The sequence below is a fragment of the Clinocottus analis genome, unplaced genomic scaffold, assembly GCF_023055335.1.
Source record: "Clinocottus analis isolate CAN_PGR_092001 unplaced genomic scaffold, fCliAna1.0.p SCAF_12, whole genome shotgun sequence".
Lineage (NCBI taxonomy): Eukaryota > Metazoa > Chordata > Actinopteri > Perciformes > Cottidae > Clinocottus > Clinocottus analis.
The window spans coordinates 9,387,960-9,448,907 of record NW_027175843.1 but is presented as its reverse complement, the minus strand read 5'-3'; the positions used below and the strand labels follow the sequence as shown (position 1 = coordinate 9,448,907).

Here is a 60,948-nt window from a genome sequence, read left to right as displayed (position 1 = left end):
TGAAGTTATCTCTGATTGGACTTGAGACGTTAGTCAAAAAGATTGTGTTGCCAACTGGAGGTGTGGAGAGGGCAATTCTATGTGTGAAAAACGAAATGTGTTATCTCGTTGAACTATGTAGAATTAAGGATTCCCATACTAGAGGACAAAAAAATCAGGATATCTTCGGCTCTGATGCTCCGTTATTGACTATTCTGTCTATTGTGAGCCCCCCAACTTTATGGATGTGAAATTGCTGCGGTACCTCTGCAGTGTGGTGATGTATTGTATTTTTTTGTATGACAAATTAAGTTAAAAACTAACAGAATATCATAAGTATGAGCATATATATTAACCCAAGTAATAAAACACTGTAGATCAATGGTGCAAATGGTGCATGGACAAGGTTCTGTGTTGAGCTTGAATTGAAAAATAACTAAAAGAATGATCTAATCTTTCTATTTTTTACTGTTGCACATTCTCTGTCGTTTCATATGACAAATTATGATTATAGAGCATGCTTTCCATTCACCATCCTTGTAAATCAACCTGCCTATGCTTTTGCACGGCGTGCAGGTCTCTGCGGCAGCCTACCTGCCTTAATGCTCCTCGTGCCTGTCAGTCAGCACGGGATCCTCCAATCACAGCGCACGTGAGCCCCTGACTCCTCCCCGGTGTATAATTGAAGTTTCTTTAGTTTCTCCGGCGGAGCCTGCACGCAGTGTTGTACGATCCGTGGAGGAATTAAAGCCACAACCGCGGGACCATGTTTTGCAGGAGCCTGAACGTGTGTGTGACCCTGTGTTTGTGGATTACAGCGTTAATGAGCCCGGGAAGTGTGTCCGCGAGAAAGCAGGACGACTCGTTCTTCACTGCCAGGATATACCGAGCAAGATGCGCCTCGAGATGCCTCAGCTTGCACATCACTCGCATCTCCGCTTTTTTCAAGCACTCTCAGGTACGAGCATGTGGTCTCAGACACGCGAACTTCTGGCGCTGGAAATGAGAAATAACTAGGTTTGAGATGTTGTGTTCATGAAATGAATAAGCGCTGGTCGAATCCTCCCCTTATATGTCAACCCTGTTCCTCTGGAGCCCATCGAGAGGAGACAGAGCAGGTCACTAATGGAGCTGAAATACTTTCACAGTTGTGTTTTCTGTCACTGGCAAGTGTCCTAAATCAGACCTCTCTAAACTAAATGTCACCAGAATAAAAGCACCAGTTGCAGAGGTAAGCATCTGTAAGAAGGGTTAAGTTGCTTAAAAAGTTGCCACATACTGGTCGTGTATATGGGCCGCTTTAAAATATATTAAATTATACACATTGCAGTATTGCGACTGAGGGATGATGGACGCCTTTCAGTGGAGCCAGTTTCCATTCATTACTTGCTAATCACTGGAAAAGGAGACACCCGCGTCTGTCAGTGCAAATGTGATGGGCTCAACCCCCGCTATGACTCTATACAGCGTTACTTTTCTGTTGTTGGTGTAAGGCATCTCATAGAGAGGAAACACTGCTTCATGTGAATATATTTTTACACTAGTAACCCCACAAAGCATGTGGTGATGCAGACTCGTCGGAAGCCTATACTATAAATTAGCTGTTTTCTTTTGTATGATTTGGTATGTGGTGTCAAAAGTTGTTTTCTACCCTCCACTGGACACACTGTTCTCCGCCAGGGCTCTGGAGAAAAGGACTGGTCCCTGATCCTTCCCCGCTCTGCTACGCTCCTTTTCACCACTTATCTATCTGGTGACCACCTTTATTCTCACTTCATTTGCATTTGCAAGGCTCGTCTTTCCCAAGGTGCATTAATACATCCGTAATTGTTCGACAACATTGGGGCACAAGGTGATTTAGTCTGTAGGTCTAATGAATCAACAGAGTGCATTGCGTTTTTCTTTGTCACCAATTAACTTTACTTTGCAAGTCCTGATTGCAGTTCTCAATACATGTCTGTGGGACACAGAGACTCACTGTGGTTAATTCTAGCAATGTCATTAAGGGGAGGGATGAATGCAGTTGACTGCATTTGTTTGGACAGAAAACCGCAGTGCTGTGCATCCAAAAGACACATATTGAAAACAGCAATTTTTAATTCAAAACTTGGCAAGCAGTGTTAAGGATTTGTTATGAGAAGAAGCCAGGGGTGTACTGGTGCTCTGGATTGCAAAATCTGTTGATTCCATTAATCACCACAGTACTGAGAAGTCAAATAACTGATGGAAGTCTCACCTCTAATGAACAGCTAATTGTGTATGTAATTGACTGCAGAGCTTCTTAGTCTGAGGGAGCCTGTTTTTCAGTGAGGGGAAAATGAGAGGGAGATATTTGTCTAAAGAGAGAAGCATTTTTGTGGTTAGTGATAAGCAAGGTCGATTGCGCAAGCTTGTGGGTCTAAGAATAGAATACAATTGTTGATAATCTGCGAAGACTGTCTGCAGAGGGTTTGCAACAGTCCTTTCATGTGTGAAAATGGGGAGTCTGGTCAGCTGCAAAAACATATCCCCCTACACTCCACCCCCTCCGCCCTCTACCCCCTGGCCCTGCCAATAAATGCCAGCATCACACCTCATAGGCATGTAGAGGATACACACTGAGCTACCAATGCTGCTCCGCCGAGGTCACCTTTCTGCTAAATGCTGGCTCCCAATTCAGCTAAATGCGATAAGCTCTAATATAGTGTTGCCATAACACTTGAGCATGCTCAGTCAGCGCAACCTACAGGTGGATCTGCTTCCTCTGCCAGATCTTATTACAGCAGCGGGCCGACAGGCAGCAGCAGCTCGGAGCTCCACTCCAGTGATTGAGACGACAGACCTCTTAATTCAACTCGGACATCCTTCAGAGGTCATTTAATACTCGATAGGAGAACCAAGACACACAACACTTTCCATTTGAATGGAAATGAAATACCTGGCTCGGTGTGAAAGCGGTGACTTTTGCGTACTGTTTTGTAATGCTTTACTGTGTTGACTCAATTTCTAGTAATATGGACCACTACTTATGTTGGTCACGGGACAAGAGACAATTTGTCTACTCAACACATTTAGCAGCTGGATTTTAAAACTCTGTTTTTCATATCCGATTTTATATGATCATACTGTGAATACTGGAATGATATTTGGAGAATTTAGCACTTGCAGATGTTCTGAACACTCACGTGTCTTTCTTTTTTCATGTAGCGGAATTCAAGGACAAATCTGAGACTTTGTTTTAATTGTTGCAATTATGAATTAGTGTGAAATAGACACAAGCATAAGGTTGCAGAGTTGGGAAACACTTGGGCTGTACATTGGTTGTCAGATTTATAGCAACTGTAGATTTATTGATATAATCATGTTTCCAAAAACAGATTTATTGACATTTTGCTCCACATTTGGGGAAATTGTCACCCCTAGTACAATAGACAGAGGGGAACACCCAACCATAAATATTAGCCTCGGACACTTTAAAATATTAAGAGCGAGCTGGGAGCCCTGTGCAATAATGTATTCTGAAAGCATCAGCCTTGTAGTGGAATATTTATGTGGGGACCTGTGAAGCCAAAAACAAGGTGTGTCCATGAGGTCTTGTTATTACACTCGAAGCAATAAAACCATTTTAAATTCAGTCATTCATTTCTACTGTGCCGCACAGTTAAGTCTAAGCATCTTGTTTGAGAGATTTGTGTTTTAAGCGAAGGGAAGAAAAAACATTGGAAAGTAGTTTTTCCGTGTCCCCTTGTTTTTGCCTTTGATATTAAATAACATGCGGTGGAATCAAACCTCCGCCAGTGCTTGTCTCATGTGTGGAGTTTTTTTATTAGTGAAGACAGCGGATGAATAGAGAACTATGTTGCTGGGCCTCACCTCTGTAAACGCTTTAAAAGCATGACAGTCCTGTCTGTAAATCTCAGCCTTCAGTGCTGCTACACCCTGAGCTACCTCATTTGACAAATAGCTTTCGTATCGAAGTGTGGACAACTTTTGCACCAGTGTTGTTTGAGATCTCTGAAACACCTTTCATGTTGACATTTAATGTGCGCTGGACACATTAGCTCACTTTCAGAGGTCTGTCAAATAATTCAGTTCAAGTGAATAATTGATGAGCAGAGTGGCCACGGCCCTCACACCCACTCAAGTCAAAGCCTTAATCTTGAGTCCCTTTATTTTAGTGCTGCATGTGTGCCCTTAAGGATCAGTTATTTTGGTGTTGCCCAAGGACCTCTGGGCTGTCAAAGGACACACAGAGACAGAGGCTGCCCTTTGAAGTCCCGTCTCCCATTTAACTTGACCGGAAATGTACAAGGTCTCAGACAGCAGCAGTATTCCTCCAGTATTCCAGAGAATTCAAACACAACTCATCGCTGTAATCTGAGATCCATTCAACACAAATCAGAGTCTTAGAGGAAACAAAAGAGTCCCATGTTCAAAAGGTGGAACGCTTTCCTCAAAGATAAAAGGGGTTTTGTCCACGTTCGCCTCAGTTGTCTAGACAATACAACACGCCCATGACCACCTGCTCGGTCTTCTCAGCTGACAGCACGCCATAATGTATCTCTGTGATAAACCCTATGTTTACATGACTCCGCCGGTGTCGCCAACAAAGCAGAGAGTTCACCTCAGCCTCGCATTCATACGCCACTGTCTGGTCTCCTCTCCTCGACCCCATCACACGGTAGGATATCTGGAAAGCATTCATTCACTTGAGTCCTTGACACTCCTTAGCACTGCATAATGTTAAGACTGCAGAGGAATGTCATGGTGAGTCAGAAGGATAAAGTCCTGACCTATAATTATTCCCCCGTTGGTCCCTGACACGGTGGGGTCAGGCCTGGACAGCTGGGGCAACATCCTGCTGCGCTTCTCTGGTATAGGGATGCTGTCGCGCAGCAAAATTAGCTCCTCTGTAGATCTGTCCCTGTCGCCATTGATGGATGGCTTAAGAAAGGTGTAAAAAACAGGATTGATGATTTACAACATGGTCTAGAGTTGTGACAATCTGTATGAATTATCCAGGGGCTCTGACTGCCGACCTAAATGTCAAGGTTTTATTTACGGAGTGTTCGGCATGGTTGGTTTGATGATTTTTACAAGTTAGCAAAGTCTACAAGGATTTTAATCATGCAATATATAACATGATGTATGACTAGTAAGAAATAATTCACATTTTAATCAACATTCAGCCAGGCAGAGGGAAGGTGTTCCACGACACAGGAAAGGGCAGACAACTTGCTGATGCACTCCTCAGCCAAGTTAGCGCTCCTTTCCATTTCATTTGGTAAAAAATGGAACGACTATTCCTCGTTTCCTTGGTGCTCAGACTCATATTTTTTTCATCCTTATCAACTGTTTTTTTGTTGAAGAGATTCTCCTAAGACATGACTATACAATCATGGATTCCTTTGAAGCCATTTGACCATTATCCTTGACACTAAAAGCACAGCACTTACTGGTACTGGATGTCAAATTAAACCCTTTAATGATAAGTTCTCTGCTAAGGTCTCATGGGAAATTTCTTCTGGATTACATTGTGGAAAAGGCTTTGAACTTGACATTGAACTTAAGCAGACTTTTTGCCTGCAGAGCCCGAAAGTTTGACTGTTACATTGCTTTCATTGAGAAATGCAGGGAACATCCCACATTGAAGCTCAGATTTAGATCATTGAGAGTGAATTTTTTTCATGAAACTATGTTGAGAATATTTGCATTAGATTTAAATCACTTGTCCAGAGGTGTAGTAAACCGGTGGCCTACAAAAGTCTATTATTTAACCTAATTGTCAATTCTTCTGACGCACATCACCTCCTTACATTTCATCTCTTTTTATGTTGACCAACTGCTCATTTATTTCGAGGCACTAGCCTTGCACAGTTATGTTTGCAGAGGATGACAGCATAATTCCTTGCCCGAATGGAATTCAGGAAATGACCACTTGCACAAGCCATTTACCCCCACTGGTATTTACAGATTGGGGATTTATAAATACACAGCACTATTAGGACCAAATGTTTACCTCGTTGACGCGCAGAAGGTGGCACTTCCACCGCAATTAGAGGAAATTGGCAGTATCTGCAATCTGCACAGGAGTGCTGACATCAGTTCTCGCCTCAGTGACCTTGGGGACGTCTGTTGAGAGATCAAACGGGCTCTCAGAAAAGCTGAGTTTACCATGCTCTGCTGAAACTGACCAGAGGTTTTCCCCCAGCACCCAGTGCCACTGACCCCACTTCCCTGCTCGGGTTACATCCATGCAAAGCTGACTCTTTGAAATATCTCTACTCTTGGCATTATTGTTACTCAAATGTGATCGGAGAGGAGAGGGTCAAAGCTGCAATTTAATTTCATGACTTGATAATCAAATTAATTGATGATATTTTCCCTTCTCTTTTTCAGAATAATGGATCCTTGGTTTGGTGCCAAAATCACAAGCAGTGCTCCAAGGTAGAACATATTTTCTTCTTTTCACAAGCGAGACATATGCCACATACAGTGAATGCCTCATTATCAGATGATAATGCAATATAAATTCTGCAAGACACGACATGACTAGTTTTGTCATGCCTGCAGAATCACTTTTGTTGACATAAACTAAGAGAATGAGAACAACTCTTTTCTTTACTCCGGCTTTCCTTGATACTCATTTCCTCCTATAATGGGATACAATGAAATATGATTTGAAAAGATTAAATGCATGTTGATTTATTAGGGCAAAACATGATTTTTGTACTACTCGTGCCTTCAGGAGTTTCAGTCAGATGCATTACGCTACACCTCCCGCAGGGCTTGTTTGTGTTTCGTGCCCCGTCCTAAAGAAGGTTGATACAAAGCTGGTGTTGACAGTTCCTCTGAAAAGATGGCGCTGACATGTTCTATCAGACTCTCCCAGAGCTGTTGACAAGGCCCTCGGAGATGTGCCGTATAGACTGCAGACAGAGAACACTATGGAGCTGAAATAAAGAGGATGATATGCTAGCCAAGTAGAACTCTGAACAGCGTGCTCTGTAGCTGTCAGAGGTTCTCTGGTCTCCTCACACAGACCGTGAAACCAGGATTTAATGCTGTTTGCCCATGTGGACTCGAAGTAGGTCATAGTCAACACATCTACATTGTCTAAATAAAACACAGGTGGGGGTGATGACGAATTAGATGTATGTATTTAGTGTTTTTTTTCTTACAAAAAAGTCCACAGACCTTGGTGTACTTGTAGAAAAATTAATGCATTTTGGGAATTTAGGGCTAATTACAGTCTTGCACTGATGGTGATTAATTGGAAATTCAAGAAAATGTAGATTTAAAAAAATAAAATTTCAATGCTTACTTAACACAGCCTCACATTCGGTGTAGATATTAATCACAATCAGTGTCTATTATCAACCGCCTCACAAAATGACCTCTCGTGTTTAATTTCTAAATTCCTCTTTGGAATTTCAAATTGTTTCCTTGGCAATTTGCATTTGCCTGGGATACAGCAGAGCCATTGTTCTCTGTGCTTCCTACGACATCTGCAAATGTATAGGTTTCTTTCCTTCCCCAATTTAGCAGATGTTCACAACATTACCATATCACTGAATGCGTCTCAATCTGTGTGCAAATTGTGAGCTTTGGTTGTTATATCATGTTTCTTTATTAATTAGGAAGTTGTATCATTGTACTCCATGCGGTAATCTGGGCATCTCAAGGTTGAGCACCATCCACTTCAGTTTGTCCCTAAAACAAAATGTGCAATGTCCTTTTGTGTTATCCTAAACCTTCTGTGACAAGTTAATGTAAAGGCAAGCCTCTTTTGCGTGCACCATAATGCTGTGAAACTTGTTTCTCTCCTTTCCACTGTGATTTCCAACATCGGCTCTTGGCACTAGCTGATCCCTAGTCGTTCAGCAGAGTTTGATATTTGAAAAAGGCTTTTGCTGGCTGTCAGTCCAAGCACAGCATACTGTTTTCATAATCAACCAAACTCTGCAAATGTCCCAAAAAACTCTTTATGGACTTCTTGTTCTCCTTTGCCCATAACAAGCATGTCAGTTAGCACTTCTTTATCCTACTGGTCGTCTGCAAATAAATGAGGCTGGATTTGATGTAAGCCCTTAAAAATAATGACATGCTTGTGTAACTGCTGCACAAATGTGGTGCTCGGCCTCTCTGTCGTTCCAAATCGTTTCAAGGGCTCCCTGAATTTAATCAATTTAATTGTATCCTAGGTTTTAAGTTCAGCCATTCAGGATGCGGGCCAGGGCACGGTGCTGGTGTTTAATTTGCGGCCAAAAGTCAACATTTTGGTAGCAAACACCACCACACTTCACATCCACATCAATGACTCGAGTGCACACTTGGGGCCTGTGTCAAAACACAGAGCTATTGTGGCCACTTTAACAATTGTACCAAATGGGCCCATGCTGTACAGTGGTTCCCTGTGAATAGCTCTACAGCCGCTGATTAGCCTCTTCAGTTCATGAACAGCACACAGTCAAACAGAGAGACAAAGGCAGTGGCTCCCGGGGAGTGCGTTAGGGCAGAAGGGCTGTCCACCCATAGCTCTGTTAAAGGGCCTCACGGAGAACCATGCCTGTGAGGAAGATGCGAGGAAGGGCTGCTTAATAATTTAGACAAAGATGCGGTGACCCCGTCCATCTGTCTGCGTTTTAGGAAATAAAAAGCCTCCTGCATCCATTTGTGGAGACAAAGTCATCCCGGTCATCTCGTATGCAGTGTCCAGAGCCTGCCTCGCTCTCCGAGTCCCCATTGTCATGGTAATTAACCTGCTTGCCCCCTCTCCAGAGCGGAGCGAGCTGGCATTTGGAGAGCTGGGGTGTCATTATCATGCCATAACATTGGACCAGCAGACAAACTCCATTCATGAGACGCCAGCAGAACAGACAGCAGGCATTTTCTATGAGCTATTGTCATTTTGTCTCCCTACTGTTAACGCTCCCCACTTTGAATGTGTTCCCTGAAAGTTTTCAAAACTCCAGGGTGTTCTCTTTTTTGTGCCGGTGCAAAGAAAACAGATTTTGTGCGTGTGCATGGGCGAGAGTGTGCAGGAGCAGCCAAGAAGCTTTCCACATTCAGAACATGGCTGATATTAGTTGGGTTTGCTTTCCCCCTGTAGGTGTTATGCATGCTCTGAATAAAATGCCAGGGTTGACTTAAGGCAGCTAAATGCCGCTCCACAACAAAGCAAAGCACTTCATTACTCACACTTCTCTCCGGGAAGGAGGAGAAGAAAGGACATGTGCATTATGCCTTGATAAGTTGGCCTGGGGTGAGTCACTGGACCGTGGCCATCACTTATATATCCTGAGGAAGAAAAGTGTCATACTTTTCTTGTAAACACACTGAATATCCTGAAATAAAACAATCTGTATGCTTTTTTACCTCCGTAGAGACTGATCTCTCAATGAACTAGATTGAGTGATGAATACTGAGCTGAAGAAAAATAAATATAACAAAACATCTTTTAGCAGCAGGGGGATTTTGACTTTGCTTTATATCTCTCTAAACCTGCCAAGTCTCTGCCCTTTTATTCATCGAGACTTTCCAGAGGGAAAAGCTTTAGAAAGCAACATTGTCTAGTTGCCATTTGACGGAAATGAGTCGTGCATGTCTTTCATAGATGTCTCACATATCCCAGGTGGCTCTTTTGAGAACTCCTTCCTCCCAATCACAGTCTGAGCTGCACATACCAGCGCGAGAATACGAAGTGTTTACTCTTTTGGATTACATGCGCTTTCTCCCTCAATGTCGGAAGCTTTGGAGTCCTTTGCCTGAATAACAATCACTGGAATGCTACTATGTCTCATTCAAAAGTGTCTTTCTTGTCAACCACCCTCCCCCAACCCAAACACCACATTTTCTCACGGCAAAATAATATGGTCAAACTTCCCATCAGTTTTTCTCTTTCGGGTCAGTTAAACACATAAAATTAACTCAAAAGTTCCATCTCATTCTTCAGTTTGTATGGATCATTATTCAAAACTAAAATAACTGTGCACTCTTTGGAGAATGATCCCTTTTACTCTAAACTTGCAAGTGTGTCAATGCAAGTCTATTGTGTGGTCATCTTTTTTCTTTCGCTGTAGGCAGTATGTTTAAAATAAGCTGTGATAAAGTGGCTGCTGGTTGGTAGGTTTACAGCTGGACATAGCTTGGATTGTTAGGTGCTTAAAACAACTTCAAAGCACCTTTTGGTCATGCTGAGGCCAGACGCTCGTCTCACCTCCCTGTGTCAGCCACATTACCAGCACCAACACCTCAGCAAGCCGGACTAGAAATCAATCTGTCAAGTGGGCAGTGTGTCTGGATTGCCAGTCTGTGGAGTTGCTAAACGGACTGTATTTGAGACACTGTTTTTTTTTTTTACCAGTCTGACATCATTGATTTTTTTATTGCATACATGTACATATATATGTGGAAGATTTCTGAGTCAGTGGTGATCATGTGGCCGCCGCTGTTCTTTTTCAGAAGCCTTTGTTCTTGTATTCTATCTAGTTTTAGGCAGTGTTGGTGCGTGTGTGTGGGTGGCGGAGGAGTGTGAAGCAGGGCTGGTCAGTCCCAGCAGGAAGGACCTGATCTGGACATGGTTGTTAAGTTTCATTGGCCAAAGGGGGGGTCGCTTCATTGGCTGCTATCTGTGGAGCTCATTATTCACATGGTGGGTGGCAGAGAATGGAAACCCCCACAGCAGAAAACTAAAGACGTGGCCACAGGAGAGGAGGTGAAAAGGCAGTGGAACTGCAGTTTGAGGCGTCCTCAGCAGTGAACGCTCACATCTTAAGCTGCTCTCTGTGATGCTGTCTGTTCCACATTTGAGTGATGCATGTTCCAGGAAATCCTCCACGAAGAAATGCATTCGCTGTCTTACACCAACCTGCGTTTTTATTGATCCCACAGGGCGGGGGCCTTTTTTTTTTAATAGTAGCCATCTATTTTCTGAGATAATCAACCTTTCACATATAGCCTGACTTCACATGTCATCCCTGTCAGAACGGATTTCAGTCCCTTGAAGGATTAATGTAATTAAAGCTCCTGTAAAATCCTCTTTTCGCAATAATGACCAGTCACACTGAGACAAGCTGTCATTTAAGTGTTTATTTTCTTTCCTAGGATGGATTGGATGACTATCATAGATTGCAGAACCTCCGTCATGTTGACTGTGATGTCTTTACCCTCCCAAGATTACATGTTTAGAAGTACTTGAGCAAGAAATTATTCCACAGCTGTAGTTATGGTCTTTGTTAATATATCGTTGCAGAATAGTCGTGCCAGCAGTCAAGAGAAGATTAGAATGTAAGATTCTTAAAGCTCATGTACTTAGTAGATGTGGGCTTATCAATTTATTCCAGTTCCACTCAAAGCTGCTGCATCCCGCAGATAAATCCCACAGATTGTCTGTGACAGTTTCAGGACAACTGAGAAACCAGAATGTGTGTCAAAGACTCGCTGATTGACAGTCTCTTAACCTTTGCCCTGGACATGGCTACTTCAGTCGATTTATTTTTTAGTTTCCAGACTGTACATGCTTCAACGATGAAGAAAGTTGCCATCTTTGGTTTCTGTTCTTTATTTTTAATATGACTCGGAGCAGCGTCCCCCTCAGCGTGCCCAGCTTCGCCCTTTCTTTGTACAGCCGTTGTTCAGCTTTTTGAAATGCATATCAAAGAGAAATCAATCATCACATCAGGCGAAGAGAATACATTATACTGCTGTTATTGGGCTGCACATTGTTTCTCAATTTTTATGTATGCTGGTGTTAGAGGAGGCTGGAGAGGGCAAGTAGGATTAGTGAATTTCAAGTGTTTCTGAGTCAAATAAACAAGTGAAGATAGTGGTTGAATGTGACTGCAGCACGGGATTAGGGGGGCTTTACTCCCTTCAACGACGTGTCGTGTTTTACATGTTGTCGGCCTACATTGAGACACAGAATCTCCTGGTCTCATTATATTTGAGATGAAGAGTGGATTGAGACGGCTTGAGTGGTCACTGTAAGAACAAGCCTGCAACAGCTGGCATCCTTTTTGCTTGTTTATTATCAACTCAATAGGCAATGACAGAAAAGCATTTTCTATCATCTACAAGTTCATTATTGTTGCTGTAAATAAACTGTGCAGACAGTTTCACTGAACGTCTTTGGCGCCAAGGAAGCATTTTATCATTTGATCGCATTATCAACTCCGCACTTGTGCATCTGTCACCGTGACGTTATTCAGTGCGCCGGCGTCGGAGTAGATCCAGTAAATCATGTCTGATCTGATGTGGGGCCATTCGGACCAAATGGCTGACAAGAGTTTGGATATTCCATGCCGCGTCACAGAGAAGGGCCTCCTTTATCCTCAATCTGACGCCGCATGATGGATACATCCTGTTGAGTCTGATTGTCATGAAATGTAAACTGAGCGCAGACGTAGGTGATAACTGAGGCTCTAGTTACAGCCACTGTAAGTTTGACTCTTGTCACTGCAGAATACAACATCATGAGACTGCAGAGGACCTGTAAGAGAAGGAGCCCTCACAGAGGAAGAGGGGGGGGGGGGGCATCAGTGTGTGTGTGTGCGGTGCATGGGGGGGTGTCTGGGTGAAACTTCAGAGTCATTAAGTATTAAGTGAACTGCTATTGCATTCCACAGCACACAAAGCACAATTCTAGCTCCGTTGTGAGGGTTTTTTTTGGCTCATAAATAAGGCAGGCACCTCTGATTGTGGGGTAAATGTATAATTCATGCACTGCCCCTCCTGCTCCTCCTCTTTTTCTTCTCACTTTCTGCCAAGCTATTCCTTTTCAGCTCTTTGTTGTCTGCACCCTCAACTGCATTTAAATTAATAATTAAAGTGATGCTCAAAGAGCGTCTGACACTACCTGCTTGGTTACTCACCGTCTGCGAGCCAAGTTTTGAGAAACAAAATAGAACGTCTTGAACGATATGTTTCAGTTCAGCCCCACTGGAGCTGGAATACTACAGTGTTTTGGTTGATTGTAAATATGAAGGAATTATGACACTGCATCACTTGCAGCACAAGTCCCTCTCAGGACTGTTAAACGCTTTCAGATTGGTAGAGTGTCATAGACGATACTTTCTATCAGACATGGTCAAAACCATTTAGACTTTTGTTTTAATTTTTCAAGTGGTGCAGCATGTTCTTAACAGAAAGCTTGTGCTTCCTCAGACCATCTATGACAGAAGTGATGATGCAGGCATCTATGACACCTAATCACAAATTCTTATTCAGTTTGGACACCTGCAGCTTTGTGAGAAAGATGAACACTAATATATATATATATATATATATATATATATATATATATATATATATATATATATATATATATATATATATATATATATATATATATATATATATATATATATATATAAAAAATCTGGCACCCCATACAGGCATCATGCACTTCCAACACTTCAGCAGTGGGAGCAAATACAGCTCCAACAGCTTCAAGGAGCTCCAACATGCTGTAATTGTTGTCCTCTCTTGCTCCAAATACAGTGCTGACACTGTGGCTGGGCCGTGTGGGTTTCCTGTTAGTTTGCAAAGGCTTATTTAATTGCAAAATAGAAAACCTCACAGCAACCACTGCGGTATAGTTTTATCAAGGCACCCCCTGAAATATCAGACCAACACTTTGTATGAATATTTAAGAAGCACTTTTATTGACACACACAGATTTTTCTGTTAGTTCAGGTTGCAAATGAAACGTCAACATTGACTTAATAATTCCAACAGCTCGAACACAATTCTTAAATTATATTTTGCCATTTAGATAAGCAAACTTCTGCTCATTGGGGAATCTCATTTTATATTTATCAGCACACATGTGAGCTTGCTGAGGATATGGTTGCAAACTTGCATCTCAAGTTAGCAAGCTGTTAATCTTGTTGATCGACTTGATCCACTGTCTGCTCACACACAAGCTGATTTACAGCAGTGCAGAAATTAATTACACAATATTTTATGGACGTAAGACGCTATAAGGTTGCGGAGGGTTGAGGAAATGGCGTGTCAAGTCTTAAATAACAGCTCAGAACAGGAGATCTTCTTCCTGATTTACTCGCCATATTTTTACAGTCGTTTGGAACTTTATGGCACGTCAGAGATGTATTGGAAAGCCTTGCTATTGTATGATTTTACACTCTTTCACATCACAGCTCCAGAACCTGAAGAAATAGCTTTCTGTCTGTGATCATCAGCAACTAGGCTGTTTTGTTTTTGGATGATAATCAAGCTGACTTTAAATTCTGAAAGGCAGCTTGAAGTAAGGCCTGCGTGAGAATTGTAGAGGAAATACGAGAAATCCTCATCAGTGATGGTCCTCATTGTGGCTTTTCACAGACCGACAGAGAGTCCGGAGTCATGATGGATTTTAAAATATATATTCACCTGTCTAAAGTTTTTTTTTTCCATCTTAGTGCTTTTAGTTTTCTAAATGTTCTCAATGCCAAGTTTCATCTTATATCATGGGGTTTCCAACAAATAAATTGTGCACCACCACAACAATTTTGAATGTTGTGGTGGTGTGTTGTGGTCGATATGCTGAATATCTATGGGCTTGGGATGGTTGATCGGATAAAGCAAGCAATTTGAAATAGTCACTGTGGGGTCAGAGAAATTATTGTGGCCATTTTACAAGTTCTTTGACATTTGATTGACAAAATGATTAACTGATCAGTTAGTGGTAAGTTCTGTTAGTTGCGGCGCTACTTGAAAGCTAAGTTTCGTGACTTCTGACTCCCTCTGTAAGTTGCTTTGTGCCTCAGATTGACCAAACCCTCCACACAGGTTTGGTCATTGACATGTTTTTCATGTCATTCTGTTTATAATAACTAAATGCACAATTGAAATATGAAATGTGAATTTGTATAAAGGCTTTGTGCGATTTAAGTGGCTTAATGTCATAGAGCTTATTTTGGGCATGCAGTGCTTTGTGCATGGGCGGTGTTAGGTAATTGGTAATTAGGTAAACTTCAAAAGGGTAAAACTCTTGCAGCCATCATCAGTGTCTTTGATAAAATGTTAAAGTTAAGTGGGGTGGGACTTAAGGCTGATTTATACTCGGGTTTTACGCAGAGACGCAAGCACGCAAGACATGCATGGCCGACCTTGCGTGGTCAAATCGGCCATTTTGCGTGCGGCACCCCAAATTTCTGACTATCCGTCAAAGCTACGCGAGCCGTATGCAACCCGGAAGGCTGTGATTGGTCCGCTAACCACGTCCTTTCTGAGTCTCTCATTTCCGGTTTTATAGCATAATACCGCTATTTTTAAAAGCCGTAGCAGAAACACGAACAATGGATCTTGTTGAAGAACGTCTGGCTGAAGAGGACCACAAATATAAGCATGTATATAACCCGTCTGGCGGAGTATAAGGACACGCAGATGGAGGTGAATTCCTGGAGGGAGATATCGATGAATGTCGGTGTGCAGGTCGTTGCGCAGGTCGTTGCGCCACCTAATGTTCTGGCGTATGGAAAACGCAGGGGAACTAAAAATCTAAACGAGTCCGTCATTCCGACTGCGTGGCCAGCCGTTGTTGGAGTTGCAGAAGTATAATTCAGCCTATAGTCAGACATGGTGGTACGGTTGCTTGCAAACTAACTCTTCATCCACCACCTTCAGTGAATATATATTTTGCCAAGATTGCATTGAATGGCAAACTTAAATCCAGATTTGTTTTGTGTGCTGGTCTTACAACAGAGACAAAACATGTGTCAGTGGCATCAACTGTGTTGTGCGGTTGGCTTTAGGCCTGGAAAATACACAAAATTAAACAAGTTAGAGGTTACAGAAACATGGCCCCGTAATATTGCTGGCAAGTGAAAGTGCGATGGCCATGTTTGTGAAAGATGTATCACATGATAAAAAGCTCTTTCTTTGTTTGCTCTGCAATGTGAGCCCGGTGTTTTCAAATGTATCTACTTTGGAAAGAGTTTTGGAAAGCATCAATTTTTCTGAGCATGTTCTCCCTGGCTTTGTGCAGATGGTAGGCAAAAAAAGGAGTGAAAATATGTGTTTTAAAATGTGTCAGGAGTACAGCGAACGTGGTATGGGAATGTAGGAGAATGAAAGGCGGATAAGAAACGACGAGGGGAGATGACAGCCAAATGAAAGTGAAATAGAGTGAGAAGTGAGTGACTACGTGGAGTAAGTGCCTAATTTCAGGAGAGGGGGGCGCCGAGCTCGGCGACTCGCTCCCGGATGGGTCGATAGATATGAGCACGGGGCCGAGACCTGCCGGAATAATTGAGTCCAGTTGCAGGGAGTGTGAAAAGCGCCGGGGCAGCAGAAAATAGCCATAACTCACTGAGATTGGTGGAGGTGAGATTTACAATATGTGTGATCAACAACAGAGATTTCTCTATATCTGAGTCTCCCAGAGAAGCAGACAGCTGCTGGCCTGCCCCACGGGACGGCAAAGGCACCTTGTAAAAGCCTGTTGGCACCACTTGAGCTTTACTGACCATCAGTGCTGGGACTGATACGTTCGGCTCGGATAACAGTGAAAAACAAGTTTGAGAAGTCCACATTTTTAGATGCAGGACCCTACATGTACGGGTGCATGGTTTTGTGTCTGCTGAATTAAATTTACTAAATAACAAAATCAGTCATAGCCATCTCATTCATCTCCCTATGACTGTACTAATGTGTTCTGGCAAAATGTCATCTGCATCAGCATGAATTATCACCCATCATTTATTTTGTATACACTGTGTATTGTTAAGCCCAGGGGCAATCTCGACTGGTAGCAGTTCATGCTTCATTAACTAAAACAAAGCACTTTCATGACATTTTATTTATGCGCTTTTTCATAGTTTATGTTATTCCAGCTACCCACTTGGGGCAGTTAGCAGTTTTATGATGGGTGTAGATAACTATGCTCCAGTGATGGGGAAAGGCAGTTACGTGCACACCAATCCCCCCTCCCCCTCCCTCATCCCCCATCTCTTTCCCTTTTCTTACCCCATCTTCCCCCTCTTCACCCCCTCGGCCTCATCCCACCAATGACAAAGTGAAGATGGGCTGTGGCATTGGCTGCCATTCAGCCTGACTCTCTCATCGGCCCCACAGAATGCCTTTCAGGGTCCCCCAGAGTAACAACTGCTGCGTTTTATTACAGCGTGAAATGGGGAGTGAAAGACTGCTATGGATGTTCCTACTTAACCATGCAGAATGTGTCACTGTTGGGTAGGAAGATAAGGGGACAAAGGGGAAATCAGCCGTTCAAATGCTTTTGTTAAGACTAAGGGCTCTGGTAAGTAGAAGCAACCCCATGCTCTTGTTTACATCTCAAAGTAGAACCAGTTGTGTCTTTTAAGTAGAAATTTGTTCGGAGATATGTTAACATATCATTGGATGATTACATGCATTCCTTGCGCTATTCAAACAGATGGTAGCTGTGTTGCCAGCTGGAGAGATTTGCTTGAGGGAGACCCAGACATTGGCACCCAAACCCAGCAGATACACTATGTCCAGCTCAATTATGTCTTCAACTCCAGTTCCATGGTCTGTTATCCCAGAATAGATCTCAGAAGTCACATTATCCCAGCCATCGACGGCGCAAGATGACCAGCTGTTTAAGGGCCTTGTTGGAACCAACTAATATTTGCCAACTAATATTTGCCAACTAATATTGCACAAGACCCTTTGAAACATGTTATGGCACTATCCAAGCATGCTTTTGTCGTCATTGGTACGATGGTTTTACATTGAGTACCAAACTCCGCAAATGAGAATCAGGCAATTGATTGATGAGAGCACCTTTGTAATTATATCCAGCCGTCCTATTTGCTTTGGCAAGACATCTGTCGTCAGCCCTCCACTTACCTCCTTGAATGTCAGATTGTGGGTGTGGCTGGGGTGAAACGCTGATAGATTGTCAGTTTTCAGCACACCTGCAGGGAGCTCCCACTGCCTCCACACAAATGCTCATCGTTTTTTAAGGTTACCGCTCATTCAGAAAAAAACCCTCTCCTTATGATGTATAAGCTTTTAAATACAACTTCCTGTTAGACTTTAACAATGTTTTGAGAACCTTTTGCTTTGAAGAGTTAAAAAGAAAAACTGAGACTCTTAGGGTGAGACAACACTAAACACAGCCAGCATTCTGATCTGTGTTGCAATATCCCTGGTACTGGCTGTGTTAATTCATGCTGCTTGGCATGCAAGCCCGAGCATCTCGAAGTAATGATGATTCAATTTTCACTTGTATAGTTGTGATTGTGGTGAACCAGAAAAAGATTCATACTCGTGAAAAGCCAAAGGAATGCATTCAGTCCATGCACACAAGATCTTTCAATGAGTAAAATGAGCTTGATCCCCTGGCTTATGTGTGTATGTTCAGTGATTTGTAGAAGGGATTTGGGGGCTTTAACATGTGCGTCTATTGGCTGGACGTCCATCAGACACTGGTGCAGCACACAGTTATTGTTCCTGCGCCGCGGTAGTGTGAGGCTGGGATGCTGATGTCGCTGCTCCTGCCCATCTTTGCTGCAGGCTCTACTCTCGGAGGACACAATTGAGTACGGGAATTAATGATATAAGGTCACCATATTATTAATAGAAGATGATGATAAAACTACATTTGCTCTGTGGGAGCTGAGGCATAGCTTTGACAGCACAATTGAGCTCATATGTCATCTTAAATCTCTGAGGTGTTCCAGTGGTTTCACCTGATCAGCTCGGTGGAAACCACATTACTTTTATTTGGAGCCCTCAGCTGTCATAACTACACTCTCTCCCTCCAAGGTGTCCAATAATCCCTCCGGCACTTGATATGTTATAATATCACTAGAGGGATGTCTATATTGCTATGAAGTAATTAAGAAAGTACCTTCCCTCACAGCCTCATCCACCCTTTGGAGATGACTGCTCGACACTCAACACACTCTCCACACATGGCTTCCCGAGATGCGGCCGAGCAAAGCTGAGAGCTGAAGCTCAGTGTAAATTAGAGCTGGCAGACATGTGCGTGGTCCTGATTACAGCATCGTCTTCCAGAAGCAAGGTTTATGTTTCACCGTGTGCCCGTCCAGAGCACTCCATAAAAAGCAAATAAACTTTTCCCTGGCAATGGCATAATAACGACGAAGTTGGTTAATGAGCATAATAAAGAGTCATAAATACTACTCTGCCCCCTGACTGAGATGTGAAATATCTTACATCAACTTAAAAATATACTCCTTCAGTAGGTGCCCTCATTTCACCACTCTTCAGTACAATACTTAAGATAACACTATGTTGTTCTGATGACTTTTTTGGGAGATTTATCTCCCTCTCCCACTGAACGAACCTATTGGACAGTCCCAGATGAAGAATGTGTTGAAAATGTACTGCTCGGCCTCTTCTAAGTAGTGTAACTGATGCAGGAGTCTAAATTAAATAGAGTTGAATGACTGACTTTGGCAGGTCTCTGGTTGGTGTGGTTTGGGCTGCTCCCAGTACAGCATAGAAGCAGCCTGGCAGTGGTTTGACTGTTTGACTTAGCCTGCTCTTCTCTTTCACACCAGCTCTTTGTGGCCAGCAACAGGAGCATATAAAACCCTTGCTTCTCTCAGTGCCATCTGAACATATTCTCTTTCCTACAGCAGCATCTGCCTGATTCTATTGGAAAACATGGACCTTTGTGTTGAATTGCATTCACTTTTATTGAATTTGATCCATCCAGCATGAGTTGTAATATTTAAAGCAAGAGGAGTTTGACTAGATTGGTAAAGTTTCATTTTCAAGTTTATCATCCCATTATGTTTGGCAAAATGACTTTGAGTTCCACTCATGCTGAGGTTTTTCTTTTATCCCATGTCTATGCCAAGCATTCACTAGATTTGTTCCACGTGTCAAATGAGGGAATCCCAAGAACATTAAACCAAGTGTATCATTTACGAAGCACTCTCTGTTCCGCGTGGTAAAGAGAAGAGAGGTTGGTGCCGGTGCCAGAGGGTATCAGGCCCAGACATGAGCGGCAGAAGTGGTGGGATAAGAACGAGGCGTAGACAGTATACGGGAGGCTAGGAGTGTTAAGGCATGAAGAAAGAACCCGTCAGGACACACCAAATCCAAGCATCAGTAGAGTTCTAGATGCAGCAAGGGTGTGCCTGACTGCTCATAACGGACAACCCCATTGCCTTATGTTTGCTTTCGCAGGAGATGGTTTATGTGCTTTGATGGTATGCCAGGGATCTGTAACAAAAAGAGGTGTGACTGGTTGTTTTGAACGTGCAGGGGAAGTGGCTGATTGAGGTGTCTGTCAGACCGCCAGCGCCCGAGCACAGAAGGCACCATCTACGCAGCATTGGCTCTTTGATGTGGCTCGCTCTTTGAAGAACTGACACCCTTCTCCCCTTTTCACAGTGCCTGGAGCCCTGCAAGGAAACCTGGGACCTGAAGGAGAACCAGTGCCAGGATTTGTGCGAGGTAAGTCACTACCACAAATATCGTGGTCGTCTCAGACTGAAGTGTTTGAGCTTTTCATACTTAGTGGGAAAATTCAATAAGAGGAAAGTTTGAGAGGAGTGTAAAGTAACTCTTTCTGCGTCGTAATGACACTCTCTGTGAGGCTGAATCAAAGCGGTTTGAATGTACCCACCGCTCTGGTGAGTCATATGCTGAAATGTAAACAGGACAATCCCTGTTAGCTCACAGAGCTGCCTGTTTGCAACAGGTCAGTCTTTCAAAGTAATCTGACATAAATTTTCCCTTCCTTCTTCTCATCCTCCCCCTACTAGCCGCTCTTTCCCAAGAAACACTATGAGTGTCTTACGAGCTGTGAGTTCCTAAAGTCAGTGGAGGGGGTGAAGCAAGGCGACTGTCCTGCCCCGGAAAAGGCCAGCGGCTTTGCAGCAGCCTGCGTGGAGAGCTGTGAGGAGGATGGAGAGTGTTCAGCCGTGAAGAAGTGCTGTTCCAACGGCTGTGGCCACACCTGCCAGCTGCCAAAGAATCTCTACAAAGGTAATACTATAAAGGGTAACCCCGCACCACGTTGTCTTGCAATATAATCATTTTAACATTACAAATTGTTAAAATTGTAATACTATAGCATGTTTTGTAACAAGACTGTTACATTGTATTGGTTGAACCCCACACCTCCACGCAATAAACTATGTAACAAAGTACAAGTGAGCAATATGTGATATGCAAGGCCATATAAGTTAAAACATTTTTGGATGTATACAGGATTGACTTTGACATTTTACCATGATCTCCATGTTATTTTATCATCATGAATTTTGTCTCAAAAACTCTTTAAATTTTATCATCACAGTTTCTTTATTCAATGTCCCCATCTAATTTGTTTTGATTTCCAAAAAACGGTTGAAAACTTTGCATCATTCATGGCTTTTCTATATATCTATCCAATATCTATTTCCCCAGCACCTCCTAATAGGAACATTTAAAAACAATATGCCAATGTAAAAGGGGTCGTTCATAGTAGGGAACCAACAAAAAAATTGCACCTGAACAACTCCAAATAAATGATAATGTTGCTCTTTTACTGTTGGATGTTTACATAAGCAACCGCGAACGTATTAACATTAAAAGGTGATGATATGTCAATGTTGCACGCACAACTAGTCTCCGCTACCCCCAAGTGGCCCAAAAAATGTATTGCAGCTCTAAATGAAAATTCATTGATAGTTTATGATGCAAAACACTAATGAGAAACATAAACACAATCATCATTTATTAATTACAGAATAATGGAGTTTGACTGGGAGCCAGGCTCACAGACTAGGATGCACTCGTTACACTGTGTGTGCTGATAAAGTTGCTTAATTGTCCATGCACTCAGCTACTCATCTCTTCATTTAATCATTGCTCCTCACTGTTTCCAAGGGGAACCAGATTAACACAGTTCTCCAGCTGAATCAAGGATACTCCCTCCTCCTCTATTTATCTTTATCAATAAATGATGTGTCATAACTGGTCATGGTCCAATGGTAACGTTTGGCTTTTAATGTGATTAAATGTTGCAGTTTGCATCATTTTCAGAAACAGTGTTGGACCAATTCATCCCTCACTGTCAAAGATTAGTTTTAAATCTCAACAATGCAAATTCCATCTTATCTTGATCTATTCTTGACAACTTGCTCAGTGTCATACATCTTTATTTTATCTCTTCGTATTGCACTTCACCCACACATCCCTCATGCTGTTTCTGTTGTAAATTGGAATATATATTCAGCCTTGAATTCACTGGATAAGCTTAAGGGTTTCACAGACACAGATGTACCCAGGAATCTTTGCTCCAGTAAAAGACTTTAATGGTGCTGCCTAAGGCGTTCTGATGTTCTGAGGGTGCTGAGCTGTTATGTGAGAGAACCAATAGCCTCTGAACTTGGAGATGGAGCTGGAACTATATTATATACACTATATGTGCACAATTGCTGGTAGCCTGAGGCCAGAACAAAGTTGAGGAGATGTTGAAGTGAGAGTGGCGAAAGATGAGTCTAAATCAACCTTTGAACTGCGGCTGTGATCGACTGTGTGCTTTGAATTACACTGCAGTATACGAGTAAGCATGTGAAACTGTGTGTTGCCGCAAAAGCATGTGATTTTTGAGTTTGTGCACACAAAAGAGCATGCTCGTTTCTTCATTTGATTTGGAAATGCAAAGATGAACAGTACGTTATTGGAGGAAGATGAAAGCAGGCGTCACCTTGAACATTTCAATGCAGTGACCCAGTCAATGAAAACTATTCACCACACTGTGAGATCTTCAAATCAAGCAGCCTACATGCTGATGTTTAGTCCAAACGCTGAGCTCATGACGGGTCGCCGTCAGCACTGCATTTACACTGAATTACACTGAGCGTTCTGGTGAAAGTTCGGATGGAATTCCTGTGCCGGTCCTCAGTGTTAAAGGTCTAATTAGTTGCTCATGGGTTGAAGAGCATAATCGTTTCTATGTGTGCACAAGTCTGTCTGTGTGTAGTCTTTGCCATGATGAGCCGTGATGCTGGAAGCCATTAGCAAACACAAGTGAGGAGAAATGAAGCATTTCCCCCACTGAGATCACTCTCAGATGTGTGTGTGTGTGTGTGTGTGTGTGTGTGTGTGCGTGTGCGTGTGTGTGTGTGTAGGTTAGGGGACCCAGCCCATATGTATGTCATTGAAAGAGAAAAAAAAGTCTGAGACGCTGGACCCCCACTGGTTTTTTGATAAGCAACAAAGCTTCTTTTTTTTACATCAATAGAACCTGATGCTGTTGCACATGTCATCTGCTCTGTAATGCCGTCTCGAAGATGTATGTGTGGGGGTGCTCCTGATAGGTGGTTTATTAGGCTCTTCTACGTCTTCCATTTCCATATCTTTCTCTCTAGTTCTCTCATTTCAAGAAACAGCCTGTGATGTAACCCAATTTACAGTATGTGCTACGTGAGTGTTTTCTGATCAAAAAGAGTGCACAATGCTGCACTACAATGTGAGAGAAACTGGCAAAGGAGCAGCATGGGCAGTTCAAATAAAATAATAATATGTGAAAAATGTAGATGTCAGATTGAAATTTTATTCAGCGAGATTTATCCTTTCACTGTCACAACAATTCAGAGTTAATCTGTCCATCAGATTACGGTATCTCCTCATGCTACACGCAGTGTTTGTATAGTCTTTCCCTCAACACTTATGATTAGAGCAGTCATTATGAAAGTATGTGCGTGAGTATTGAGAATTATATTCCTGGAGTGTAATTGATGGCATGGTTAGGACATGAATGGACGCCGTACTCTTGCTTCAGCAGCAGTTGCATCACGGTTTGGAGAAAGCGTGCAGCCATTGAAAAATGAACGTTGTATGATTCTTGGACCAAACCTGACCCAAAAGTTATCTTTGGAAAGAGCAAGCTGAGGGAAAGTGTTCATTGCCCTCCCACGTATTGCGGAAGAAAGATATGTGTGTGTGCGTGAGTGTGTGTGTTTTGCAGTTTTGTGTAGTTTGTGCTTTGCAGGAGTACTTGTGTGACTTTGTCGAAAGATGAGTTAAGACAGAGGGAGAGGTAGGAATGCTGTGGTTACCTTGGTGTTCAGTATTGCACAGGAAATGTGACACGTTTGTTCACACACACACACACACACACACACACAACCGCTGAGCTGTGAAACCATAGCACAATGACCCCCAGCTGTTGGTGTGTAGAAAGCTGTTATCAGTGGGACAAAGTAAAGTACTGACTCCATAAGCATTTGGCTGAAGGACCCTCCTCAATCTTCTAGGATTTTATATGCATAAATCACTTTTACATTCCTTGTGTGAAGACTGAATAGAGATATAAGACGATCAAACACTCTGCATACAAAACACAGTCTTGAGTATGTTGTTTACTGACACACCGCAGTAGCCTTGAGCATGTGTTAATGCTGTTTATAAGTGCGGCGCGGTGGTGGGCTGTGCAACAGCGACAAAGGTCCAACATAATGGTCTGAAGTTCCAGTTGATTTATTGAGAACTGCGGGATGTATTTAGCCTTCTACTGTACTTTAAAACTCGCTTTTCCAATCTCCATCTCATTATCACTGTGCCCAACGCTCAATCAACAACTCACTACGGCTGCACCACAATCCATTTACTTGAGGTAGTCAATCTGACTTGGCTGAGCATTTGGCCCAGTCCTGCACTTCATAAATCCCAAATTTATTGCACATGGCCACATCCACTTCCTGTGAAAAGCTGAATGTGAAGTGCAATGATGCAAATGAACTTTGTATGCATGCGTGTATGTTTGCACGAGTGTATCTTGTGTCTGCAAGAGAGGGAAACATTACGCCCACCGTCTCGCATACCTAGATGCAAACTATCTGTGTCATTACTAAGAAGCGCAGCTACTAAAACGCGTTCCTCTGGCCAGGAAATATCACGATCTGTCACAGTAGAAAGATGATGCTGTTGACCCGCAGCATGAATTAAATCTATTGCGGTGAGGTCATGTCTCATTTTCAAATCTGAATCTGTCCAACTCTGATGGTGTCATTCATCTTTCCAGTCAAGAAAGGAAAACAGCACATTTCATGTTGAAGTTCACCTGCAGTGTTCCACATAGTGGTGATATTAACTCCTGGCACGGTGTCGTCTGTCTTGCTTTTACTTTTAGGAGTCCCTCTGAAGCCCAGGAAAGAGCTGGGGTTTTTGGAGCAGTCGTCGGGTCAGCTGGAGATCCGCTGGTCCTCCAAGTTCAACATCTCCGTGGAGCCCGTCCTCTATGTGGTGCAGCGCCGCTGGAATTATGGCATCCACCCGAGCGAGGACGATGCCACCGAGTGGCAGACCGTGGCACAGGTAGGAATCTACACAGCGTACATGCGAAAGAAACCCTGAAGCACGTCAGTAAGATGAAACATGTTTTGCTTTGTAGATCCCATCAAATGAGGGATTCTTTTGATCAGACATTTGGGATTTGGATCACTAAGAAATGTTAGCTTCACATGTCCCGGCGTGCCACATGCTGCAGCTGTGGAAGTGCTGCAGTGCACTGACAGACTGTTGCACATGGTTGCACATTCCTCACAGTCACAGTGTCTTTGAAAGTTTGGCAAAGAGTAACGTACAGATGACTGATGTGGCAGCAAAATCACATGGGACTGTGACCCTGCGTGCACCCTGACCCCTGTGGTTTTCTCTCCCGCCCCCCCATCTGTCCCTCAGACTGCAGAGGAGCGTGTCCAACTGGCCGACATCAGAGCCAGCAGATGGTACCAGTTCAGAGTTGCTGCAGTCAATGTCCACGGGACCCGCGGCTTCACTGCGCCCAGCAAACACTTCCGCTCCTCCAGAGGTCTGTGTGTGTGTATACATATGCATGTGTGTGTGGCCTTAAGTTCCTGTTTGACACCCAGTGCCCTCCATTTGTTATGATTAAGACCTTGGAACAGGTGGAGCCTTTGGAAAAGAGTTTTAATAGCTGATTTAACTTGTTATCTGACCATAGAAACCAAGTGTATGGGGTGGACCTTTCTTAATCACAGACCCAAAGGAATTCTGCCTTTAGTTTGACTAAAGACAAAAAATATCAAATCAATTTCCATTACGTGCACCATAACTCTCTTGAGAGCAGTGGTTCTCAAATGGATACTTGAAGGCATCCGGAGGGGTGCTTGAGATTTAAAAATATAAATTTTAAATAAGCATGAATTCAAAAATCCTTTAAAAATAGTTATTTAATAAATATTCAATAATATATGTGTAAGTTCTTTAACTGAATTGTATCAATTTTATATCAAATTAGACACTTATTGCACAAATGTATTAAATAGTTTTTTTTAACCAAAAAAATGCAAAAAAAATGCTTTGTCCTGGTTAGGGGATTCTTGCCTGGAAAAAGGTTGAGGACCACTACATTAGAGGACTAAATGTTGTAGTGTTCAAAATTGGTCAGAAATCCAATTGTGACTAAAATATGCTTGGTTAAGCCAAAGATACATTTATCACTTCTGACTGCTTGGGTTCACACTGCTTAGATGTGTTTATTGAAAACTGTATCAAGGAAGTTTACCTTTGAATTATTTTGTTAACCCTGTTAACCTGGATTGTAAGAGCTTCCCCTCCACAGCTTCAGCACATTTACCCAGTGAGTAAAGTGGAAATGGCAATTCATGCTGTGCCAAGTAGAGTAATGAGGAGCGACTGGGTGTGGAAAACTTATTTTTTCCTGCGTTGAAACCAGATCTTTATTTATGTCTTCAAAGAAGGGGTTTCCCTCTTTTTACGGTCATATAAAATGTAATATGTCTGAATTAGTCAGGATATTGCAGGTTTCAAATGAATGCAAGTGTTGTCTTGCTTCCAGAGGGAGTGACGTAACGTAGATGTGCTTCAGATCTTTGCCACAGATTAGAGAACAGGCTCTGATGGAATCCTGTGTAGCTGCTCTGCTCCTGTACGCTGCACTTTCAGTGTTGAGTGACACTGAATCCCAGTGTTGTGCTGCAGATGGCATTTGTTAAAGTGATGGCCAATTGTTGTGTGGTTCCCATGAATTACAGAGTTGTGAATGTAATGTGTCTAGAGTGTGTTTGTTTGACATGTAAAGGTAGGACCTGTGCCCGCTAATTCAGACATACGCAGCCCTGACTTAAGTTTCTTTCTAGATATATCGCGTAAAATAGTGTCTTTGTTGTATGGGCCATTTTAATTTGGTGAACTGTGTAATGCTCCAAGCACATCAACGTACTTTGCTAAACCAGTTTAATGTATTCATCCATATATAGAGAGTTATGGAGCATTGACAAACAACTGAAGTACCACCGTGTTGTGCCAAATACTGGACACCTGTGCCAAATCCGAAAGTATCGGTGGCGTGCGTTCTGGTGGCGTGCGTGTGTGCGTGTTGATCTGTCCTGTCAATCCCTCTGCATGCATTTACTCCCCAGAGCATTCTGGTAGGCTGTCAAACAGCCAGACGCCAGGTGGGAAAAAGATTCTGCTTCAGGGATGGAAGCCGATCTTCAATCAGGCCAATCGGTGCCAGGACGTTGATAGATTGATGGGAGCTGTCATGGATTTGATGAGCTCCCATCAGCTATTCTGTCTTGCCATTGTTATTTATATATTACGGCCATATCATCTGATTGCAATTTTGGACTACTATACTCTGTTAAGGCAATTTGTAAGAACTGACTGCTTATTTATCTTGCACAACCACCATCAGCTGGTATGGAGAACCGATGTGTCCACTTGTGCTGTGTGACTGGATTAAATGTGCTTCAGGTGGGAGAGGGCAGGAGGAAAGGAGAGCCAACCGGGCTGTGCCGTGAATCATTTTCTCATTAAGGGGCCATTCACTCTGGTCTGCCATTTATGTGGCCCTGCCTCTGCTCCTGCACTGGGAGGCTGACATCAGCTCGCTCACAGTGCATTCAGCAGGGTTCAGAACCATCATTACACACACGCACACATGCACACATACACGCGCACGCACACGCACACACACTTAGTTAGAGCACAGGAATGCTGAGTGTGAAGCCGAAGTGAGCTGCATGTGTTTGTTAACCCCTGACCTGCACTCTCGGTCCTGCCGAACGCCGTCATAGACGTGACATGACACCTGTCATAACATCTTGTGGCAGATTGTCAGTGGAAGACTAATTGCTTCACACAGTGTCATACTGGTCCCCCTCCCTAACTCCAATGCTGACTCGCGAGTGGTGAAAGGTGCCTTGGCCTGTAATGCACTCGACCTGAAATTATACTTGCCTTGGCTCAAGATTTGTCACATACAAGAACCAGAGGCCTTTTTTGTCTTCTACTCTAAACGTCTACAGATGTACTGCGCTGACTGTGTTGTTTCATCTTGATGCTATGTCTACAGACCCATCCGCCCCTCCCAGCCCAACCAGTCTGCATGTCAGCAACGTGACGCTGGGTGACGAAGGCCTGGTGACAGCCCGTCTCAACTGGACCCTGCCGGAGGAGCCCGATATCCCCATACATCACTACAAAATCTTCTGGAGCTGGACTGTGCCCACCAAGTCGCTGGTGCCATCCAAGAAGAAAAGAAGAAAGACCACCAACGGGGTAATCTCCTCAACCGTCTCTCAGTGATCTGTTCTTTCTCTCTGTCTGTCTGTGTGTGTCTCTCTCTCTCTCTCTCTCTCTCTCTCTCTCTCTCTCTCTCTCTGTCTCTCTCTCTCTCTCTCTCTCTCTCTCTCTCTGTCTCTCTCTCTCTCTCTCTCTCTCTCTCTCTCTCTCTCTCTCTCTCTCTCTCTCTCTATCTATCTATCTTTTTCTCTATCTATCTATCTTTTTCTCTCTCTATCTATCTCTCTCTCTCTCTGTGTCTCTCAGCGAGTTATCCAGAATGATCTCAGCATTTCCTCTGGCCTCACATCACTGTAAATGCATTCAGTGGAAGAAAGGATAAACATAGAGTACGAATTACCTTTATTTACAAACTTGCATGGCTATTAATCATACACAGATTGATACAATGTGTTATTCATTGTTTTTATATACTGATAAAATAAACCTTAAATGCACTGCAAGACTTTGAAACAAAACACATCAAGTATGATAAAAAGTCATATTTATAGTTGTAAATTACAATTTCAAGGTCTGTGTTTCTTAAATATCTCAATTTATGCCCCCTTTTGCAGTTTTGTATTTTGGAACTTTCGTTTTTTTCATTGTTTAATTAGTTATTTCGGAAGTGGTGAACAGGTTTATCTATTTAGTTGTTGTATTTTAATAGATCTCAATAGTCTCAAAGTCAAGTAGTTGTATAACTATACTTCATATCCTTTTTGTATCTTTTACTATAATGCCTATAGTATATTTAAACTAAGGCTAAGCTAAGACTCAGTAAAAACAGAACAAAACATCTAAGAAACATTGTCTTATACTAAAATAAATAAATAAATATATATATATATATATATATATATATCTATATATCTATATATATATATATATATATATATATATATATATATTAAAGGGAAAAACACATGATTCCTGCTGTTAATGCCTTAAAGCATTTCAGTTTGCATACTGTAACTTTATCAACACAGACTGAAAGAAGAGTTCATGTCCCTTTTTGGAGGGTCGTAACATCGACAAAGCCCCCCACTTGCAATCACAAAGAAAGGATAAATGCAATTTGGTTTTATATGCTTAAACAAACAGGCAAGCTAAAGACTTACAAAGTTAGACTTCCTGGCTTTGACAACTCAGAAAGCCACAGAATAATATTGTGATAGTATTTGTTGTCAAATGTAATTGTTTTTAGGATGAACCCCTTGACCTTATAGATAAATCATAGACTGTCTTCATAAATTACACACTCGCTTTGTGAGGCATTTGCACAATACATCCAATATCATGTGACCTGATAGCACATACCTGTGGTTTAGTATCTGTGAGGAGCATTTCATTCCAGACCCGAGCAGAAAGACAGATTGTCTAGACAGTTCACACACACACCTCTATGGAGTCTTCTCCTGAATTAGTCTATGAAATGCGTCACAGATGTGGCACACAGGAGATATAGATGGGAGACACCAGACACCCATTGACACATGTACTACTGGTTTCCACTTTGGCACCTCAGGGCTTTGAAAGCAGCCTGCTGGTAGAGGAATGTCAAAACACGCACAGTCAATAACAAGAATTCATCAAGCTCACGCTGCTGGTGGAATGCTGCAAGTCAAACACAGTGAGGAAGCCCTGGGAGTCTCTGATAACACGGCTCCCTCACAAGGGCCTGAAGCCTATCTCTTTGCCACAATACCTTCCCCAGCTCCACATGTGTTCCCAATAAGCAGGGCTTTCCCACAGGCCCCGGCTGACTGAGCTGGTACAATGGCGGGGACCATGACGTGGCTTTGAAAGGAGCCTCAAGTGACAGTGTGATAACAAACAAATGCCAACATGCAAGTGTTTTCCATTGTTTCAGGCTCACAGCTGGGTGGAACTGGAGGGACTGCAACAAAACAGCAGTTATACCGTGGAGTTGCAGGCCGTCACCTACTGGGGACAGGTGCGTCTGAAGAGCTCCAAGGCTTCTCTCCACTTCAGCACCAGCAAGAATAATGAGTCAGGTAAACATTGGTGCTAATATTCTGTAGAGAATTCAGCTGTCAGACTTGTTATGTGTTTTTAGACACTGGGTATGGAAGTTCACCACTTTGGTCCAGACTGAAAAAACTCTTGTAGACATTTATTGATTTGCCATGCACTACTGAAAGTATTTGGTTAAATCAATCTAGCAAAATCCAATTTTCTTTTCATTTGTTTGTTTTCCTTGAGAGTTGAGTTTACTCTCTTCTGAAATTATTGAGAGTCTTCAGGCATCATGAGAATTGCAAAAAGAAGAAATGGCCGAGATGCACTGACAGTACATCTGCATTTAGTCGAAGCTCCTGTGTGTTTAGTATCGCAGACCAACCGTCAGTGTTACGGGTTTGTTCATTTTAAGCATATGTGGCTCAAGAGGCAGTTGAATCTCTAACCTTGGACGTGTTTTGTAGTACCGTGTGTAGCCATCGAGTTACACAACGTTTATGCAGAAAGCTGCTGCAAATACATAATGTGTGTTTTTGTTACCATGCTAGAGAGTTTAGCACAACACAGTCACGGTCTTAGCTACAGCAGCAAATATTTCTCCTTTCTCTTTCCAGTAAAATCAGTGCTTAAGTCAAAGAAGGAGGAGATATCCCCTCTTGGTTCGACCTTGGCCAAACGCCCCTCTGGCCCTCTAGAGGTAGGCACACCCTTCTACCAGGATGGCCAGCTGCAGGTCCGTGTCTACTGGAAGAACCGGGGAGGTATGTACTATGCAATATTGATTTACAGCTTTGTTGGAATCTAATTAGCACCCCATTATGCCCATCAATCACTATGACTCATGTACACCAAAATTAAGTGTTAGGACCGATTCTCAGTGACTCAAACAATGGAAGATTTGTTTTTATAAATGTGGTATCAGATGGTGTAAATTAAATAAATGATACAATGTGTCATTGTGAGAGCTCAGTAATGTTAGAGCTGGACAAATTGGTGTACACAGGCACATGGACTGTTAGCGCTGAGCCACCGTTTAGTAACAAGAACAATAAACGCACAGAGCCTGAGCCGTGTGATGCGATTTATTGACAGCTGTATTTAATAGATCCTCACCCCCTCGAATTAGAGCTGAAGCGGCCCGTTTTTGTTTTACAAGACCTGATGTCATTGGGAACAGAAACAGTCGTGGGTTGCAGCACCGTAAAGGGTTAAAGCCAATAGGAATGCCTGTCCCTGCGGCGTCCATTCCCCAACCCTCACCAGAGTGGAAATATGGAAACCTTGAAAGCCACGCTCTCAGGGTAACCTGTCAAGTCCCATTCACTGGTCTATGTTATGTTACTAATATATGTCATCGCCTAAGCCAAACTCTACATCTTAGAGTCAAGAATGCAAACCCTGGCTGAAGGAGGCCTGGTGAGACACCAACTGCTGAATCAGAGTGAGGGAGAGACAGAAGGGGAAGATGGAGTTGGCCCAGAGCTGTTAGCAAGGTTGGCCTGGACTCAGAGAGCTGAGTGATGCTGACGGGGATCAAGTGTGGCTTGGGAATCACAGTGTTGCAATGCAGAATTAATCCTGGTCCAGCTTCTCTGTCTCTTGTTTCCAGTGGTGGTCTGCAGTGCAGTGTGTGTGCCACTGCCACTCATTAGTGTGAAAGATGGCCCTGGCTTTGACTCGGACAACCTGGGTTCCACTACTGTAAACATACAGACATGCAGATGGCCTGCAGAGTTATAGTCTATGGACATCTGGTTTGTGAGAAAGGACAGGTTAACTGAACCATGATTAAACTCTCACTCATTGTCTCTGTGATGTGCACCAGCCCAGCTTCTGGGTTGTCTCCATCACACGAAAGAGAACCATACTGTACAGCAGCTCAGATAATATATCGCTGTCTGCCCAACATCCAGACAAAAGACAGCAGTCCAGCCGCGGCGACACTTTTTAGGCTCTCTTCCAGCCATGATTTATCGAACACTGCTGAGGTTCTGTTCTCTACCTGATTTTCATGTCCCGTTTCTTGTTATACATACCACTTCCCCTCTCTGTCAGACCGGCTAAGCATATCTTGTTTATTTTTCCCCCTCAATTTCCCGGTTCCCTGTAATTCCTCTCTTCTGCTTCCAAAGAGCTCAGGGGCTCCACGTGCCAGATCAGTGTCTAAACCTTCAAAGGACCCCTTTTATCTCCCCACCACAACCCAGGCCCCCGCCGAGGGGTGAACATAGGATATACTCAATTATTAATCGGAGAAATATTTCACATATTCAAGCGACACAGTTAAAAGAATAATAAATCTAGCAACACAAGACGAGGGTGATGGGCAGATAAACACTGCTGGTGAGCTACTGTACAGCAATCAAGCGAGTGAGAGCTACTGTGTAGCAGCATGACCGGGGCTGTCTCTCCACTGATGAGAATGTGAATCCTTCAAGCTCAAATTTGGATTGGGAATTGAGCCTACAGCAGACAAAAATAAAGGTTTTGGAAGCAGGAAAAGCATGTGAATAAACTAATGCAAAGATAAAGAAGTTATTTCATGTTTTTATTTTTATTTTTAGAGACTAGAGTTATCATTATTTATCAGTGATGGAGTTAGTAATAGCATATCTGATATAGGGAGTGTTGTAATTTGTGAGATATCCATCAGTTAATAATTTTGGCCTGTAAAACTGTCTTTTGATATCTGGTTAATGTGCAGTGGGTGCTGTGGTGTTACATAACTATGTAAAGGTACACCAGCACTGTCCTGAGATAGCATGTTAAGATATTGATGGCTACTTTAAGGTAACCCCATATTTCAGAGTTAGAGGGGCGGTTGTACCTTTTACGTGACTACCTTTATTTTTTGACCATCATATTCGTTTGAGGCTTTTTTTTAAGAAGCAAGTTAAGGATGAAGTGTCTTGCTAAAGGATGATTGTGATTATTGATCAGCTTTTTGTAGAACAAAGTGAAGACTGGGGCTAGCTTTGCTTTGTCGGCCAAAAGTCCAAAGAACAATTTGTGTCGATATAAAGAGAAAAGCAGCAAATCTTTTCATTTGAAGACTCAGAACCATTAAATATTTGCCATTTTTGCTTCATAAAGAAATTGCTGTCACTAGACTTTTTGTTGATACACTAATTATTTTGACTCTAGTCATTAATACAGTGATACAATAATATAAAACTGACAAGGGCCCTTCTGCTGTTTTTTTTATTTTTATGATTAATTCCAAAATTAAGTACAATCTCGCTCTTATAAAGATCTCAGTTGTGTCTTTTATTGTGTGATATTGTGACATATTGTCCCTTTTCATCTTCCCTCTTTCACAGACCCTGCTGTGAGTCGCTACCATGTCCAGTGGATGCCGGAGTACTGCAGCCACAACGAGACCCGAGGACCGGAGAAATCTGTCACGCAGGTTAGTCTGCATCATCCATTTCACACACCTTCCGACTGCAGGTCAGACCACAGAGTGCAAAGCATAGAGCTGCAGCATGATCAGCAGCTCTGTGCTATGCAAAGCATGCGCCTTATCTTTTCTCTGGCGCTTAGAAAGGACAGCACAGCGAAAGAAAACAACTCTGCTGAGTGAGCCTGAAGCCCTGTTGTGTTTTGATTTGTACTGGGCAAATCCCTGGCTGGTGTTTTGAATATTATGAGTCAGTCGTGTGGTCAGGCATGTGGTGTGTTGGCCAATAAATCGCATTTACTTAAACAATGTTTCCCGGAAGGAGGGAGAGGGGATGATTCACCTCCAACAGTCCCAGCCATGCATTGTGCATGTTTTTTTTTTTTCTTGTAGCGTGCATTAGAGCCTGTGTAGGGGTTGGGAGAATCTCGGGGTGCGGAGGGAGAGGGGGGGTCAACTGCTTGGGCTCAGGCTGATCCAGGATGGCAGAGGCCTGGCAATCAACACATTCTTTGGGGACCAGCGCTCTGGTTGCTAGGAAATGTACATTTTCTATAGATCGCTGGGAAGGATTCCAGCCTTGTGCTTTTATGTGAGCGCAGCGCCTCATTCCCTTTTAATCAAAGCTGTTTCATATCAGAGAGAATATACACACACTCTCTCAAGGGACTGCCTTTTAATGTAGAACTTCTTTATTGCAAATGCAAGATCTAAATCCACTAGTCAGCAGGATTTTTTTGTTTTGTTTCCACGAATCAGATGAGAAAAGTGTTTTCTTGTTGAGATCAAAAGATTTTTGAAATAACTGTTAAGTGTAAGACGGCAGCAGAGCGTTCATTAACAGGGATTTACAGGCTAGTCCGGTTTAAAAAAAAAATCTTTTTGGTTGCTGATTCTTAATTAAGTCGTGTTTATGCCACATGTGGAAGCTATAAAAAAAACATTTATATTGTAAGTTGAAGAGAAGGATAGTGGTCTAACCCCTACCATGTGAGTGTTCAAAGTGATTTTGTAATGTGGGGCATGTTCCTGAGGCCTAAGCGGGAATGTGATCTGCCCCGCGCTGTGTATTTAATTATCTCTGAAGCTCCATGGGACCTGACCTGGGTGACATGTCAAAGTCATCAGGGCTGAATGATGTGTTTCTTGGCTCAGGAGAACTACATCAACCTCCCAGGCCTGCTGTTCTCCTGCAAGTACAAAGTCACCGTTCACATGCTGAAGTCTAAGAGACGCTCCAAGGACGAGAGCACCACCTTTCTTACACCATCCTGTGCTACCATCCGTAGCAAAACTCACAAGCACATCCCCTGTCCAGGGGAGGGAGGTGAGTACTCAGCTGTTTATGGTGTACAGGCCATATTGAAATTGATGTGTATTAGTGCTGACACAGTAATCAGGCACCGTAGCATATTAGTATCATCACGATAATGGACAAAATCAATAGACTCTTTAAGGAATAGTTCAACATTTCAGGAAATGAAATTATTTCTTTTCTTGCCAAGAGTTAGATGAGAAGATGACACTCTGGTGTCTGTATGGTAAATATGAAGCTAACACCTGAAGCATGTTAGCTTAGCTTAGCACAAAGACTGTGACCGGGAGGAAACAGCCAGCCTAACTCTGTCCAAAGGTAACATAACCTGCATACAAGCACCTTCAAAAGCTCACTAGTTACAGTCATGCGTAGTATCAATCTTCTCATTTAGCTCTTGGCACTTTAATAACAAGACCCTGACTGAGACCACCTTTCTCCTCACAGCTCCAGGGGTTCCAAAGGTTTTGGCTAAGCCAGAGAACCTGACAGCCTCTTTCTCCATCATTGAGGGAAACATCACTGGCAACTTCCTGTGGCGCGTGTCTCGAGTGGCTCTTCATCAGCGAATCACAGGCTTCCAAGTCACCTGGGCCGAGATCACCACAGAAAGCCGGCAAAACAGCCTGCCCAACAGCATCATCTCCCAGTCCCAGATCTTACCTCCAGTAAGTCTATTTTTACTCCCATAATAGCTATAATGAAGGCTGTTTTTGTAATTCTGCAAATTGATTATGTTCCTTATCCCAGGACCATGCTGTCATGTATAGTCTGTAAATTGTCCCGACGGTATGTTCTATTTTCAGCTTTTCATTTCACAGCGTCTGTCAGAGGTGAGGGTGATATAAGGATAACAATGTTGTGGCCTCCTTGCACGAATCTTTGGATACGCAGTGGTGTGTAGACAGGCGCAGGGAGAGATCTGAGGAAGTGTTGTGTCCTGCTGGAAGTTCTCCTCCTCTACTTTTTCATCTGCTTGCGAGTCTTACTCTTTCATCCTCCGTGAGAGCTCCCAAAAAGCATCTCTTTGACATAATCTGCTCCATCAACAACACGTTCCGCCTATCTGCACCTCCCAGCCTCTAGAGCTCGTCTATAAATACACCCACCCACCACACACTTTATCAAGCTGGCAGCCAAAACGGAGAGACAGCAAGCCTTGTGAAAACAAAGTCTTTGTTTTTGTCCGTGGCTTGTGCAATGAGAGCTCTACAGCCGATACTCCCCTGTTTTACGGCCCATTCAAATGCAAGTCCTGTCAAATTCAAGCGCACACGTTCGGTTGTATTTCAACTGATTGTGTGTCTTTTGCTGCTCTTCTCCCTCACTCGGCAGGATCATAACTTGCTCGTTGTGTCCAACCTGCGGCCATCCACCTACTACAGACTGGAGGTGCAGGTCATAACAACTGGAGGGGAAGGTCCTGCCACTGTCAAGACCTTTCAGACCCCGACCATATTACCAGTCATTCAACACCGTAAGTCACCATCACCGTCTTTGATGCTCCATTACAACCACTAATGTGATTTTTTTTTTTCAGTTAAAGTTTCATGTATGGTTTTTATTCAGTGGCTTTTACTGCTCAGTGCTAACATTATTTCGTATATCTTTAATTTATCCTTAAAAGCAATGGTTTGATTTTTTTTAGTTTAAGTTCAAATTGTTATAGTTAGATTAGAAGATCGATACCACTCTGACATCTGTGATAAATACAAAGTTACAGCCAGCAGGCGGCTTTTTTCACTCAACGAGGAAAAAGTGAAAAAACAGGTTTTGTCCCACGTTAACAAAATCCACCGCCACACTTCTATAGCTCACTCATTAACATGCTAACTGGCAACTGTTCAGAGCCGAGAACTGGTCTCACACAAATAATCATTTACCTGAAAGAAAATATGCATAGTTCCCAAAATGTCAAACTATTAATATCAACAATGACTCATGTCACATGCGGAGTAGAAAGGGGTCGCTTAAAGCAATGAATAAACATAATTACAGCAGTTTCCCTCAGCTCTAGTGCATTTTGGTATCTTTCAGTTGGTTTTGTGTCCTGTGCATATTTCCAGACACAACAAGCAGCTGTTTACTGTGAAACATTTCTAAAAATGTATCATGTTAGGCTACTAGCCCAGCATCAAACATCTAGCGAGGGAACATAGTGGAGCGTTTGGCAGCTGAAGAGTTTGATATTTGTCCCTAATGAATTGGTTGAGAGCCAAGAGAAGAGTGGATATTGATCTTACATTCAGAGTTCCAGAAACACAACCCTAAATAAATGCCATATCAACTTTGGAAAGGGGTAATATGTCAATGTTCGCAGCTCGTTTCTGCAGCCTCAAACTTGCCTCAAAATCGTCATTTTAGAAAAAGATGCTGTGCTTGCGCCTCATTGCTACATACTTTGTACAAAGAAGACACACTTAACGCTGAATGTTTAGCTCAGCAAAAGGAGAGGATATAAAAAGTATTCATGTTTAACACTGTCATGATTCAACAACAGCCAGGCCATTCATACTGCATAGGTCTGAATCTCTGATAATGTCTGTTTTTCTAGGGCCCAGACTTCAGCAGCACCACTCCCACCACCAGAAGCCATCAGTAGAAAGGCACTGAGCTGCAAGTCGAGGCAAACCCAATAGGGAGAAGCATCAGTGGCTGTCTGCTCCTGTCTGTCAGGGAAGGAATGTGTGGAACCAAACAGAAACACAGCAAACCAGACCATGAACTGACCCCCCCCTGCTTGTGAAATATGGGTCCATCTTATCCTGGCTCCACAACACATCAGCTATTCCTTCTTAACCCCTCTCCCTTGACTGGTACATGTCAGCGGACGGGTTGGTCTGTACAGTGAAATTTATACTGCAAGGTCTCATACTCTGCTGTTAGTAACACCAACGCATCCCGAAACTCATCAGGTTAGTAAGTTATGGGAACTTCTTAAATAGTTGTGATCCAACTGTCCTCATACGCAGCCACACGGTATTATCAAAATTATTATCAGCAAAATGCAATTAGGTCATGGTCTAAAGAAAAACATTCAGTGATGAGTGAACATGGATGGTCAGAAATGCCAGAAACATTTGTTTGTTCACAAAGAAAGAAAAGTAGAAATTCATCTATTTATTTTGTGTTACCCATTAAAGAGGCGCTTAGGCATACAGTCAGTACTGATGGAAAATGTAACTCAAGTCATTGTTGTCTAACCCAGAATATTTCACATAGTATGTTGCATGTAGTACATTTGATTTTTTTGAACTGTAAATGAATTACTTGCTTCAAATTGAAAGCTAGTAATGGTTTTGCATGACAACCGTTAGCATTCTGTTGGCATGAAATAATGTCTGTGTTACCTCTTTTCAGTATGTTAGCAATATTTCATTAAAAGATTAACAAAGAATTATATTGGGAGTAATACGTAATGTTTATTAATGAAATTATAACTTGTGTGGAAATGATGAATTGTACATGTTCTTGGCTGTAGAAATATTTGTCGTGGAACAGTCAGTGAATGTCTATATTTATTTATGTGTGTATTACAAAGTTTGGTTGGATGTGTGTGAATGTGTATGTTCCGTGTGTTCTCGTCTCAAGTTTTTGAACTGGCAAAAAAATCTTGTAAAGACATTTTGTAAAAATGGAATTGTAAATACAGTCTAATGTTACATGTTATTTTTCCATGGTAGAAACTGTACAAAATGCTAAGTAATAAAATAATCCTTAACCAGTTCTCTTTGCTGTTTGTTTAATTGAAGTAAACAGACATGCATCTCCTCCTTGTGCTCAACTATTTGGCAGTTAATGTTGCTTATTTTGGCTGTAAGAGCCGTCATGGCGAACTCTGAGTACAACATATTCACTGATCCGTCCAGGAGCCTGATACATTCACTCTCCAAGTCCAAATAAACAGGTCATCTAGCTCAACAGCCCGAGTGGATTTACCATCGCTGAGGTCGTCACCCATCAGCAGAATACTCAGCTTCTCAGAGCACTTGTGTTAGAAAAGCATTAAATCCCTCCTCTGCTCAGCAGCCTTTCACTCTCATGAAATTAAAAGTGGGAATGTTTACAAGCAAATAAAGCCAAGAGTGACATTGTGGGAGTTAGTCCTATATATGTGGGGTGTATGATTTTACTTCCTTATGTGTTGGATGAAAGACGGAGGACACATAGATTCAGAATAGTGTTTAACAGTGTACACATGCATTACATTCTTGTTAATAGTAGTTTAATTTAGATTAAGGTTCATTTACACCACAGATAAATGTGGGCATTGTCATTAAATTAAAGTTTGTGTTGCAGACGTTTTCACCACAGAGACATACAAATCCCACATGGCAACAAGAGCTGTTGCCAAAAAAAATCTGAGTTTCCTAGCGTCAACAACTTCAAAAGTGAGTTTTTGTTTTCAAGTCATGCAGGGAATTAATTAGTGCTCGGACTTTATCGCTATTTTAACGTAGACTAAAACGAATAAAACAAATTTTGCATTCACTTCCGTTACATGCATTATTTAACCAAAAATCAACATGAAAAAAGAAATGTACACTGGGGGAGAAGTCAAAACATGTTCTATTTTTAGTTACATCGTTCATACCTTTTCCAATTGGTGCAGTTTAAAGTTCCAGGCATTTTCATGAGTTTTGTTTATTTCCCCCCACAGCCATGTGCAATTGTAATTTGCTCATAATACACCTCAGGAAAAAGAGTATCCCAAAATAAACTATTCCAGTGTGCTGCAAACAGAGGAATAATTTCCTTTTTCTGCTGTTGGAGGTTAATCATTGTCAATTAAATATGGCAAATATTTCAGTTTTGAATGCAATATTTGAAATCATGCACTGTATTGATTATGTCTGTGTGTCTGTATATGTATGTGTCTTTGTGAGGAAATTTTACTGTCCAGATGTTTAGATCTTAAGTCGGTTCATGTCGTCATTTTTCAAGGCAAGAGACAAATTATTCCGAGTCCTTATTTTCACACACTCAGCCTCTTCACTCAGTCAGTGCTTTGCCGCCCACTTCTCAGGGATGTTGTTTATGTACAGTTCTATTATGTCACAGGAGATTAGTTCCTCTTGGTCTGTGCACGCTAATCCCTCTCTCTTTTCTAGGAGCCGGGCCAGTGTTTAGCCAAGACTCCTTTCTGTGCGAGCCAGCCCAGCCCCTCTCCCTTTCAGGCTGTCACAGTCCCTCTCTACACACACCGAATACCATGGCCCTCAAGTGTGAAAACCTCAAAACAAAAGGGCCTCCAGCCTCTTTTGAGGCATGTTGCAAGACGTTAAAGTCTCCAAGGACATAAAAGAAAGGGAAAAAAATGCAACAACTAAATAATGGGCCAGTCGTCAGAACAAAAGCTCTGTCTCTTATGGTACAAGGCCAGTGAGGGCTTATTCACTTTGCATTCCATTACATCCCTATTGTGAAAGTCAGAGAGGGGATATTGCTTTCAAATTTGAACACATATTTCAGAAAACAATATTATTCATTTGGCTCCGGACAATCAAATATTTACCCATCTTCTAGTTGACATTAGCCTTCAATTTATTAAAATTGAGAATAAAACAGTGATACAGTGATAGTCTGTTTCTCCCACACATTTCCTCTGACCTCTTTGCACCCGTTCTGCAGATTAACATCGCAACGAGCTATGCATTACTATTCATCAAATCTAAGCCACTTTTATGGTTCATCCTACAATAGTTGACAGAACAACTGTAACATTACTCCCGAAAGGATTGGTGGAATCTAAGTTTTGATGATAGGTATGAGCCCCGCATGACTTTGAAGTATGAGGCAACAAACTAAATGGATGGACTTTACTTTCCTATTTCAGATGACAGCTATCGTAACCTGAAAGATTTGAAAGCAAGTGATGGTCTCATGTGAGTTTCAGGTCAGTGAGATCTTCGAGCAGAGCCAGGCATTTGTTCCAGATTACTACCACATGGACGACATCCATTTGCGCTTGTACTCCTTCAATATGATGAGGTAGAATACATTGTCTGTGAGATTGATGAAAAGTAACCAGGGTGTTTCCCCCCCTCCATTAAGAAAGGCAATGTTGCTTTAATTCTGCGGTATGGTGAGAAATCTGACCTTGCCCTGGGCTGTGGCATGTTTATGGTTAGGCTCTGGTGAGTGGGACCAGGCAGGGGACACATGAAAGGATCGCCCTGTCAGGCTGCAAAAGATGTTCAGTCCAAGTCTAATGAAGACCAGAACACATGGACAGACCCGAGTACATGCCACACATTACACAAGCACTGGAGCCACAACACTGATAAGCGTAGTATTCGTCTTTTGTTCTTTTAAGGTTGACAAAGGGAGAAGCTCCATAAGTGCCTTGATTGAAACGCAATAGTGCCGGGACATTAAAGCGAAAACATCAGCCCATCCAAAGGCAGACAGATAATGTGTTTGTTTTCGCCGCCTTTCATTTTAGCAACAATTTCCTTTGCCTCTGTGTCTCCACTGGGAACGTTATTTCCTTGTCTCTGTGTCTGGACAAGCTTTCTTGGATTGTACGAGTCAGCTGCTGAGCTGCTATAATGCAACCATAACAGCATTATTTGGTATAAACACAGTTATCGGCTTATAAAATACACCTGTGCTTTCAAATGCAATAACTAAAATCTCATAATCTTCATTTTTGTTGACACTGTCAAAAAGCTATTAATTCAGCTCTTCTTTGGCTGTTGTTGTGAGATATATTTGGACACTATATAGACGTGTTGTTTCAACATGAATCAACAATGAATCACCTGTATTATTATTATTATTATTATTATTAATAATATAGTAGTAGTAGTTTTATATAGTTGTGCTGGGTCTAATTATAATTCTAACTGCTTATACTGTAGGACCTTTTAATCTATGACAAGCTTCATACTGTATATTGTCAACCGATCATTTGTTTTGCATGTAACATTTAAATAAAAGTAGCACTTGAGTAGCACTTAAATTACACTTACTTATAGCCCTTTGTAGTTTGGCTTTCTTTAAGAAATTGTACTTCTTGATTTTTGTGGTTCTGAGTTTGTACTCATGGTTGAATGCACTTGTTGTCGCTTTGAATAAAAGTGTCAGCTAAATAAAATGTAATGTACATAAGCAAAGTACTAGGAACAGTTTGACGGATACATGTTAAAAAGTAAAATATTGCTGCATGAAATGGTGTGGAATAGAAATATAAAGTGGCATGCAATGCAAATATGCAGGTAAATTATGTACAAACTGTACTTAAGTACAGTCATTAAATGTACAAAGTTCCTTTCCACCATTGAGTGCAGTGTAATGCAGTGTGGTACAACACCGCGGGTAGCAGCCTCAACAACACCCGTTTCAACACCTCTCTGAGTCAACAAGTCTAAACATTTAAGAGCTTCACAAAGATAAATACACTTCCATCATCCTGAGCTGAAACACACTTTTTTTCAAAGGACTTGTCATCCTTTGGAGTTTGGGTCAAAGGTAAGCAAGAGGTCCAGTGTGTTTGTGTTTACTAAGAAAACGTCACCAGAGGAGTCGTTATCCAGCTCCCTATGTCCAAACCAAACATCCTTCTCCACAGGCGTACAAAGTAGAGCGATCAGGCAGGAAAGCACCATCCAGCTGGGTAATAGCTGTTTATAATCCCCTCTGATTAGTGTTAATCCCCTTAAAGCTCCTTCCTGAGAATAAACACATGTTGACCCCAGTGACCCACTCCTAATTAATGAAGTTTGGTATGCTATATAATTTATTCATTGTGGTCAATCCAGTGTTACATGAGCTTGTAATAGAGCTCTTAACAATAGAATATATAGGTAATAATTACAACAACAACAGACACTTTTGAATTTTGGATTTCTGACTGGTGTTTGCTTTTTCACAATACAATTCTCCCCGGGCGTGACTGTAGTGATGAGAGGCAACTTTTCGTCTTGTGTTCTTCTCTCCTGTGAAGTCAGTGAGCGGGGTCGGTAGCTGGGCCTCAGAGGCGAGGCAAAGTTCACAGGTTAGCGTGTACCCAGGAGGATGGACGGCAGCATGAGGGCAGGGCCCAGGCTCGGGGACAAGGGGAAGGTCAGGGGTTGAGTTCAGATGGAATCCACACAGAGGATGTTGAAATAGATATTGTCAGGGGAGGAGAGAGCTTCCTTCACTTTTCCTGCAGGCCTGCCGATAAACACTCCACAAGGCAGGAACAACATCAGAGACCACACATCTCCTGCTCGGAACACTAATTCAGAGGTGTTAATAAGATGATGCATATGCAATCCAAAGTGGCAGTTACAGTAGCAGAGGAAATTATGACAGGCATAATTTGATGTGTAAACACTGTGCTTCAGCACCTCCGCTTGCTCAGTATGTCCAAATAAACTTGCGTGACAGAAAAAAGAGCTGTGAAAAATGGGTTGTGGGGGCTGGTTAAAGTTTTAAATTCATGCACTATTTTTTTTTTTTTACAATAAACAAACAAATGTGGTTCTTACTTCAGCTCAATCACATTTGCACATTTTAGCTCAGAGATTTCTCTGAGTTAAATCTGCTCTGTCACCGTCTTGATTGTTCCAGATTAGCAAAGGCAATCAATTTGTCTGTCTGTGTTCTCTCTTCATGTGGGAGGACTACTATGGATCAACATCTGGTGCATACCCAAAATAGTAAACGTTACTGTCTATTTACTTATAAAAAGATGGCATCAGAGATAATTACTGCTCACAATAAAGGCACTGATATATATATATATAATTGGTTGTGCGTAGAAAATCAAAATGAGGCATGGCTTGAAAAGGGAGCATGAAATTGATTACTCTGTAAAAGAACGGCTTATATGTGCAATCACAAAAGCTTGTACAGGCCACCAAACACACGGAGCGGCAATTGACGCCACAAGTAAATAAGCACCAGGATAATCCGATTTTTTGTTTTTATTTGAAGACGTCGATCTAAATACATTAAAAACAAAGCATGCACATGGCTCAGCAAACCACAATGTTTATGTAATAAATATGCAGTATTTTGCCGTGTGTGTGTGTGTGTGTGTGTGTGTGTGTGTGTGTGTGTGTGTGTGTGTGTGTGTGTGTGTGTGTGTGTGTGTGTGTGTGTGCGTGTAGGTGTGTGTGTGTTCTCTCAGGCTAAGAACTCATTTCCACTCTTGATGATCACAGGCACCCATGATTGTAATGCTGACGAGCAGGCTAGTTCTGCCCGTGGCGTACAAAGGAATCTGGACATGTTTAGGCACTAACTTTCATGTTTTTTTTTTTATGCTGGTATGAAGTTGAATGCTGATGTTGCGGGCAGCTGGCTCTCATTAACGAAACATGATGTCAAACAGAGGGCTTGGCTGGCGAAAGTCAACTGCTCGTATACTCTCTGGTCGCCAGCGTCTCTCGCCGTCGCTCACCATCTCTCGCCATTTCTTGCCATACACTAGCCATGCGGAGAAGTGTTTGACCTGGTGGACTTGATACTTTGACTTTGGCCCCGCGAAGTATTCAACAAAGACAAACCCTGAATGATCTATGTGTGATCTATATTTTCAATCATTCTCTGCACTACATGAAATTTGGATGTCTGATATCTGTATGTTAGAAACATTGTGTCAAACTGTATAACTAACAGATGTATTGATGTAAATACATTTTCATTAATGCTTTACAGACAAGTGAGAAACCACCTGTAAGAACAACTTATGCAAAAAAAACAACATTGGCTGGTGAATATGGTCCTGCAGCATAACTTCTGTGGTCTTCATCTGGTTCTTTGATGCATTAAGAAGGACCATGAGGGTGACCTGGTCACCGAGAGGTTACTGGTGTGTGGCAACAGGAACTGTGTCATCCCCGGTGCGCTTCAGGCATGGGGGGCTTACTTTGCATGTCAATCCCCCCATGTTACTTTCCGCTTGCTTCCTGTCATGTTTCTACTGCTGTCAATCTGAAAATCGGATTTAAGGGCCAAAAACAGGACTGTTGTAGTAGAATAAATCCTGTTAGTACTTATTCAATAACAAATAAGCCAATTAAGTATGTTGTTGTTATGTACTACATGAATAAAAGTTAATAGCTTTTTTAAATTTTATAATAAGCCTTCAACTCTAGCTAAATCATGTTCTTGTAAGTACGCTATTACTGAAGCAACATGTTTCAATAAATCACTAACCTTGAACAAAATCTATAAAAACACATTAGGAGGTTGCTTGTGCATTACTGTAAATCACATGAGACTGAATTCTCAGTGATGGCTGACCATTTCCTGCCGGGAGGCACAGACTGGTCTTGTTTGTCTCCAATTCTTAGGATGACAGTGAGCAGAACAGGATGGTTTATATCTCATTCATACTTTCTTATTTCACAATTACTGAAAGGGCACATTTTTGAAAGGACAATAGGCATATAGACAGTGGGTATTAGCAAATATTAGGCATTACTATAAAAACTGTGTTAAAAGTGGATCAGCAATATAAAACAAAATAGTTACATCTTGTCCATAAATCCCTTGTATAAATGCAGCAAGTGTGCTTTTTCAAATCTGTTTGCAACCTAAACAGTTCCGTTTGTGTTGAGGTGTTGACTGGACCCGAGATTAAGTGATTCAGTGTCAGGACGGGCCACTGTGCCCGCGCAGCCGGTAACACATTTATGGTACTCAAGAGGAGAAAAAAAACATATGGTATACACGTTAAGAAGGTTTGCACAGCACGGCTTGATGGAGGATGATCTCTTTTTTTCCACACTTGGATGGTAAGTGGGTGTTAACCACGTCCCACCTTTGGGATAAATGACATTATCAGCTACTTATCTGAGGACAATCTGCTTTTCATGGCTTATGACAGAAACACAGATCATTTTTTCCACATGCAGTTTGCTTGTACTGACATCTGATTACTGCAGGAACATACATACATATATATATATATATATATATATATATATATATATATATATATATATATATATATATATTAATTGCTTGATGTTTTATCAATGTACTCAAGAGGCTCTGTCTTATGAAACATTATCGTTGTCATTTGGCTAAAGTGGAGCATTTAAAGAGGGATGAATACAGGAAAAATTCCGGTCATATTCATGTGTGCAAAACAAACATGTTCCTTTTTTCAATTCAGAAAGAATTTACTGTTTAGTATGATTTGTTCTGCGTCTACCAGCCTTTCTTTATCCTCACATCTGTGACTATACGATGCTGCCAAAGATCCTCAACTCAACCCATCTCTGCGCTCGTCTCTGCTCTCACAGTGTTTCAAGCAAAGCTCCAAAGACAATGAAATATTGTGCAGATCTGATTGAAAACAGACTTAATCATGTGAAACTAGCAATCTCTCAGAATTGTGTCGTTCCAGCTTCAAAATAAACTGTTTGAAACATCATGGTAATTTGATTAATATGGATTGACAGCCCGGTGAGTTACAGTCAGTGCGCCAGTGGGAAATGAGTGTTTCTGATTTCTCCTGAGGATCCTTCACCTCTCCAGCAGTTTTTTTTAATATAAGGGCAGTTCCTTTCATCTGCTCCTCCATGCATGGCTCCTAATGCGTTACAGATTATCTTCAGCTGTGACAATATTTTACCGTCATCTCTTTAGTGGCTTTCAGGAGTGCCTGCCAATTAATCTTGGTTGACTTTGTTTCAAACAAAGTCAACCTAATGTTTGATAATGAATCGCTCATACCCATATATATGTCAAAAAATAATGTTGTGAATACAACAAATATCATTATCCAGGTGATGAACTGCATGGATATATTTCACAACCTCATAAATTGGATACATTTTCTGTATTTATGGAGACACCCCATTCACCAGTGAACTGAAAATATTTTGTGCAAAGAAATCTACACGTCAGCAGAGACAAACTAAAAACAAAAATTACAAAGTAAAAGATTAGTTCTACATTTTGGATATTCACTTTCTGGCCAAGAGTTAAATAACAAGATATACCAATCATATATGTACATTATATAAACTGTATAAGAAGTGACCAAAAAGGTTTAAATGAACGTACATGAACTAAAAACACACTGTGAAAAAGTTCTGGGGTGAAAACACGGACTGAACAACGCCGTGATTGCGACCTGTCAATCATGAGGTAGTCACGCCCTGAAGCTTTGTTGTTTATTTTACCCCAGATGAGTCCATAATTTATGAAATGACCATCACGTTGTTTTGAAGAAGAATTGAAACTAGAGAAGATAAACTCATGTTTACTGATGTAATATATCCAGTGAGAATTAATTTTCTTAACGACTTCTATATAATCAGACTTATTTTTAATAATCAGAACAATCTCCTGGCAGTAGATGTTTATCGATAAATGTGGAAATGATCCACTAACCTAACTCTTGGCAGGTTAGGAAATCGGCATATTTACTGAAATGTCAAACTATTCATTTAATCAAGCGTTAATTCAGACCTCTCGTGGTCATCTGTCCCCTTGATGTGTTTATGTAAATTCCTCTATGATTATTTTATGCACATAAAACATAATGAACTATTTGCTTCGGGGAACTACACTTTGATGCTTGATTAACTCGATTAGTAGAACAGGAAGCCACAATATGTAAAGATAATCCAAAAAGCAAACATTATATTAACTAACCACTGTAGTGGTTGCTGTAAAATCCCTCTAGTAGTCCTCTGGCCTTGCTGCACGATCTGTCTTTCATAGTCGACCGCTGCTGACTGCCAACAATAGCGCTCTGACGGATGTGTCTGGCTCTTGTTAGCAGAGGATAGGTTTATGTCAAGCATAGCTTCTCGGCAGGCTGAGCCCTGTTGTTGTTGAAAAACATCATGGGACTGTTGTGTGCAATCGCTCACTGACAGAGATGTCGGGGCTGCTAAATGACACACTTCCCATCAACTGATCATCTGCCAGTGTGAGTCATATTTTTCTCATGGAAAAGGCCCAATAAAACAGTCTTTAAACAGGTGTCCAAAGCTGTTGTTTTTCTTTCTCATCACTCATTTCTGAGATTTTTTTTACATTACTGCTCGTGTATTTGATCCCATCTCAGTCCACCCCTCCCTCTCTCTCTCTCTCTCTCTCTCTCTCTCTCTCTCTCTCTCTCTCTCTCTCTCTCTCTCTCTCTCTCTCTCTCTCTCTCTCTCTCTCTCTCTTTCTCTCTCTCTATCTGTCACACACATGCGCACACACACACACACACACACACACACACACACACACACACACACACACACACACACACACACACACACACAAGCTCTTTTCTTACAAAAGAAATAGTGTTGGCCTCTGGCATTTATCAAGGATGAAATGTATTCAGAGACAGAGAGCCTTTGAATTCCAGCCTATTCAACATACTTCATGAGAAGAAAATTTAGTTAAACTTTCATACTGGGTAAAACATTTTTTTTTTTACAAGAAAAGAGGATTATATTTCTTGACTGTGATTCTGCTGTACTCTGATCCTCTTTCAATTGATTAAAACTTCTTATGAATTTCTTCCAAGTACAGTGTCACTGACTATAGCCAGTGACTTCCCTCTCTTGAAGGTCTACCAGCTATTGTGGGGCTGTTTTTAATTGACTCGTCCACATGGTTGGTGGATTCAGCATTGCCATGGGCAGACTCTCCTCTCATCAGAAGCTGCTGTTGACTCTCTGAATCTCAGAACTGAGGCCAGAAATTGAATAGATAGGGTTTTGATATATGTTTAGAGGAAGTCCCTTTTCTATTTAAATATTCATTGGTCTGTAGCCTGCAGGGTGAGTCAGGAATCCAAAGCAAACCTGTGCACAACAATAGCAGCCCAGAGTTCCTCCTGTCTGCTTCTCATTACAGTAAATACAGTCTCAGAGCTACAATCCCTGCTGCATTCCTGCTCCCAGCTCCACTGGCCTCCACCTAACAGAGGGTATTTGGCCTCTGAAGACAGGCCAAATGCATGGAATGAAAAGACACATTTTTCATCATCTTCCTGTTTTGGTAAATACAAATCAATCATGGGAAAGCATGAATAGGTTCCTTTTTTCCTGATTTAACTGATCGCTAGGCTTAATTTTCCTGCAGATTGAAAGTGACTGTAATGTTACGTTGTTTGAAACATGCAACTCATATTACAGGTGTTGCCTTTGGCGCCATGTCTCCACTCCTAATGCACTTATATTCTTTCAATCCAACCAAATCCCACTTAAAATGTGTCAATCACAACATTCCTGTCGTTACGACATCACAGACTGTCATGGACTCCCCAGTCTGCTGTGCCAAAAAAGATCCCAAACCCACAAATCATGTGAAAGAAAGCAGCATTATGCATGATTTAGTCTGTGGCTTTTCACTGTTGGATAAAGGCCCCAAGTATGATAATACGGGAGGAATGCCTTTAAACTTCATATCAAGTGTCTTTAAACAATTATAGCCTGCATTAGCATGTGATGACATCCAAACCATTAACAGCCGCTTGACAGCTTCACGCAAACTAAGACACATGAAGTAACCTGCTAGAAAGAAGATGTACATCATTTTGAAAGAGATCAGAGATGTACAGCAGGTGTCCAGCAAAATAAAGGGATAACGTCATCCTGTTGTTTATTCAATTTGATGTCTGTAAGTGTGGGACACTACTATGACAAAAAAATCCCCCCCCTTGGGGATTAATAAAGTACATATCTATCTATCTATCTATCTATCTATCTATCTATCTATCTATCTATCTATCTATCTATCTATCTATCTATCTATCTATCTATCTATCTATCTATCTATCTATCTATCTATCTCAATGCCTCACTTCTGAAGTGCAAGCACAGAGCTGGCAACTTTTCAATAAACCTTGGACTGAGATTTTGTCGACGGGGGGCGACAACGACGAGAAATATGCACCCCCAGATAGCTGTGTAGCAGGAGGGTGTGACTTCAGACCGACATGAGTAACAGTCACACTCAATGCGTGACACTTAAAAGCCGTGATACCTTCAAGGCTTATTTATACTTGGGTTTTATGCAGATACGCATGCACGCAAGACACACAAGGGCCCCCTTGCGTAGTCCCATCAGCCATGTTGCGTGCTTTGCCCAAAATTACTGACTGTCCGACAAAGCTACGCAAGCCGTTCGCAGCCCGCAAGACTGTGATTGGTCTGCTAACCACGTCCTTTCTGTATTAGTCTCTCTACTCCTCCTGAGTTTCTCCCACGGCTGTGTCTCCTGTTGCTGACTTTGGGGTAAATAGGATGGAACGAACGTGGGTTGGCCCAAAATCAGAATTTTTTTGCCGTGAGAAATTGGTTGTGTGGCGTGAGAGCGTGTAAAAAACATGCAAAAGCGTGTGTCACACGGCGAAACCGTGAGAGTTGGTAGCTCTGCAAGCAAACGTGAAGGGGGCTTCGCCAAAATGGCGGCGGCTAACAGTGCCCTCAACAGCAACAGCGATGATAGAGCTAACAGTGTTGGTAAGCGCACACTCACCAGGGCAACCTGTCTTTTGCAACGATGTTATCAGCAAGCTCGGGAAGACCCAAAGTTTCAAAGATAGCTGTTTGCCGCAATACGATAAGATAAGATAAACCTTTATTAATTCCTCTGTGGGGAAATTACAGGATTACAGTATGAATGTTCTGAATGTTGCAGATAGCTCCTTTAGATTTTAAACTTTATTCTAGCTTTCAAATACAACCTTTGGAAGACAAAGATCATTAAAGGTGAATGAGGTGATGAGCTGCCAACAAACCAAGAATGCAGCTCTTTCTAAGGAAGCTCCTCCTGACCTGAGTAAGAAGGATGCTTCATTAGTGTTACAGAATATTAACACAATGCCAGGTAAGAAATCTTCGATCCCTTGAGTATTTTAATTGCCGGGTCTCTGTTTGACTGTCGGCTTACAGCTGTGTAAAAATCCACCACAGCCTTGCAAGACACTGATTAGAAAAATAGCCTGTTGGAAATAAATGAACCCACTTATTATAGGCCAACAAACACAGACACAATTTGAGCTGGAGTAAGTGCAGCCATCTTTGGGAAAACAAATGACCATGATTTGTCTGAAAAACAGTGTTTTCAGCACGAAATATCTTCTTTCTTTCCATAAACACATTCTCAATTGAGTATTTAATTAAACAAATGCAAGGGTTTGTTTGAGGAGTACCAGGACAAGGCCTAATAATAAAAGCTCTGTTATTGAGCCAGAGAGTCAAACAGCATGCTGCTAAACACACAGCTCACATTTCACTTCTTTTTTTTTTTTAAACATTGTGTGTCATTTTTCTACATGTATTAATTTATGAGGTTTGTGAAGCCATTCGTCACTGATGTTGATGCCAACGGATACTTGGCCTTAGGAAACAAAGATCCTTAAGTGGAATCAGATATTTTATTTGTATTTCTTGCTAATTGTATTGATTTGTTCTCTTCATTTTGATTGAGTTTTAAGTTACTGCGAAGAACATTTAACTGATTATGAAACAGTCTGAAAGTATTACTGATGACTCTTTATGACCTTCATGAGATAACGAGACCATCACGGAGAAGATTGGCGCTTTGTATTATTATTATACAGGGGCGAATTCCACCCAAAAATTAAGTGAAATCTTCCATGTTCAACAAAAACTCCTTGAGTTCAGGCTCCAGCAGGTCCTCCAGCAGCTACACAGATCCAGCTTCGCTGTAGTCGCAAAGTCTGGCGGGAGTGTGGAGAGCTCAGCACGTGGCAGAGTTTTCGATTCGCCTTGCTGCTCCGCCTGTTCTCGCTGGGAGCCAACACAGACACCATATTGCTGGAGAACCCGGCTGTAAAGTTTGGTCGGCTGGCGGTAAGGGAGGTATGGGAGTACCAGAAGCAGGACCGACTGGAGCAGACTGCCCAACACCTGCTGCAGGGAAATGAGAGCTTTTCTAAACACTAACGTTTTTGTAAACAGGGACCATCAAAAACAACACAAAATTAAAGCTCCTTGTAGTAACTTTATAGATGAAAAATTTATTAGTGATACATTGATAAATATGGTGTGCAACATATTCATATCTGTGTCAAGTAGTTTTTTATAAGACAAGAAAACTCAACAAAACCTGTCAGTTTATTCTCAGCAGTGTCTTTGAAGTGAGAGACAAAGTGGAATGAAGCATAATATCCCCAGGGTCCCATTTAGTATTTGGAAAAAATAAACATTTACCAAGTCCAATCTTGTGTGACTGAGTCTGTGTGTGTAGATCTGGGAGAGAGCCAGTAGTATTTCTACACTATAATTAAAATGATAGGTATTCAGGAAATCAGTTGCTTTTTGACGAGTTGATGATTTCATTATTCAGTCTTCTTGAATCCAGAGAGACTGTAGAGACTCTGCTGCAGTATAGTGAGAAATGTAGACACACATGTTCAAGTAAGCAGTGGGCTACTTTAAATAAATATCATAATTTGATGTGTTTCATATCCATTTTTTAAACCGTAATTTACTATAAGTTCAATGTTATGAAAGAAAATTAAGAAATAACGTTCTCATATTCCAAACAGTAGTTGTTATAGTCCCTCAAACTTAATTTGGAAATCTGAAAATATTGTACAAGATTCAATTAATAGCTATTATTTTGAAACGTTCAATCCCATCATATGGTCACCAGCAGCAGAAGGAGTTTGCCCAGTTGTCAAGCAATTGCAGCTGTTGCAATATTAATTATTCATTCATTTTATTCTCAGGTTTATATGCAGTTATCTAAATAAATCATTGAGTAGGAAGTATTAAGACAATTATATTTGATCACTTAATGAAGATCCAAAAGGAAGAAGATGAAGTTGGACATGTTGAGATTTAAGACCTGAATCATCAAAGCTTGTCGTTGCCTTTTAAATGATAGACTTTCTTCTTGGCATTTATTCAGAGGGTGCTATCCAAGAAAGGAAAATAAAAGAAATTCTTATGACTGAGCACATTTTTTTTTCATCCTTTTCCAAAGCCGATATTCCAACCACTCACATCCCTGTGAAATATCCTGATTTATTACATCTTCAAGTTTCAGGACAAATTGGTCTCCTCAAATATGCATCAACATGGCTATTAGATGAAAATGCATTCCTGATGTTGCAACATGAGAGAATGCGGGCATGGTCGTGTCACTGTGGATTAAAGGAAATGCCATGTTTTATGACCTGCAATACTGTTACTAACTTAGGGACACTTGATACAGTGCAATTAATTACAGGGAGACACAAACACCAAAACCCACAGTGCTGCTTCCCTCTGCCCAGTTGCGGTGCCTGAGCTCAAGGTGACAGAGACACATGACCCACAGGGTTAAGCATCTCTTCTAACAAGAGGAACAAAAGCATTGTGAAGCGGAACAGACCGTCGTGCCAAAACACTCATAAAGAGGCATGAACTGGCAAGTCCTCGATCTCCACATCTTGAGAAATAATCACTCCCTTCTGGATGTGTTTATGAGGGCAGAGGGGCCTGTGCTATGACGCCTGTACAATATACAGAGGAAGAGACATACATTGCAGCTGATCTGAACCTTGGACTCTCGCGATGAGGCATACTTGACGTGACACTGCGCTTTCGTCATTCCTAAACAACAGACATGTATTCTGTTGTGAATCACGGAGAGCGAGTCGTTTTGAACAGAGCCGAATGCAACATGAATTCATTGAGGAAGATGGCATATCTCTCTGCGACCACAATGAAAAAACAACCTTGCATTGTTTCACTTTATATACGGCTTTCTAATCATAGGTGTCCTCCACATGTGCTTCAGATCAAATCATAAAAGTCAGGCGCATGTTAACTTTTGCAAGGAAATCCTTTATCCTAGTGCAAGCTTACATAAGGTTTGCCGTAAAAAAAAAATATTTGTCCCCTGGCACTGAGCTATTGTTAAGTGCAAAGAAAGGAGAGTTGAGTCCAGCGCCTCTGTGACTACAGCAACGTCCAGTGAAAGGCTCTTTCTGGTTCAAATGACTGGAGCCAAGGTCGGGGCCAAGGAGTCTGGACATCACGCAGCATGCAATCACCTCTCAAAGCCCCACTGCACATATGTTTTTGTGAGAGACCAGGGGCGGGTTTAGAAACTCTTTAAGGGATGGGACGTAATAGGGCCCAGTTTTTAAGAAGGGGTCACATTTGTCAAATGAGGTAAAATATGTTAAAATTCAAATCTAAGTCCTGGGTTTTTGGCATGATAAACTGTATTGATAGTTACATTATTGTTTTGCATCTCTTTGTAGTCTTTTGCCTCTCTATAGTCATTTTACATGTGTAATTAATGTATTTGTTTTTGCTTTTGATTAGCGTCTTATCTTGCTTCTTTGCTGTTTTCCTAACAAAAAATGCAAACAGTCAATTAGTACAGAGGTTCTGGTCCCGAGGCCATGGGCCTGTACTCAGTGGAGCCGTTTAGTAATCCATCCATGATACTATAATGATCATCCTCTGAATCTGATATGGGGACACAATGTTACACAATAATTTTAAAAGCATGACAAGAAAAACACAGAAAAATACTTTAGTAAGGTATGAGTCATGTGAACAGTAGACTGTTTCACAAGTTAGCACAGGATTAGGATTGGGTGGATTTATGCCCCAGTGGAGGTTCAAATCCAGGGATATGTATATTGTGTCCACCCTATTTAAAGCAGCCTTCTCTCTCTCTCGCTGATGGATATGGTGCGAGCACACAACATGCAGAGGATTTGCTATTCCCTTTCATGATTGCTGGGGCATTGTTTCAGTCTGAGCTTTGCAAGTCTCCAAGGACATCTGGGGGAAGCCAGGCATGTGTTTGTTTGTCAGGAGCCCATTTATAATATATCCATATTTCAAAACAAAAGCAAACCATCAAAGTGTTTATCTTAATCATTACATCTTACTCAGTAAAGCATTTGTGAATTATGTTAAAATGAGGCAGTGAGCTTCAAAACAGGAAAGAACAAAAGAAACTTTAGGATTAAGTGATACGATACAGTTGACGATGAATTAGCATCCATTTAGTGGTTAGTTGGTTCACGTCACAACAAATATGCTAAGTTTGTCTGAACCCACACAGTTTGTAGAAATGTTTAAAACAATTATAAGCAACTGTACATGCTATAATTTATTTTTGTTTCAGTCTAATTTGCATTTAGAGGAGGACAATTCCTCTGAGAATCCTCTCAGAAGAGTTGCATCAACCTTGTTCTTTGGTTGACGAATCAAGCTTTATGTGTCTCTGTGTGCTTGTTAAAACAAACACAAAGGAGAATGTCAAGGAAAGGAACACGTGGATATACCATTCCCTTTGGAACGGCCCAGACTTTAAGAGAGAAATCTGCTCCGCTCGTTTCTTCTTGAATGGTTTTTGCTATCGATATATATTTTATAAAATAGAAAAAATGTTCACTAACAAACCGTTCCATTGACATGAAATGTCATAAAAGTTTCCTGGAACGCAACTCGGAAGTGAAATAAAAGTGTTTATTTTTCCTGGTTCCGAGTCTCTGCTTTTGTTCCTAGAGTTATTGACTTTGTTACCTTTGAAGATTAGGATTTTGATATATTTCCTAAGTTGATCTTAGAATGTTCTATCAAAAGACTTTGACAAATAGACCTTCCTCTTCAGCCGATGTTACACATCAACAACAGATTAAGTACTGAAGAGTAACCGAGGCAGGAGGCCACAGCACGTACTGTAATGAAATCCAGGTTATGACCTATTTTTTGTTTAGATTCACCTTCGTTTGCATGTCATGTCTACAGCAGTTTATGTGCTGGCATTTACAAGGCCTGTGATGAATGTAAATAGCTGTTGCAGGCTTTACCCTCTCACATAAAGGGTGCTGGGTAGAGCATAATGTCAGACTGTTCACTGTCGGCACCAACCACAGAGCATCCTGACGGGTCCGTGTTGCAGACCTGGTGACAAGATGTCCGGATATCGAGCTCCAGCCGCCTTGTAGCACAGGACTACTTCCTCTAATTAGTTTCTTCATTCATCAGTCAGACCCTTCGCCACATGCCGTTGATACACAGTGATCCTGAAACTAAGAGCTTCCCTTTGATATGGAAGCAACACAATTCATCACTTTCTTCACTTCCCATCACATCAGGTAGCTTAACATAGACAAATAATGTTGAATATAACGATTTCCCATGTGAAGGTGCTCCATTGAGTTACTTCTGATTTGACTCTAATCTGAATCTAAAGGTGTGATCACAAACAGGCCGAAAATTGCACACGCATATCTCTGGAACTCATTTCTCTCAGCGTCTGGACCTCGCTGCGAGGTGTGGATGGGAAACGAGAGACATCGTTGTGGTGGCTACAGCTGAGAGGAGATCTATGACTCTGCCAACTGTCCTCTCTACATCCCTCCTCGGATGAGAGCTTTAACCTTGAGGTCAAGCCGGCGCAGAACATATGCAAGTAATTTGTATAGAATAAATTACAGGATGATCTTATGACGGTCAGTGCAGTAGCTCCGGGCTTTGTTGTTGGCTCAGAGGACGCGCCTCTGTGGGCCAAGTTATAGTGGTCACTGTGGAAACTATGGAGCTTTTTGAATATTCAAGTTTAGCTGAGTTATAACTTTACTAAGTGGGGTTGAAGCTCCAAAATAAAACAGGTGGAACCATACACACTTGTTTTTTCCTTTCCTGTTAATAAATATTTAGTCCAACTACCTGCCTCGAGGTGCTGTCCCCTATAACTGAACCAAGTGATCACAGCTAACGTAAGCTTGTTAGTATATATGACATATTCATTTATGCATAAAGAAAAAGAGAGAGAGAGAGAGAGAGAGAGAGAGAGAGAGAGAGAGAGAGAGAGAGAGAGAGAGAGAGAGAGAGAGAGAGAGAGAGAGAGAGATCCTTATAGATATATGAACCAAAGATCCTTTACTACAAATGGTAAAATTGGGGCGTGAAGATATTCGCACAGTTAAGCACAACTTCAAATTCACACACCATCGCATGTGAAGGGAGGGAACTTCTTAAGAAATGTGAATCATGCAAATAATGGGTCATAAACCTTTGTGTCTGTAGCTGATTTTTTTCTTTTTTTAATGTTTGATGATTCATTATATTGGAGAGCTAAGATAGTGGACGCAAACAGCTTTATGAATGTTGTTTTTTCACCCAATGATTCCACAGAGATATCTCCTGGAAAGATAAACCTCAGCACCAGATTAATCATTCCTGTCACTCTGGCAGATCATCTGGCCAGTGCAGGTAAAGATTATGGATCTGCTCATTTCCTTTATATGAGCCAAAGAGCAGATGGATTGCACATTAAAAGTCTTCAGACACGCAAATGGCCATTTATAAAAGCTACAAATGTGGATTGGAGGTGACATCATTTCAGGAAGAGAACAATTTAGAATTGCGTGATTTTTGAAAGGTCTCTGAAACCAAAAACGCAGTTGGAGAGATGGCTTCGAGCAGTGGTTCTCAAACTGTGGGGCTTTATTAATCCTACAGTGGGGTAAATAATTATCTGCAATTATCTGCATTTTACCCATCCTTACTAATTAAAGAGCTTTGTGCTGCTTTGAAGCACTCAGGCTTCAGTGTCTTGCTCAAGGACACTTCAACATGAAACTATGGGGAGAAAACAGGGATCCAACCGGCTTTCTTGGTAATCTTTTTTGCCAAATATGAGTTATTTTGTGCACATACTTTACTTGCATTGTTTAAACAAAGTGATTGTGTTATTAGTTTTTGTCAGATCGAGCAATCTGGTTAACTTGAAAGGGATTTTAATTTTCTTTAATCTATTAAAAAAGCACGGATGGAAGAGTCCCAAAAAGTTGGACCATTTTGCTCCAATGATGTTGGGGCAGTGGGGCCCGAACATTTTTCTTCCTCCAAAGTGGAACGTGACAGAAAACATTTGAGGACCACTGGCTTAGAGTGAAATATAACCATCTTGAGTTTGTGTGATGACTTCTGTATATGGATGCATCACATTTCAAATGAAATAAGGGTCTATGCACTAAAAAAATGCATGCAGCTAAATGTTAAGATGTGCACACCAAAGAAGGATCAACACATTACACATTGGGGAATTCAATTAGGTGCCAACGGATGCACATGTGTGTATGGATTCATGTTCAGCCCGCATGTTGGATATTGGCATCCTTGTAATCCTTACCAGGACTTATTCTGGCTTGGATATCGTGACAAAAGCATTCCCTGGTGCTTTATAGAAAATATTAACTACCTTGGTCATACAGTACATTTACATTAGCCGGATGAGATAGAAACATTTTATCAGACATCTGTTCAACTCAGCTAATCTCAGACAGTTGTAACTGAATTGCACTTCCAAATGAAGCCGTGAACTGTTGCTAACACTGCACAGTGACTTGTGGTGGACTGTCATCCAAGAATATTACATAAAACCGAATCATTCTTATAAAGCTCTGCTGTCCCCACGGCTTTGAGCTGGGGCTTCAGAGCTTATAAAGGGGATACAAGACTCCTTTAAGAGACTTTGTGGCCTCTGGGTTAAGGTAACAGTTAATTGTTTTGCTTGTGTCCTGAAGATATTCACACTGAGCTCATAAATCAAGCATGTGACTTATGCATCAAGCCACATCCCCTTGTTCTCCTCTTGCAGCATGGAACCTGTAATTTATGACTGGACAGTGGCCTGCAGAGGTGTTGGATTCAATGAAATACAGGGGAGAACATCTGGAAAGCCTATTAGCTCCAATTCCCCGCTTGGGCCAGTTTGATAGTGATGGCTGATGCAAGCATGGAATTGACATGCTGGGGCACACCGAGGGACACTGTGTCTTTCTCATCGAACAGACATGTGTGAACCGAGGTTGTTCATATTTTAAGTAGATCAATATTAATGGTCCTACTTAAAGCACCAGGTGAGCTAACAAGAGCCTTAAATGAGCCTCTTCCATGTGTCCCTAATGTCTCCCAGATGTAGAGAACTTCAGTCCTGTTGGCGTCCTCGGTTGGAAGCAAAAGAAACTCCTAATCTGAAAAATGAAAAGGCCTTGATAGGATAAAGCATCCATTCCAAAGCTGCGTGACACAGCCAGTGTTACACAAGTCCTTCTAGTCAAGGATAATTGGCTAAAAAAGAGCATCGGCGGGGAGTGTCTGAACAAGGTACCCCTGCCTCCATTCATCTTAGCCCCGTAATAAGAGCATGGGGAGGTGTGTTGAAATACAACCCCGTCACTATTCATCTTCACCCCCTTGATGCAACAATGACTAGCATGCAGTCTGCTTTTCATTTAAGGGAATTACCTTTGGGAGGCCAGCAGACGTCTCCCAGTTGCTCTGTGTGTGTTCCTCTCATCCCTGCAGAGCTGTCTCATTAACACAGAACCCAGCAGGCTTGATTTTAGCATAGCCCCATCTCTGTCCTGTCGAAGTCTGCAGCCGGCTTCATGGAAGCTGAAAATAATGACTCACACATAACCAAGTACCTGTACACAGTCCCCAGGACGCTGCAGCGTAGGCCTCCAGCCTCTCTAACGACTTGACTGCAATTTTAAGGCCACTGCAGACTAAGAGTGAGAGAACAGGCCACGGTTATGTTTCGTGTTGAAGTAGAAGAAGTAAGAAGAAGTAGCACTGGCTTAGTCTAATTTATAACTTTCATGAGAGTTTTTGATAAAGCTGGTGCAGCTTACCTAATGAGGTTTCTGGCATGGTACATGAGTTTATATTTCCAGTACCAAGCATGACCTGCATTTTTATATAAAACAATTTATTTCAGTTTTGAGTGGAGCTATTACTCTTACTCTGTAAGATTACTCTGTATAACACGTTGTTCAGCCATTGAAAAGATCTAATCATTTAAATGTCAGTAGGGTGGCTACTTCCTCTAGAACACTTATGAGTTCAGGCGTCATCCTACCAGGGTGTGGCTCATATCATTTACATTTCATTAAAGCCCGCTGTGAGACATCATTGATTCCTCAGTAAACTAGGAGTTTCCATGATGCAAGCTTATGGGTGGGGGGAGCGGTAGACATGTCACCCATCAGGAGCTGTCAGGAGCTGTCAGAGGACAGGATCCAGACCCTTGGCTAGGAGAGGCCAGGCCAGCTGTCACCTCTCCGACACTGGCTGAGACCATCCATCTGGCTGAGAGAGGCCCACCATGGGTGGAGAGGAACTCGCCAGATCCCCGACTACATGCACATGACGGCAGGAATTTGCACACACAAGCAGACATTTTTCATTTGCACATTGACACGTGAACAAATGTTTATGCACATACAATGACATACTTGCACTTCTCTGTGCATGTATGCACGTATAAACTCATACAATGCTGTATGCCAGGGCAATTTTTGGTAATCACCAGCCCAATCTGCGGTGCCGTCTACATGAATCATTCCCCTACAGACAGATCCGGGAAACAGAAGTGACACGCTGCCATCGAGCTGAACAGACACAAATAAAGAATTATAACATTTGGCTGTAACACTCATGTACACTAACTCTCTGTCTCAGAATGAGCTTTAACAGCATGAGGTTTTTTCTCTCCATACATATGAATCATTATGGAGTGCATAAAAAGTCCTCTGCTGGCTGTAACGTTTGAACCAGTGACAAGCTTTATTTACTCCAAAATTACACATGCCACGGTAATAGATCTATTCCTCCTTGTTTGGTTTCTTTGGAATTTTTACTGCCGTGCTACTCATGTGAAGTAAAACAACAACATCACCGCACATTGGTCGAGCGTCAAACACATCCACACTGGTGATGTTTAAGTAAGAGGGGTCATTGGAGTTGCCAGACATATGGAGAACATTTGGACAGATCCAGACTCCGCATCGACCACAACAGAGCCAACCAGAGTGTTTTACATTTTC

General features: G+C 41.8%; 1 protein-coding gene across 1 annotated transcript; it reads left to right on the top strand.

The window, feature by feature from the left end:
* The first annotated feature begins 708 nt into the window (after positions 1–708).
* Positions 709–38,876, top strand: LOC137782835 (anosmin-1). The gene is made up of 14 exons (XM_068572501.1): positions 709–937; positions 6,358–6,405; positions 20,314–20,376; positions 20,688–20,910; positions 25,046–25,230; positions 25,597–25,726; positions 28,259–28,464; positions 30,341–30,485; positions 31,065–31,211; positions 33,771–33,859; positions 35,006–35,177; positions 35,613–35,833; positions 36,501–36,642; positions 37,720–38,876. The coding sequence occupies exons 1-14, from the start codon at positions 746–748 to the stop codon at positions 37,776–37,778; spliced, it is 2,022 nt and encodes a 673-aa protein (XP_068428602.1). The 5' UTR covers positions 709–745; the 3' UTR covers positions 37,779–38,876.
* Positions 38,877–60,948: the final 22,072 nt, after the last annotated feature.

Bases quoted from the DNA above. Each gene is read 5' to 3' on its own strand.
- LOC137782835 (XM_068572501.1), top strand. From the start codon at position 746: ATGTTTTGCAGGAGCCTGAACGTGTGTGTGACCCTGTGTTTGTGGATT. The intron at 25,727-28,258 runs GTCTGTGTGTGT...CTATGTCTACAG, and splicing joins ACACTTCCGCTCCTCCAGAG to ACCCATCCGCCCCTCCCAGC. The intron at 35,834-36,500 runs GTAAGTCTATTT...CTCACTCGGCAG, and splicing joins AGTCCCAGATCTTACCTCCA to GATCATAACTTGCTCGTTGT.